Source organism: Manacus vitellinus, unplaced genomic scaffold (genome assembly GCF_001715985.3).
Source record: "Manacus vitellinus isolate BGI_N305 unplaced genomic scaffold, ASM171598v3 ctg7180002434413_pilon, whole genome shotgun sequence".
Taxonomy (NCBI): domain Eukaryota; kingdom Metazoa; phylum Chordata; class Aves; order Passeriformes; family Pipridae; genus Manacus; species Manacus vitellinus.
Window position 1 is genome coordinate 1 of NW_021938643.1, and position 58,359 is coordinate 58,359.

The following is a 58,359-nucleotide window of genomic DNA, read 5'->3' on the forward strand; positions in this document are numbered from 1 at the left end:
GGGCACTGGGAGGGACTGGGGGGGAACTGGGGCACACTGGGGGGCACTGGGGAGTTACTGGGGGATACCAGGACACATGGGGGGACACTGGGAGGTTACTGGGCCATACTGGGGGTTACTGGGTGCTCACTGCAGGATCACTGGGCCATACTGGGGGGCAGTGGAAGGTCACTGGGACACACTGGCTGGTCACTGAGGGGGTTACTGGGCCATACTGAGGGTAACTGGGAGGTCACTGGGATATACTGGGGGCACTGGAATCCCCTTACCCGGCTGTGGTACATCTCCCCCTCTGGATTTTGGGGGGCATCCCTAGGACCCCTCCCCTGGGGGCTGGGGGACCCCTTGAACCCCATTGCTGGGCTTTAGGGGACCCTGTAAAATCCTTTCAAAACCTCTGAAATCCCCCTTCGACCCATCAAAACCTTCTCCAGGTCCCTTCAAATCCCCTCAGAGATCTCATCCCTCCCCAGCACCCCCTAAACCCTCTCAGTGACCCACAAAACCCACCTGAGACTCCCCAAGCCCATTCAGGGACCCCCAATCCCCCCCACGGGCCCTCCAAACCGTCTGGGACACCTTAAACCCCCCAGAGATCCCAAAACTGCCTCAAGGTCCCTGCAAAGCCTCCCAGGAACCCCAAACCTCCCCAGAAAGCCCCAAAGCCCACCTGGGACACCCCAAATCTTCTCAGAAAATAAAACCCCCATCAGAGCCCCCCAGCACTCTTCAGAGACCTTCAACCTCCCCCCTGAGTCCCTTCAGGGACCCCTCAAAACGTCCCCGGGAACCCCCGAAGCCCCCCGCTAAACCCTCCCGAGCCCTCCAGCTTTTCCACCCACACCCGCGCTCCCCGCAGCCCCCGAGGGGATCCCCAGACCCCGCTCTCGCCGCCCCCCCGCCAACTCACCCAGCCAAGTGCAGCGGCCGCAGGCGAGTCCTCCTCACTCCCGACCACGAGGCCAAAATGGCGCTCGCTCCGCGCGCCCTCCGCCTTTACAGACCCGCCCCGCAGCCAATCAGCGCGCGGCCACGGCCCCTGCCCGCCCCCCGCCTGCGCGGGGCATTGTGGGAGTTGTAGTCCTTGCGGCGGGGGAGGATCGGATTTTTTTTGGTTTTTAGTTTTTCTGTCTTCTTTTATTTTCTCTTTTTTTCTTTCTCTCTTTTCTTTCTTTTTTCTTTCTTCTTTCTTTTCTTCCCTTTTTTCTCTCTCTTTTTTCTTTTTTCTCTTTTTTATTTGTTCTTTTTTTTCCTCATTTTTTCCTATTTTTCTTTTTTTTCTCTTTTTTCTCCTTTTTATCTCTTTTCTCCCTTTTTTAATTTTCGTTTTTCTTATTTTTCCCTTTTCCTTTTTTTTTTACATAGTTTTCTATTAGTTCTTTTATTCAAGGACGATTTAAACACAGATCAAAACAATCTCCATGTACATATCTTACAAAAACAGATAATCTGCCTTGTTCCAGGTTTGTGAGGGTTCCTAAGATCACAAACATTGAGACATCAAGGGTGGAAAGTGAAGCAACTGTATCCTGTCCCTTGCCACAGCCTTCAATCCACAGCCAGCCCTGGATTTCTGCAAAGCCGCTGGGCAGGAGCAGGAGATGGAGCTGGTGCTCGGCGGGAGGGGCAGGCAGGCCACGCACCTTCTATTAGAGGCACTTCAATCATCCAGGAGATCCAATGGTTCCAGGGCTGTGTGTTCATTCTTCAGGCATCCAGCCCCAGTACGGTCCCCGACCTTGAAGCGCCCCCCTGGATGCCTAAGTGTCCCCTAAATGTCCCCCTAAAACTGCCCCATAAGTGCCCCTCAGGATCCCCAAGTGTCCCCCCAGTACCAACTCTTTATTCGTGTTTATTATTTCACTTTCTGGGTGTCTAAAACGTTTCTGGCACGGTTTTGCCTTGGGGGAGCTGAACCTCATTGCTGGCAGCAGGGACTTGGCTCACAGCTGAGGAGTGTCTGTTACCAAAGGTGAACCTCATGAGCTTCAGATTGTGGCAAAAAAAGAAGAAAAAGCCCTCTTTGCTGTGTGCAGCCAGTTCTGTGAGCAAAGCAGGACCCAGGAGACTGAGCAGAGACAGGATGGAGTTGGGAAATGTGGAGCAAGGTTGTCCACACTGTGTCAGACCTCAAGGGAAAGCTCCAACCAGTCCAAACCTCCTTAGGAGAGACCCTGGATCAAAATCAATTAGAGAAAGCTGCAATCAACTCTTTTCAAAGGAGAAAAGTAAGAAACTACACCTTGAAAATAAGAATGCATGTTTATTAGAACCTCTTTGAAGTATTTCTGCGTATTAAGAAAACTTCCTGACTAACTGCACTAGACTAGAGGAAAATCAAGGCAGACCTGTGGTTTCTTAGCACTTGATGGATTTTAAGGAGCCCTGTGGTCCCCACGGTGCACTTGGCACTGAGTCCTTGAACCTCAGGTGAGGTTCTCCTCTGAGAGAGAGGAGACCTTTCCATGAGTCCAAGTCAGAAGAGAATCTCAACATATCTCAAAGCATTAATGGGTCTCACTGAGGGCCATTCCCAATCCAGGCTCCTCAAGGACTCCTTGAAGGAGATCACTGCAGGCCATGATTGCACAAATCTGTCACAGACTTTGTGTCAAAAGCAAAAGCCAAAGTGCCATTAAAAACTGAACTACTTCAAAGAATTGATGAGCCCCACAGAGTGTCACAACTGACAAAGCCTCTCAAGGGACTCATTAGAGCAGGTAATTGCAGAGGATTGCACAAACCTCTCAGACACTGAGTGTGGAAAGCAGAACACAAAGTCCTGTGAAAACCCTGCAGTCCCTGAAGCATTAACGAGCCCCACCGGGTGTCACAACCGACAGAGTCTCTCAGGGGACTAATTAGAGCAGGTCATTGGAGGCCACGACTGAACAAACCTCTCAGAGGCTCAGTGCCAAAAAAAGCACCTCAATAAACCCTGAGTGCCTTGAAGCATTAATGAGCCCCACTGAGGGTTGTCACTGTCTGAGGCTCTCAAGGGACTTGTTACAGCAGATAATTGGAGGACATGGCTGCACAAACCTCTCAAAAATGCAAAATCAAACCCCCAAATTGCTCTGAAAACCTTGCAGTCCCTTGAAACTTTAAGGAGCCCCCCAAGGGCCATTCCTGACAAAGCCTCCCCAGGGACTCTCCAGCAGATCCTTGGAGGCCGTGGGTGCAGGGAGGCAAAGGCTCTGGGCAGCAGCTCAGGTGCTGAGAAAAGCCTGGCTCGGTTTGGGGAAGTTTCCTTCCTTTTCAGGCTTCCTCCAGCTTTGGGAAACGCTGCCTGTGAGATTGGCACCACCTAAGAAGGGCTCTGGCAGGTTCCTGGGAGCAAAACTGGCCTGCTTTGGGCTCCACTCGAGATCTTTGGAGCATGGAGACACCTGAGAATTAGAAAGAGGAGGCTGCATCTTTGACAACATTTGGGAACAAGGAGGAATTGCTCATATGTGGATAATCTGCATGGGAATGGTTGCTTTGAGTTAAAGCATTAAATTAAAATATATGTGGGTATCTCAGTGATTACTTTTGGTTTTAAATAGGAATATTTAATTTTTCTGTATATTTATGTTATGAAGTTGGTAGATTAGAAAATCATGGTGACTTTTCTCTCATGCAAACTTTAATTTGATCTTGGGAATTTTGAATGACATCTCTATGAGACAGATAAAACTCACAGGAAAATGGCACAAATACCTTGGGAAAATAAGCGAAGTATTAGGATGACGTTTGTGTGAATTCAGATTTTTCTCTTGAAAAAATGCCCTGTGCTTGTCCCTTGGCTAATTGGATACTTGATTTTTTTCTGACCTGCTATTGTCATCAGTGACACCTCAGGGTTTAAGAAGACTTCTCAATGGGTGTTAGTGCTGGCTGAGACACAGCAGCATCCTCAGCCCTCGCCTGGGAGAGGACATTCCCTCCCCAGGCCAAAGTGAGTTCCTGAAACCCCTTTTCAGCTGAGTTGTGGCTTCATTAGAAGGCACCTGCGATGGAGGAGCTGCTGCCTTGTAGCTCCCCCCCTGCCAGTGAGCCCTGCAGGGAGTCCCTGTGCTCTGGGAGGGTGGGGAATGCACAGGGAGGGCTCAGCTCCCCGGGCAGCAGGAGCATTGCTGGGCCTCTGCCAGGGCTTGCAGGGCACTGGGGAGTGTTGCAGGGCTGGGATGGGAGCGAGCGGGCCCTGGGCTGGATTTGTGAGGGCTCAGGAATCCCAGGGACAGAGCAGCAAGGTCTGGAATGTTGGATTATCAGTGACTCTCTCAGGAGTTATAAAAACCTGATCTGTTCAGGCAAATCAGGTATGGTGGGGAGATCACCCTCTTTGAACCACTTTCTTCTCTGGATGACTGAAAACTGCAGGACACACTGGCACTGCTTGCATTAACCTGTCTCTTAGTACAGTTAGGAACTCTTGTTATTTCTGCATAAATCGTTGCTCCCTGTCCTGCTAAAATGCCCATGGATGCATCAGAGCCACTGGATTCCCTGGAAGAGAGAAGCCTGGTTTACTTCCAATGGGATTCACCCCTCACCATGTGAAGGTGAATGATTCAGATCTTGGACAGTCTCCCAGATCTTGGTGTGCTGACAGAGCGCCAGGGGATGAGCTCCCACATGTGAGGAGAGCTGGGATTAATCTCTCTCACCAAGGTCTAAGAACTGAGCCATGCCTTGCCTTGCTTTGTTTGGATTGCTTCTCCTTCCCTTGCCTTGCCTTACCTTGCTTTGCTTCCCCATTTTCATCACTTTTCTCCTTTTTCACCCTTTCTTCTCATTCTTACATTAAATGCATTAAACATCTGGACAAGGAATGTAAGCCAGACTGTTCTGCAAGGGGCTGGTATTTATGCATTTCCTTCCTTTTTTTCTCCTCTATCCCCAGGCATTCTATTTAATAAAATCCCCTCTGGCCAAACAAGTCAAGATTCCCTTATCTCTGTGGCAAATCCGGGTCATGCAGGCTCATGGATTCTGTTCTTCCCTCCCTTTGCAAACCTCCCTGCAGCAAACAGCCCCTGTTGGATTCCCAAACCTTCCTGCAGAGCTTGCTCCAGCTCCCCTCCTCCTGCAGTCCCGTGTGTGCTGGTGTGTGGAGCCTTTCTCTAGGCCTGAAGTGGGGGTGGTGGCGGACAGGCCACAGGATTGCTCTGCAGAGGGAAAATGTCCCAAAGAAAAGGCTTGGAGAACCACACTGTTGGATTTGGATTCGTTCTTCTGGCATTCTGTGACCACTCCAGCCTGCAGGGCCTGTGCTTCACGGTGTTCCTGCTCATCTACCTGGTGGTGCTGGCAGGGAACAGCCTGGTTGCCTCCTCACTGTGCTGGACTCCAGCCTGCACAGCCCCATGTACTTCTTCCTGAGGAACTTGTCCTTCCTGCAGGTCTACTACACCTCTGTCACTGCCAAAAATGCTGGTGTGTCTCCTGAGGGCAGATGGCCGGATCTCCTTCCTTGGCTGGGCTGCCCAGCTGTATTTCCTGGTTCTGCTGGGCAGCACCCAAAGCCTTCTCCTGGTTGCCATGGCCTACGAGCACTCCATGGCCATGTGCCACCCCCTGCTCTGTCCCCTGGCCATGAGCAGGGGCTCTGCACCAGGCTGCTGCTGGGCTCCTGGGGGGCTGTGGCACCAGTGCAGGCAGGACAGACCTACCAGCTGTTCCCTTTGCCCTTCTGTGCATCCCGTGACCTTCCTCACTTCTTCTGGGACATCCCCCACTACTGGACCTGGCCTGTGCAGACACGTTCTGGAACCAAGTGGGGCTGCACACCATCACCCTGGTTTTTTAATCCTTCCCTTCTGCTTAATAGTTCTGTCTTACATTAAAATTGTCAGGGCAATTCTGAAAATCCCCTCAGCTCTGGGCAGGCACAAAGTCTTCTCCACCTGCTCCTCACACCTCGGGATGCTGACACTCTTCTGTGGCTCAGCCACAGTCGTCTACTTAAAGTTGTCTACTCGAGGGATTCTGGAGATCCTGACAAATACTCTGCCCTGTTTGACACAGTTGTCACTCCCATGTTTAACCCTCTCATCTATAGCCTGAAGAGTGAGGAAGTGAGAATGGCCTTGAAGAGACTCCTATGGACAAAGTGATCCTACAGAGAGTGTAAAATGGTCCCAAATGCTACAAGTCCCACTGGGGTATGTGGTTGCCTGAACAAAGCACCCCATATTCACTCCAACAAAACCATGTGTTCCAGCCTGGCCTACCTCCTCCTCCAGGAGGGGAACGGTGTCCTGAGGCATTCCTGTTATGTCCTGCCCTGCCATGACATCTTTGTCCTTCAGAGCACCTTCAGTACCCCAAAAGAGTTCAATGACAAGAGCTCCTTCAAGCTGGGTCTGACCAATGTAATGTTAAGGGGAAACAGTGCAATCGTGGTCAGTCATCAATGAGCCCCAGAGGTGACACAACCCATGAGAGGTGACTCCCCTTGGGTTTGAGAAATCCCTTGCTAGGCCTCATGGCCTATGGGCAGTGTTTCTGTGTGGAATCAGCTTAAAAAGCTAAAGGATATGAAGGGCACCTTGCCCTGCTATGAAATCTTGCATTGAGTTCTGTAAGGCTTGAGTAACTTGGCATACAGAATAAATAATTAATAATTTTAAAAACCCACCAAGGGGATAGTTCAGCACTAGAACAGGGTCCCAGAGACCTGTGGAGTTTCCATCTGTCAAGGTTTAGCAATGTCAGCCAGACACTCAGCACTGCACAGTCGCTCACTCCCTCCCCACCAGAGGGGTGGGGGAGAGAATCAGAAGGGTAGAAGTGACAAAACTCCTGGGTTGAGTCAAAGACGTGCACACGTGCAAGGCCAAACCAGGAATTCATTCCCAGTTTCCCATGGACAGGCAGGTGTTCAGCACCTCCAGGAGAGCGGGGCCCCGTCCTGAGAAATGGTGACCTGGGCAGACAAACACCAGCACTCCAAAGTTCCCCCCTACACACCCTGAGTGTGATGTCCATGGTCTGGAGCAGCTCTTGGGTCAGGGGGGTCACCTGGCCCAGGTGTGTCTCCTCCCACCCTCCCATGCAACCCCAGCTCCCTCCCCAGCGTGGCCATACCAGGGGCAGGAAAGGCCTTGGAGCTGTGCAAGTGCTGCCCAGCAATAACAAAACTGTCGGTGTAGAGTCGTGGCGGTCGATAAAGACACAAAGAGTCTAGTTGTGTGCAGAAAAGATGTCTCTATTTTCTCATCTGCCTTTTTATACCCCTTGCTAGCAGCAAGCAATAACCTCATTTTAGCTAAGCAAGCAACAGCGTTTTCATTGGCTAGGATCAACTGGTGATACATTTAGCAAAGCTCAAGGCCTTATTGTAGTTCCCTCATCCTAGGCCTACCAACTTTACAGTCTGCTTTGTTTCTCCTTTAGGGCTGCGTACTGACTTCCTTATCATCAAGGATACACCCTAAAGCTTACCGAGTCAATATATTCATCCTGGGAGCCAATAGACCCACTGTTAACACCTTCGGAAGGGCCTGTGAGGTCCCTTCTCTCAGCAGGAGCTGATGGCTCAGCCCGTCACTCATGGCTGGGCCAGGGGCTCTCCAGCTGCCCCTGCCCTGGCCTGTGACAGCCCAGCACAAGCCCCTTTGGTTCAAAGAGGCCCTGCAGTGTCACAATGGCCCCTTGATTCCGTGAGGATCCGCAGTGTCCCAGGGCTCCCCTGATTCCATGAGGCCCCACGTGTCACAGTGGCCACTTGATTCCATGAGGTTCCACAGTGTCCCAGGGCTCCCCTGATTCCATGAGGCCCCACGTGTCACAGTGGCCACTTGATTCCATGAGGTTCCACAGTGTCCCAAGGGTCCCTTCAGCTCCGTGGGGCTCTTTGACATCCCGTGACCTCCCGGCTCTTTAGGAGCCCTGAGAACTTCAACAGGGGGAAGTGCCGGATTCTGCCCTGGGATGGGGAAACCCCGCATGGATGGACAGACTGGGAAGGAGAGGCTGGAAAGCAGTGCCGGGAAAGGGCCCTGGGGGTGCTGGTGGGTGGCCAGTTGGCCCTGAGTCAGCAGTGCCCTGGCAGCCAGGAGGGCCAAGCCTGTCCTGGGGGCATCAGGCCCAGCATGGCCGGCCGGGCCAGGGAGGGGATTGTCCCGCTCTACTCTGCCCTGGGGGGGCCTCACCTGCACCATTGGGGCAGTTTGGGGGGACACAATGGAAGGGAGAGATTGAGCCATTGGAGAGTGTCCAAAGGAGGGCAGGGAAGATGGGGAAGGGCTTTGGGGGGAAGGTGTGTGAGGACACTGAGGGCACTTGGTGTGTTCAGCTGGAGAAGAGGAGACTGAGGGGAGACCTCACTGCAGGTACAACTTCCTGGGGAGGGGCAGAGGAGGGGCAGGCCCTGAGCTCTGCTCTGGGGGGACCAGGGACAGGACTGAGGGAATGGCCTGGAGTTGTGTCAGGGGAGGTTTAGGTTGGATCTTAGAAAGAGGTTGTTCCTCCAGAGGGTGGTTGGGCACTGAACAGGCTCCCCAGGGCAGTGGGCACAGCACCAAGGCTGACAGAGCTCAAGAAGTGTTTGGATGATCCTCTCAGGCTCATGGTGTGACTCTTGGCGATAGGCCTGTGCAGGGCTAAGGGTTGGACTGGATGATCCTTGTGGGTCCCTTCCAACTCAGCCTATTCTGTGATTATCAACCCTGTGTTCAGCACAAAGCCAAAACACAGCCCTGCACCGGCCACGGGGAAGAAATTTAACTGTACTCCCCCTGAAACCAGCACAGCCTTTAGGAGCTCTCCCAGAAACATCCCACAGTCCATTTGCCACCTGGAAACAGTGACTCTGAGTTCCTGCTTCCCCAGCCCCAGGGATGGTCTCCTTGTCTGCTCATTCCTCCACACTCTCTTTTCAGTGATGGCCTCACTGGGGCTTGCTGACATCCTCAGCAACTTGGAGGTTTCCTGATAAATTTTACTTCTCTAGAGGTTTGTTCAGTCTTCAGATCCTCAGTTCAGGATTTCAGTGCCAAAGGGCTCATTGACACTCAAAACATCTTAAGGAGACAAACTCTGGGAATAATTTACTTTTAAGTCTTCCACTCTTTTGAGGTTTATTAGACAGATTTCACAGACACATTCCACAGTCCATTTTCCACCCATAACCAGTGACTCTGAGTTCCTGCATACCCAGCCCCCAGGGATGGTTTCCTTGTCTGCTCATTTCTGCACACTCTCTTTTTAGTGATGGTATCTTAACAAGACAAGCCCTTGGGAGTAATTTACTTGTAAGTCTTCAATTCTTTTGTGGTTAATCAGACAGATCTCAGAATTGTATTCCAAGTGAATATTTTGTATTAAAGAAGCAATGAGAAAATATTTCCTTTTTTGTCCCCTGTTTACTTTTTTCCTGTCCATATTTTCCCTTTGCACACAGTGAGTCACACAATGAAGTCAAAAGATCTCTCAATCCACAGAGGGACGAAAAGAGAGAAAATGAATGAAATGCTCTATTGTGCAAAGCTTAAGGCAGGACTAATCTGAACTGTCCTCCCTAACATATTCCTCATATGGACCACAGGGATTTTATCCCCTTTAATGGTACGCAGAGGTTCTTTTTGGGCAGACCCAGTTCAAGTGGTAGAGTTAACTAACTAGGTTTGTGTGATACCTTAAAGCTTTCCGGATATTTTTTTTTTTAGCTTTTTGTATATTTTAAAAGTAGTTGTGTAGTAACTGTAAATGTTAATGTAGCTGTATTATGAGCCACCATTTAGCAGAGTAGTTTACACAGACCCAACCCTATGACCCCATTTATATTAAATTTTCTAAATTCCTTTAGCATGTTTAGACTTCTTTTCCAGGTAGAATTGTAGAAAAACATCTCTATTGAACAACATCACACCCTAGGCCTGGACAACAAGACCCCACAAGAGACAAAGCCCAGAACTTTGGAGGCGCTCCAAGGACTGTACGTGCTGTGAAGAGAAAGATGAGGAAGAAGGGGTCCCAAAGCCCCCAAACCCAATTCCCCAAGGGGCGTGTCAGGGGCAGAACTGGGCAGAACCGGGGGGTGGAGAGTTCTGGCATTGGATGGACCATCTTCTAAAACTGTAGAACCATTGCCTGGGAGGGCGCGTCGTGTGTGTTCCCCTGGGCCTGTGGGCCTGATTAAAGGACCTGCTCTTTTGAGCTGATCTTACACACTGAATTGGCCTGGAGTTTTATCTCTTGAGCTTACAGGATTAACTAACTAGGTGGCTTTTGCTAAATGCAGATCCCAAGGTTTGAAGGTCCCACTGCCCATTGCTTTCAAGGTGGTTTTGAACAGTCCAATCTACCATTCAACTTTCCCAGAGGCTGGGGCCTGACAGGGAATATGATCCATCCACTCCATGCAGAGCTCTCTGGTCCAGGTGTGCACAAGGTTGTTTTGGAAAAGAGTCCTGCTGTCCAACTCCACTGTTTCTGGAGGGCTGTGTCTCCACAGGACTTGCTTTTCCAGGCCCAGGATGGTGTTCTGGGCAGTGATGGGAGGCACAGGGGGTGTCTCCTGCCATCCAGGGGTTGTGTCCACCATTGTCAGCACGTAGAGCTTGCCTTGGTGGGTTTGGGGAGTGTGCTGGGATCAATCTGCCAGGCCTGCCCACATCTCTAGTTCAGCCATCATCCCCCACCCCACAGGGGCTTTACCCTCTTGGCCTCTTTGATGGCAGCACATGTTTCCCAGTTCTGGAGAACCTGGCAGTTGGTGTCCATGGTTAAATGCAGCCCTCCATCACAAGCCCAGCTGGATGTGGCACCTCTTCCCTGAGGACCTGAGGTGTCCTGGGCCCAGTGAGCCAGGAATAATTCCCCCTTGTGTTGTCAGTCCAGCTCTACCTGAGACACTTTCATCTGGTCACTCCCATCCCCCTGTCCATTGTTGGATGTCACTCAGGAGCCCAACTCTTGGCTCCCTGTGCATCTCCAGGATGGACTTTCACAGCCAACCTCTCGGCCCGGGTGGCAGGAGGGCCTACCCTGATAACCCCTAAAATCCCACCAGACAATGCCAACAGTGCCAGCTCTCATGCAAGCTGTCTGTGAGATCTGAGAGTTACCACTGGCACCATGGGAATGGTTTTGGTGTTGAATGATGCTCAAACCAGCCTGGTTCACCCAACTCCAAACACACATCCTGTTTTTGGAAGTTGGATGGGACAGAGAAGCTGGTAACTGGCCTGTCCATTTGTGAGGAGCAGTCAATCCCTTCCTACTAGAGAAGTCCAGTCCCCATTCATACAGGCAGGTTCTTCTAACACAGCCCTTCTTGGGGTAGATGTGTGGAGATTCCTGCCTTGGGTGGGGACACCCTCCAAGGACACTCCTCAAGGCTGAGCAAAAGAAATCTCCCCATGAACATTGGTCTGGCTGAGTTACTTCAGATCTCTACTTAATAATTATTTCTTTTGGCTAGCTTTAATAGAATTGTTTCAATAATTGCTTCAATATAGTGCACTATCCTATCTGTACTACTAGTAGTTTCAGTCTTTATACCATCTAGTAAATAATTCTGATTAAGATCTTTTGTCTGATCATTTGTAAGAAAAACTGATTCATTTCATATAAATATTCTCATTTGGCCAATCATTAAAACGTGTGGGACAGAAGTGGCTCAGTCACAATTCTGTAATCCCTTAAATTGAGTTTGTTGACAAAATCTGAGGCAAAGATTGGATCCCTTATTCCATGAGGCTTCACAGTGTGACAATGGCTCCTTGATTCCATGAGGTTGCACTGTTTCCCAGCATTCTTTGGCTCCATAAGGCCCTGCAGTGTAGCAATGGCTTTGGTAAAAAGTATCACTGAGATTTCCTTAGACTATGAGCAGGACATTTTCATCTGCAAAAAAATTAGTGAGTGCCCAGAGATCTCCCAAGATGGGCTTTAAAGGTCTCAAGCACATGAGTACTAGAGAGGGGCTAAGGAGCTGTGACCTCAATGGTGTGGAGACTGAGGACAGCACAGGACAGCCCTGAGAGGGCTTGAAGGGAGGATTTAGAGATGGTGGATCCTTTTGTCAGAGCAGGAAAGAGCATGAGAAAGAAAAAATTAATGCCAAGTGCAGCTGGGGATGTCCCGAGTGGACATGAGGAAAGAGGAATTTCATTCCATGGGAAACACTGTGCTGCAACACATCACCCAGAAAGAGTCTGGATGAGCCCAAGGCTTTGTGTGTCCAGGAAGAGCCAGGGAGGACGCAGAGATGTCAGTGCAGGAAGGTGCCAGCCAGGTGGGGCAGCCGGGGGGATGACGACAGCCTGCAGGGAAAGGGGCAGGGCATGGACACCGTAGGACAGCCTGGGCTGGAGAGGAGACAGGCATGGGGAGAAGCTGAAAGGCCCTGACAGAGCCACCTTCTGCAGGCCTTTGGCCAGGGCTGCTGTCTGTGCCCCTGATACCAGGAGGAGGGGAGTGGCCCTTGCAGCCCTGGGGCCTCATGGCCTCCTTGTCCCTGCTCAGCAGCCTGGCAGGTGCCACCCCATGGTCCTGCCCTTGGCATTGCACATCCCACATCCCAGTGCCCCAGGAAGAGCCCTGAGGAATGAGGCAGGGACAGGATCTGCCTTCCCAGGGGCTGGGTGTCAGGCCTTGGCCTGTTGGATTAATGAAATACATCCAGGTTTCCTGAGCATCAGAGCCACCTTTCCCTTGCTTGTCCATCCTTGTCATCACTGCAATTTTCTGTTCCAACATGAATCTGGGGACACTTTCACAGTTGTGTCCCACATTGAGACCCAGTAACAGTACAAGAAACTTCAGTATTTCAAACTCATTTTGAGTTCTTGAAAAGTTGTTTGAACTTCCTCTCAGGGACTGAGTTTCACGTAAACAACACAAACCCCCTCTGGGGGTCATTAAAGACCTGGGGCTGTTACTGTGCTGCTGAGCTGGGCCAGGCTCCTGGCACACAGGGAGCTCCTGGCAACCCAGAAGAGCTTCAAAGAGACAGCTCTGCTGCTGAGCAGCTCCTCTGCACAACCCAGCAGGGCTGAGGGCACTGCCTGCAGCACCCAGGGCACAGGAGAGAAGGCAGAGACATAAGAGGCAGCCTGGGCTGGGAGGTGACTCAGCTCTCACTAGGCAAGAAACCTTCCCAGGATTTGAAGGAAGAATTCTCTGGCTGTAGGAAAGTTCAACTTGCCTTCCTGGAGGCATCTCCTAAAGCTGCCACATCCCACAGCTTCTAGGATATTTCAGCAGGACTCTCCCAGTTGCTGCAGTGCAGAGGAAGTGGCCATATGGCAGAGCAGGGCAGGAGCTGCAGGCAGCAAGGGCAGAGAGGAGAAGGGAGCAGGAGGTTCAAGGGATCCTGGGGTGGGAGGACAGGGCAGAGCTGCTCAGGGCAGGAACCTTGCCAGCCCTTTGCCACGCTCAGGCTGTGGCTGCAGAGCAGTGCAGGTGAGTTCCTGCAAGTGCCTCTCCCAGCTGCCAAATGGCAGCAGTGGCAGGAGCTGTCAGGATGGCTCTGCTGGATTTGCTGGGGTGCAGCAGGAGAAGCTGCTGCAGAGCAGGACTTGCTGCTGCCCCATCAGAGGCCCAGGGCCAGAAGGTTCCCTGTGCCAGGGCTGGCTGTGGGGTGGGAAGGTGGGGGTGCAGCCAGGGGTGCCCAGGGCTGTGGTGCAGAGCAGGGTCCTGCCCCCAGGGCTCTGTGTGCTGGGACAGGGACTCTGTTGCCTGCCAGGGTCAGCTCTCAGCCCGGCCAAGGAGCTGCCACGGGGCCGGGGGAGAAGGGCTGTGGGGAAGGAACAACTCCTGGGAGGGCAGAGCAGGGCAGAGTCCTTCTGATCTCCAAAGTGGGCTGCAGGGATGGGGGCTGGTCACAGCTCCAGATCAAAGCAGGACATTTCCCAGAAGGTATTTGCAAGAGGCACAGACAGACAGGTGGTATTAAAGAGAATGAACCAGTTCTTTCAGTGTTATACTCTGGGTTGTCTGGGTGCTGACTGTGACAGAGAAATTAATCTCTGAGCACAGGAGGAGACACTGAAACTTGAGCTCTGTTAGATTAGAGGGTGCTGAACCTGAGAGTATCAGACATCAAAACTGTCTTACAGACGCATCAGTGTCACTTTTCCAGCCTCCTCAGGGTTGCTCTGACATTGCCATCAGAGCCTGCCCAGCCAGAGATGCCCCTGGGCAGTGCCCTGTGCTGCTGGGAGGGCTCTGCAGGGCAGAGCTGAGCCCCCAGGGCTGGGATGGGCTCTGGCAGCACCGGCAGGGCCCAGCCCTGGGCCCAGGGAAGCAGCTGCTGGCAGGGACAGCTCCAGGCAGCAGAGCCCTGGGCAGGGAGTGGGGGGCAAGTGCCCCCAAGGCCTGGGTGAGGGGGTGTTCAGGCAACTCTGGGGGCCCTTCCCTGCAGCTCTGCTGGGCACTGTGTGCTGGGCCATAGAAATGAGGATTCCTGCAGTGGAAAAGAACCTTCCCCAGGTGTGATGGTAAAAATAGAAAACACAGGTACAATTATTCTAAGGACAGACTAAGCTTCTGCTCTGCAGCCCCAGCTCTTCTGAATCATGGGTGTAGAGAGGGAACTTTTGTATTCAAGATGTGTTACAACTGACATTCCTTGTGTGTCTGAGAGCTCTACCAAAAAACTTATATGTCACACCACAGCAGAGTAAAACAGACTCCTTGACAGTGAATTTGGTGACATTTGACACATTGATTTCTTTTAGAAATGGAGTGGCTTTTTCACAGAGGTCTGTCTCAACTGTTCCCTGTCCTTTCCTTTTCTCGATAGGACCTATGCTAAGAAATAACAAATGTCCAACAGCAGCTCCATGGCCCAGTTCCTCCTCCTGGCATTCGCAGACAGGCGGGAGCTGCAGCTCCTGCACTTCTGGCTCTTCCTGGCCATCTCCCTGGCTGCCCTCCTGGCCAACGGCCTCATCCTCAGCGCCGTAGCCTGTGACCACCACCTGCACACCCCCATGGGCTTCTTCCTGCTCAACCTCTCCCTCACAGACCTGGGCTGCATCTGCACCACTGTCCCCAAAGCCATGCACAATTCCCTCTGGGACACCACAACCATCTCCTACATGGGATGTGCTGTACAGGCCTTTTTCTTTTATTTCTTCATGTCAGCAGAATTTTCCCTCCTGACCATCATGTGCTACGACCGCTACGTTGCCATCTGCAAACCCCTGCACTACGGGACCCTCCTGGGTAGCAGAGTTTGTGCCCACATGGCAGCAGCTGCCTGGGCCACTGGGTTTCTCAATGCTCTGCTGCACACAGCCAGTACATTTTCCCTGCCTCAGTGCCAGGGCAATGCCCTGGGCCAGTTCTTCTGTGAAATCCCTGCCATCCTCAAGCTCTCCTGCTCACACTCAGGCTACCTCAGGGAAATTGGGCTCATTGTGGTTACTGTCTGTTTAGTGTTTGGTTGTTTCATTTTCATTGTGTTCTCCTATGTGCAGATCTTCAGGGCTGTGCTGAGGATCCCCTCTCAGCAGGGACGGCACAAAGCCTTTTCCACATGCCTCCCTCATGTGGCCGTGGTCTCAATCTTTGTCAGCACTGGCATATTTTCCGACCTGAAGCCCCCCTCCATCTCCTCCCCATCCCTGGACCTGGTGGTGGCAGTTCTGTACTCGGTGGTTCCTCCAGCACTGAACCCCCTCATCTACAGCCTGAGGAACCAGGAGCTCAAGGATGCCCTGAGGAAAATGATGACTGGATACTTTTCAAGAGCAACAACCTGCCTTTTTTTTCTGCACAACACTCATTGTGTAACCATTTACTGGCCCAGCCTGCTTTCTAAATCTTTTGAGAGTGGTGGTGGGGGCCGTTTCCTACATTTTTTCCTCTTTTAATGTTGTTAACACAGAAATTTATTGTCCATCTCATACCTAATTCACTCTCTAACTCTTTGTTTTGACTCACAATTGTTTAAATGAGGGATCATTCTCTGTGTGCATTTAAACAAAGTAAAAGTTCCTGCAGCAACTTCTTTGTCAAACATCCTGCCTTTGTTATTCTGTACATGAGGAACCACAATCTCTGAGTAGAATAAAGGACTTGAATTCTTTTTTCCAGATTCTCCCTCCAACAACTTCCCTGAAGCTGGAGGGCAGTGCCTGTGTGCAGAGGAGAAGGGGTAAAGAGTCCTGGTTCAGGAGCACTGCCAGGGAACAGCAGCTCTTGGCCTTTTCAGAGATGCTCTTTTTCCACTGCCTGCCTCTCCTTTCTGCTCCTTGCCCAAGGCCTGAGTGCTCTGGCAGCTCAGTCACTGCTGTGTGTCAGTCCTGTGACCATGGGCTGTGACTCCTCTCTGTGCCCCAGGAGCTGCTGTGCCCTTCAGGGGGGCTGGGGCTGTGGGGGGAGTGCCCAGAGCTCTGCAGCACCCAGGGCTGGGCACTGCTGTGGGGCCAGACCAGACTGGGCTGCTCCACCCGTTCACCTCTATAATGAAATCATATCTAATTTTCTCCTGCAGAACCATGAGAATATGTGTTGTGTCCTGAGCACTAGACTGGACCTGTGGGATAATAGAAAAGGTTTTGGAGTCAGGGATATTGAGAAGGCTGGGCAGTGTCACTGGGAGACCTCTCCCAAACCCTTGGAAAGGCCAGAGCCATCCCAGAGCTTCCTGGGGCCTTGGCAAAGGCAGACATGGAACCAGTCTGCAAACAGGGCAGCAAGGAGGGTTGGCAGAGTTCCACACTGCTCAGGCTCAGCAGGGAAGGGGATAGGGCAAGTCCTCCTGCAGCCATTGCCAGGCATGGGAAGGATAAGGCAGGGATTGCAGAACCCCTGTGGGAGGGAAAAGAAGGGGATGTTCTGTGCCCAGACTGTTTCAAGGCTCTTGACATTGTCTCCTGTGGTCTCCTTAGAGCCAGACTGGTGAGAGCTGGACTGGACAAGTGAAACATGTGGTGAGTGGGAAGCTGAATGACTGATGAGGGTCAAAAGTCATGGTACAAATTCCTCTTGGCAGCAATTCCCAGGTGACATCCATCAGGGACCAGCCCTTGACCATTCCTATGGAACATCTTTATTATGTCTCTGGGTGATGGGATGAAATGCACTTTCCACTCCTTTGTGGATGATGCCAAGTTGCAGCGAGTCTGTGAGAAACCTCGTCCAGTTAATGGTGATTTGTACAAAAAATGTGGTCAAGATGAGTGAGTTGGAAAAACTTGTCCTGCCATCAAGTGCCCAGCAAGGCCCAAGACAATGAAGAAAAAACTAATGGATCAGAGGAAAGGAAAATCAAAAGGAGGGAAAAAGACCAAACCCAACCAAACCAAACCCAAACAAACACAGAATGAGAGAATATGCTGAGGTGGAAGGGACCCACAAGGATCATCCAGTCCAACCCAACTCTTCCATTGCCATCTGCCCCCACCCCAGCAGGCTCTGGAGCAAAGCACGGCTGAGGTCCAGCCCAGCTCTGCTCTGACAGAAAGAACCTGCAGTCAGGGACAGGAAGAGGACAAAGTCTTGTTTAACCAGCCTGAGGAATAATGGGCTCAATGACCTCCTCTGTTCCTGGGCACTTGAGTGACCCTGTGGATCAGGTTTGGTAGCAGGGAGGGGGCTGCAGGTTTCCCTTAGGGAAGAGGAGATCAGGAGTCGACTCTGTGTCAGAGAGAGCCAGTTTCAGGTGGCTCCAAAATGGACCAGCCAGTGCCCAAAGCTAAACCAAAATGCAATTCTAGAGGCACCTGTGTGATCACCCTTTGGAGAAAGGATAAAATCCAGGGTGCTGCAACCCAGAGAGGAGTGAGAGAAATGGGGGAGAAACAACCCTGCAGGCACCAAGGGGAGGGCAGAAGGAGGAGGAGTGAGAGAGCCTTGGTGGGCACCTGGCAACCAAAAGCCAACCCCCAGCCCTGAGAGCCACAGCTCAGCCCAGCACAAAAGATCCTTTAGGTCTGGAGGTTCTTTGCAGCAGCTTCTTAGCAGAGCTGCCAGATGGGCCATCAAAGGGGATGCTCAGCTGGATCTGAAACCTGTGTGATCCTTGTCAGCCTTGGCTCTGTAGGATAAGAAAGAACTATAAAATCCTAAATAGTTCAAACAGGGACACCTTCAACTAGATCAGGTTGCTCAGAGCCCTTTCTAACCTTACCTTGAATGTTTCCAAGGGTGGGGCATCTATGACCTCCCTGGGCAACCTGTGCCAGTGTTTCACCATTCTCAGTGTAAAAAATTTCTTCCTTATATCTAGTTCAAATCTGCTCTTTTTTAGTTGAAAACCATTATCACTTGTCTTATTACAGCTAAGTCTGTCCCCATCCTTTTATAAGTATGATCTCAGGAGCTCCTGACAAGCCTTGACCAAACCAGCTGAGCAATGAGGAGCCCCTGGACTGTGCCAGGGTGTGGTGAAGTGTCCCTGGACTACCAGGGGTTGTGGGGAAGTGTCCCTGGACTGGACCAGCAGCACCTGGATGATAAAGGTGGGAACAATCCAGAGTGGAACAGCTGGGGAACGCAGGATAATCAGTCATCCCATGAAAACCTTGGAACATTCCCTGACTGAATCACAGTCCAAATGGAACAGTTTGGATACAATTCCCAAATAGTTTGGAAACTCTAGTCATTCCTGACACCAGGATGGAAATTCAGCAGATCACTAAAGCCAGTCAACTTGGGAGCCCACAACCAGCGGGGCTGAGGGAGGCCCTGGCAGCTCCCCAGCACCTCCCTCTCAGTGGGACACCTCTGGCAGCCTCTCCCAGCTCAGGAACCCTCCAGTTTGCAACACTCCAAAGACCCTCCCTGACGCCCAGGACAATTCTGATCCCCCTCCATAAACCCTCCTCCAGCTGTGACCCTTGTCTGGTGGGAAACACAAAGGGATTTGTGGTAGTGTTTCCCTGACAAGGAGAATTTGGGAGAGGGACCTTTCCACCCCCAGCTATTGATGTGTCCACACATCTCTGCCTGGGTGTGGGTGTGAATTGACTGTGGTGGGAATGTTGTAGTTTTGAATCCTTAATTCAGTCAATGTTAAAATTATAGCAACTGGTATTGAATCACCTGATAACTGTTAAACGGGTCACTAATTAAATGCTACTAATGTCTTTAACCCTCTTTTCTTTGGATCCAAATCCTTTGTGCCCTGACCCTCTTGCATCCCAAGGCTCTGTGTAAATCATTCCCTTTCATCAAAAAATATATATTTTTCATGACTTCCACTTTAAAATCTTCCTCCTTAGCTAAACTACAAAACAACTCCAATTAGCTGTAGAACTCTTGAAGACTTGAAGACAATTAAAGGAAGGAAACAATTTCTTTCTCAGTGTTTTATTGGGTCCCACAGTGTGTTTGGAGTTGCATCAGCTGTCAGTCCAAGATGGGCCATGTCAGAACTGGTGAGGCTGGGGGGTGAGGAGCAAGGCTGGTCATACAGGGTCGGTCTGGATCTCCTGAGGAGACACTCAGCATCAAGATCACTTGGAGAACACCTTTGTCATCTCTTGTCTGAACTAAAAAATAGCCATCATTGAATTAAAACAAAAAAAGGACAAACTTCGAAGAATTGTTTTGAAACTGCTTTGAAGACAATTAAAGGAAGACAAAGAGATCCTGAGGGATTTCTGCATTTTAATGAGCCCCACAGTGTGTTTGCAGCCCAGCCCATGATCCTGAGGGACTGAGAGAAGATTGAAGCAGCTGTTGAAGAAGTCAGAAGCCAAACTGCAAGTGCCTTGAAGCATTGCTGGGCCCCACTGAGGGCAGGCACTGCTCCCCAGGGACTCCTTGGAGCAGCTCCTTGGAGGCCAGGAGTGCAGGCAGACAAAGGCTCTGGGCAGGCCCCTGCAATGCTGAGCAAAGCCTGCCTTGGTTTTGTGGAGCACAAAGGCCAAGGCCTGAGCCCCAGGCCCTGGCCCAGCAGATCCTGTCCCTCCCGGCTGGCTCAGGGCTGTTTGGGGGCACTGGGATGGGAGGGGGAGGAACAACAAAGGCCCAAAACTGGGCAACCCCTGCCAGGCTCCTGAGGGAGGGGCAAGGCAGAAACCAAGTGCAGAACCTGCCAGGAAAGTGTCTTGTGGTGGCCTGAGTGGCAGAGGCAGCTGCCAGAGGCAAGGGGACAAAGGCCTGGGTGCCTTTGGGCCTTGCAGCCCTGCCAGAGCCCTTGGCCATCTCTCCTGCAGCCTGTCCTGCCCTGGCCCTGCTGCTGCTCTGGCCTTGCAGGCTGCACACACCCCTCCTGCTTTCCCACCTCCTCCCAGCAGCATTTCTAGACCCTCCCTGATGTCTCTGCACCAGCTCTGGCTGTTCCCTGGCACACAAAGCCATGGGCTGATCCTGACTTCCTTCTGGGGGTTGACCTCTTGCACCACAAGGGTCTCTGTTGAGGGACATTTCTTTTTCCTCACCTTCAGTCTGAACCTTAAATGCTACTCTTTGTGGAGATTTTATTCTATTTCCAATACAGAGAAAAGCTCCATCCTGTCAGATCTCCTCTAAACCCTCTCCAGTTCTTCCTCATTCCTCCAGAATGGGGAACCTCACAGACAGACAGACCAGTCCAGATGTGGTGACCCCAGGGCTGAGTCCAGGGGGGTGACAACTCCCTTGTCTGGGTGCCCACACTCCCCCTAAGGCAGCGCCATGTGCAGTTGGCCTTAAATCAAGGGGCCATTCTGATTCTTTGTAATGTCACAGAATCAAGTGGCACCGTGACACTGCAGGGCCTCATGGAACCAAAGGAATGCAGGGACACTGTGGAATCTCATGGAACCAAGGGACCATTGTGACATGCAGGGTCTCTTTGGAAGAAAAGGAACCCTGAAACATCTCAGAACCTCCTGGAACCGAGGGGCCACTGTGCCTCCCCAGAACTCCATGGAATCAAGCAGAGCCGCTGCCTCCCCCCCGCCGCCGCACGGACCGGAGTCGCCGGCTCTGCCCCGCTTGGACACCTCTGGAGTCAGCGTGTTCTTGGGCAGCACAACTGATCTCAGACCAGAGAGTTTCCCACATTTTGCTTTGCTCTCTCTTTCTCCTGGTTTAATTTTTGTTCTTTGTTCATTCAGAGGGAAAAGGGGGAAGGGAGGCACGTGTTGATCCCTGTTTTTTTCTGTTTACAAAAGGGAGTTGGGTCTGAGAGGAAAGAGGAGGCAATTTCTCTCTCTGCTGTTGCTTTGAATAGTTCTGTTGGTATTGCTGTTTTTGCTGCTATATTTCCTGTCAGTAAACTCTTATTTTTTTCACTTATACCTCCTTGTATTTTGTCTCCCTGTAGTGGTGGGGAATAAAAGAAGAGTGAATTCATTTTATTGGAGTTCCTGCCCCAAAATGTGTCTTTAAACCAGGACAGGTTGCACAAGGGCTCCCTGAAATTTGGCATCATTCACAAAGGGCTTGAAAACACATTTTGTCCCAATGTACAGAGAGATAATAAAGGTGTTCTACAGTGGTGTTCAAGGCCTGGTCACTGAGGGATTTCACCAGGAAGTTGCTGCCAAGAGGACTTTGTACCATGGATTTTATTTGACACTCTTCATTCAGCCAACTTCCCACCCACCACATATTCCACGTCTTCAGTCCAGCTCTCACCAGTCTGGCCATAAGGAGACCACAGGACACCATGTCAAGGGCCTTGATAAATTCTGGGCACACAACATCCTCTTCTATTCCTCCCACAGGGGTTCTGTAATCCCTGCCTTGTCCTTCCCATGCCTGGCAATGGCTGCAGGAGGACTTGCCATATCCCCTTCCCTGCTGAGCCTGAGCAGTCTGGAACTCTCCCAACCCTCCTTGCTGCCCTGTTTGCAGACTGGTACCATGTCTGCCTTTGCCAAGGCCCCAGGAAGCTCTGGGATGGCTCTGACCTTTCCAAGGGTTTGGGAGAGGTCTCCCAGTGACACTGCCCAGCCTTCTCAATATCCCTGACACCAAAACCTTTTTAATATCCCACACTTGCAGAGGAGTGCCCAGGACACAACACAGGTTGTCCTGCTGGTTCTGGAGAATAAGAAGTGATTTCTTCCTCGAAGCCAACCCCTCCAATTGGATTTGAGTGCAGCTGAAAGGTTTCCTCAGCATTTTCCCCGGTGCCTCCCTGCCCTGAAGGTTTCTGGCCCTCAGGCTGGAGCTGAGGGGGTTGGGCAGGTGCCTGAGGAGGGGGTAGAACAAGGGCTGTGTCCAACTGTGCCAGGAGGGCTGTGCTGGGCAAGGAGGAGGAGGCTGCAGAAAACAGTGGCACTGGGGAGGGGAGAGGAGCAGCTGGAGAGACCTTGTGCCTGCCCACGCTGGGCAGGAGCTGCCCCAGGATGGCAGCTCTGAAGCACTCCCAGGATGTCCCTGGGAACAGGAGGGAAAGACTGGATCTGAAAATGGAACCTGGAAAGCAGAGAGTCATGCTGACACTGCAGGAGAGTTCCAGCCCTGGAGCAAGGTCACAGAAGAAGTGACCCAGTCCATGCAGTGGCCTCAGAAGATCCCACAGCATCCTGGAGATGCTGGAAGGGAGCCCAGCTCTGCTTCACAAGTTCCCAGGGCCTGTCCCTGCCTGTGCTCCAAGGGCTTCCACACCCCAGGACTGTGCTCAGAGAGCACTCAGGCCTTACAGTGAGAAAGGGGCTCAGGAAGACAGTGTGGAAGTGGCAAGAGAGCAGCTCTGCAAAGACCAAGCACTGCTGCTCCCTGGCAGTGCTGCTGGGCTGGGATTATTGTCCCCTTCCCGTTTGCAAATACAGCCTGTCCTGCAGTGTGCTGTCCTTTAGGAACAGCTAAGAAGAAGGGTCTTGGACAAAGATGGCACTGCAGGGTCCTTTATTTTGTTTAAATACTCAGCAAACACAATTCATCATTTTTACATCTCTGGGTCAAATTCAATGGTTAGACACTAAGTTAGAAGGCAGATACATAATAATATATCATTGCACAGAAAATTATTGCAAGAAGAACCTGATGACCTCCACGAAAAACCTGAGCAGGAAGGCTGGGCCATTAAGGAGTCCCATTCTGAATACTATGCACCAGAAAACAGGCACTTTATTGCTCCTGAAAAGCATCCAGTCATCATTTTCCTCAGGGCATCCTTGAGTTCCTGATTCCTCAGGCTGTAAATGAGGGGGTTCAGTGCTGGAGGCACCACCGAGTACAGAACTGACAGGGCCAGATCCAGGGATGGGGAGGAGATGGAGGGGGGCTTGATGTTTGAAAACACGCCAGTGCTGATAAACAGGGAGAGCACGACCAGGTGAGGGAGGCACGTGGAAAAGACTTTGTGCCGTCCCTGCTGAGAGGGGATCCTCAGCACAGCCCTGAAGATCTGAACATAGGACAAAACAATGAAAATGAAACAACCAAATATTAAACAGGTACAAACCCCAATGAGCCCAATTTCCCTGCGGTAGCCTGAGTGTGAGCAGGAGAGCTTGAGGATGGCAGGGATTTCACAGAAGAACTGTCCCAGGGCATTGCCCTGGCACAGGGGCAGGGAAAATGTATTGGCTGTGTGCAGCAGAGAATAGAGAAAGCCAGTGGCCCAGGCAGCTGCTGCCATGTGGGCACAAGCTCTGCTGCCCAGGAGGGTCCCGTAGTGCAGGGGTTTGCAGATGGCAACGTAGCGGTCGTAGCACATGATGGTGAGGAGGGAAAACTCCACTCCAAGGAAGAATACAAAGAAAAAGAGCTGTGCAGCACATCCCATGTAGGAGATGGTTGTGGTGTCCCAGAGGGAATTGTGCATGGCTTTGGGGACAGTGGTGCAGATGCAGCCCAGGTCTGTGAGGGAGAGGTTGAGCAGGAAGAAGCCCATGGGGGTGTGCAGGTGGGGGTCACAGGCTACGGCGCTGAGGATGAGGCCGTTGGCCAGGAGGGCAGCCAGGGAGATGGCCAGGAAGAGCCAGAAGTGCAGGAGCTGCAGCTCCCGCCTGTCTGAGAATGCCAGGAGGAGGAACTGGGGCATGGAGCTGTTGTTGGACATTTGCTGCCTCTGGGTTTTTGTTTCCCACACGGGAGAAGAAGACAGTAAGAGGCCAGTTAGCGTGGACTTATCTAAACAAAGTCAAAGCTGTATTCTACAGACACTCCCCATGTCACACACAGACAGCCTTTTGATTTCCTAGGAGATCTTCCTTCAGCTCCAGTGCTGGGTCCCTACTCAACAGCATTTTCACTGGTTTAGCATCACTGTGCTTCTGTACAGGCGTTTCACATAACAAGGAGATGTTTAGGGACAGGTTTCCAACCTGGAGGGGAATTCAGAGCTTGGAAGGAAACCTCAGGGAGACAGCCAAGTGTCCTTATGATGGCATTTGATTTAAGCAGACTCAGCTCCTTCCCCAGCACCACAGGCTGCACTGGTAGGGGTCATATTCCGTTTGCAGGTGCAAAAAGGACATCTCAGACTAGTCCTGATGGGTCTAGTAGAGGTGATGCTGGTGCTGCCCACAAGCAGAGCAGTGGCTGAAAGCACATTAGGAAGCTCAGACAGACCTACTGAGCACTCACAGTTCAGATGTCTCAGGGACCTGTCAAAATTAATACTTTCTTAATGATTTATTCCTCCCATTCCTCAAGAGCAGGAAACTGGAAACACAATCTCAGGAAATTTCTTTAACCTTATAAAAATCTTTGTCTTGGAAATATTCTGAGAGGGAGTTGAAGCTCTGAGCATGCCCTCCTCCTCTGCACTCCAGATGCTCTCAGAGTTGCACTTACAGAATCTGTAGTTGGTGGGCAGTGCCAGCTTTCCCAGATGCCTCCAAAAGCTGCAGTCCCATTGCCCTGCATGACCAGACTTCCTGTGCCAAGGTCTGTTAAAAATTCTCCCCCAGTGAGGTCTCAGCATCATTCTATGTCTGACAGCCTTTAACTTCTCTCTGCCTTCTCTCCTGTGCCCTGGGTGCTGCAGGCAGTGCCCTCAACCCTGCTGGGCTGTGCAGAGGAGCTGCTCACCAGCAGAGCTGTCTCTTTCAAGCTCTTCTTGCTTGCCAGGAGCTCCCTGTGTGCCAGGAGCCCAACCCAGCTCAGTAGCACAGCAACAGCCCCAGGCATTTCATGACCCTCAGGGGACATTTGAGGTTGTTTACAAGAGACTCAGTCCCTGAGAGGAAGTTCAAACAACTTCTCAAGAAGTCAAAATGAGATTGAAACACTGAAATTTCTTGTAGTGCTAATGAGTCTCACTGAGGGACACAACTGAGAACATGTCCCCAGGTTCCAGTTAGAGCAGAAAACTGCAGACAGTGATGACAAGGATGGACAAGCAAGGGAAAGGTGGCTCTGATGCTGAACAAACCTTGACTTGTTTCCTTAATCCAAAGGGCCAAGCCCTGACCCCCAGCCCCTGGGAAGGCAGATGCTGTCCCTGCCTCATTCCTCAGGGCTCTTCCTGGGGCACTGGGATGTGGGATGTGCAGTGCCAAGGGCAGGACCATGGGGTGGCACCTGCCAGGCTGCTGAGCAGGGACAAGGAGGCCATGAGGCCCCAGGGCTGCAAGGGCCACTCCCCTCCTCCTGGCATCAGGGGCACAGACAGCAGCCCTGGCCAAAGGCCTGCAGAAGGTGACTCTGGCAGGGCCTTTCAGCTTCTCCCCATCCCTGTCTCCTCTCCAGCCCAGGCTGTCCTACGGTGTCCATGCCCTGCCCCTTTCCCTGCAGGCTGTCGTCATCCCCCCGGCTGCCCCACCTGGCTGGCACCTTCCTGCACTGACATCTCTGCGTCCTCCCTGGCTCTTCCTGCACACACAAAGCCTTGGGCTCATCCAGACTCCTTCTTTGTGGCATATTGCACCACAACACTGACCTCAGAGGGAAAATTCTTGCTTCTTGTCACCAGTCTAGGCCACCCCAGCTGCCCTTGGTGGCACTAGTTCTTTCTTAGGCTGTTTTCTGACAGGAAGAAAAGCTCCACCAGCTCTGACATCCCCCTTCCACACCTCGCAGGCTACTCCTCTACTGTCCTCAATCTTCACACCCCTGACCCCTGAGTCCTCAGCCTCTATATACGGGTCATGTGCTTGAGGCCCCAAATTCCTTCCTGGGACATCTCTGGGATCTCTCCAAGGTTTTGGAAGATGACAGTAGGGTGCTCTTATCCCAGGAAACACAGAGGGACACTTTTTTCCAAGGGTTGTCTTGGCAGAATGAGGCACAATATCTTTAAACTTTCTGGCACAAGGGAGCTCTGAGCTCTGGGTATGGAGGGAGCTCCAAGTGCCAACCACTGGAGTGGGAGCTACAAATCATCAGGTCTTGTGTTCTTTGCAGGGCCAGACACTGGTGAGAGTGGTGTGTGTGTGTGTGCACATGGAAAGACTTGAAGGGCACAATGAACTGTCTCAAAACTCTGTCAAAGCAGGAAAATCCCATAAGGCGTCACAACACATAAGCACTGGTGGCAAACAGGAAGGCCTTTAATTCCAAGGCCTAAAGGGAGGTGAAGCTTTGGAAGTAGCCCCCAGGACAGAATTGCACTGTGCAGACTGTGGGAAAGAGCAGACAGACCCAACAGGAAGCCAGGGCTGGTAAGGCAGGTCTGGGGAACCCATCCAGGCAAAGATTCCCACCTGCAGACTGGAAGCACAGTGGGCAAAACTCCCACCATGGCAAGCTGTGGGAAAGGAAGCAAGTCCTTGTAGATGTGCCAGCCCAAGCTGTGGGAACAGCATCTACCCCCCTGAATACCCGGGGCTTGGGCTGTATAAAAGTGATAGCCCAGAAGCACAACTTAGGGACCCTCCACCGAGCAGAGCAGGGTGAAGAAGGACCGGCGGGAGCCTCAGGGATCTCCATGGTGTGATACATTTACTTCATCTCTGTCTCTCTCTCACTGGCTTCTCGCCACCTCCTTCTTCTCTCTCTCACTTTCTATTTCTTTCTTTCTCTCTCCCTCCCATTTACTGTTAAATCAAAGTTGGACTGCTGACTTTGGCCCATGGTCTCCTTTGCAGCTGAATTTGGGCAGAGGTGTCTTTTAATAATGGGAACGTGACAGTATCCATGAGGTTTTACAGTGTGGGAATGGCCACTGGATTCCATGAGGTTCCACAGAGTCGCAGGGTCCATTTGGCTTTGTAAGGCTCTGCAGTGTGATAATGGACCCTTGATTCCATGGGTTTGCAAAATGTCTCAGGACTCCTTTGGTTCTAGGAGGCCCCACATGTCACAGTGGCCCCTTGGTTCCATGAGATTCCACAGTGTCCCAGGAATCCTTTGGTTCCATGAGGCCCTGCAGTGTCACAGTAGCTTTTGAGTGCACGAGGTTCCTCAGTGTCACAATGGTCTCTTGATTCTGTGAGGTCCCGAAATGTCTCAGGGCTCCCTTGGTTCCATGAGGTCCTTCATGGCACAATGAACCCTTAATTCCATGAGGTTCCACAGTGTCCAAGAACTCCTTTGATTTCATGAGGTCCTGGAGCACCACAATGGCCCCTTGATTCCATGAGATTCCACAGTGTCTCAGAGTGCCTTTGGCTCCAGAAGGCCCTACAGTGTCACAGTGGCCCCTTTACTCCTGGAGGTTCCACAGTGTCCTTGCTGGAACACACAGGGTTGTAATGTTGTCACCCCTGCAGAGCTGCCTCCAGCTCTGGGCTCCAGCACAGGAAGGACATGGACCTGTTGGAGTGAGTCCAGAGGGGACAATCAAAGGGATCAGAGGGATGGAGCAGCTCTGCTGTGAGGAAAGGCTGAGAGAATTGGGATTGTTGAGGCTGGAGAAAAGAAGGCTTTGGGGTGACCTAATTGTGGCCTTGCAGTGCCTGAAGGGAGCCAACAGGAAAGATGGAGAGAGACTTTGGACAAGGGCCTGGAGTGACAGGACAAGGGGAATGGCTTCACACTGAGAGAGGGAAGGGTTAGATGGGATATTAGGAAGAATTTCTGGACTGTGATGGTAGTGAGATCCTGGCACAGGTGCTCAGAGAAGTTCTGGCTGCCCCATCCCTGGAAGTGTTCACAGCCAGGTTGGATGGGGCTCTGAGCTCTGAGTCTAGTGGAAGGTGTCCCTGCCCATGGCAGGGGGTTGGACTGAGATGCTCTTTAAGGTCCCTTCCAACCCAAACCATTCCATGATTCTGTGACTGGTGGGGGATGTGGTGGTCGGAGCCGACGGGCACAGAGACCCCAAAATGATGGAGTTTTCCATTCTGGGTGGAGGAAGAAGGGGGCAGCAGAACTGACACCTTGGACTGCTGGTGGTCAGACTTTGTCCTGTTTGGGAGACTGACTGATCTGGGTGTGAGTGTGGATGTGCTGGAGGGCAGGAAGGCTCTGCAGAGGGATCTGGACAGGCTGGATCAATAAGGCCAAGTGTCAGGGCCTGCCCTTGGGTCCCAACAACCCCCTGGAATGCTCCAGGCTGGGGGCAGAGGGGCTGGAGAGCTGCTCAGCAGGAAGGGACTTGGGGGTGCTGCTTGACAGAGGCTGGATATGAGGCAGAGTGTGCCCAGGGGGGCAAGAAGGCCAAGGGCATCGTGGCCTTTGTGGAGAAGAGTGTGGCCAGCAGGAGCAGAGAACTGATTGCCCCTCTGTGCTGGGCACTGGGGAGGCCCCACCTGGAGTGCTGTGTCCAGTTCTGGCCCCTCAGTGCCAAAAGGCCCTTGAGGGGCTGGAGCGTGTCCAGAGAAGGGAACGGAGCTGGGGAAGGCTCTGGAAAACATGTCTGCTGAGGGACGGCTGAGGGAACTGGGCTGGTTGAGTCTGGAGAAGGGGAGGCTCAGGGGGGACCTCATTGCTCTCTGCAATGACCTGAAAGGAGGTTTTAGTGGGGTGGGGGTTGGTCTCTTCTGCAAAGCCTTTAGTGACAGGAAGAGAGGAAACGGCCTTAAATTGCATCAGGCAAGGTTCATATTAGATATTCAAAACCCCTTTTTCCACTGAGAGAGTGCTCAGGCATTGGAACAAGTAGCCCAGGGAGGTGGTGGAGTCTCTGGAAGCATTCAGGTGGCATCTGGATGTAGCGCTTTGGGATGGGGTTTAGGGGTGATTCTGGTGGTGCTGGGTTGACAGTTGGACTAGAAGATCTGGAAGGTCTCTTCCAACCTTGATGATTCTGTGATTCTCTGACCTGTCATCCCTGTTTGCAGGTTTGTGCTCTAACAGGACCCTGGGGATGTTTTCTCTGTTGGGTCCACAGAGATTGTGTTGTGTGAGCTTTTTTCCTCTACGCTTAAAACAAGGAGTAATTAATGCTAAATCCAGCAGGTGGCTTTCAAGTCATAACTTGGTCCAGTTTGTCCAACTGTGTACAAACAGGTGAGGAAAATCTGGAACTTTAGAAGGGTTAGTTTTTTACCTCATTAGCAGGATATCCAGGGGTGCACCAAGTGCCTTCCAGTGAGGAGCACAAGAGACCAGTAGACAGTGACAATATTGTTCTAATGTTAATGTCACTGGAGCACAGAGTGAGGTCACATCTGAGTTATGTTTCTTTAATTAGTGATTGGGAATAAAGAGAAATCACATAGTTGATGACACTTTAGGATTTATTTCACACTCTTAACAAGAAGGTATTTTGCAGCTGGACTTTGAATAAGGTTCCATGGTATATTGCAAATTTCTATCTCAAGTTAACAGTCTACTTCTTCCCAAAGAAATTCTCAGCAGCTAACACCCTTTCATCATCTGGCTCTTTCCCTGATGGCTTGAGCTTGTTGCTCCTTTGGGTAAATACCCATTTGACACAATGCACTGGGCAGCTTCTGCCAAGTGCCACTGAATCTCACTTCTTCCCTTGCCTTGAGGTAGTTGTGCTTTAAGAATCTGGCTGTTCAGATGCCCTGAAATGTCTCTAGTATTTCAGTGGGAAGAAGCTTCAAGATGTGCTGTTTGGCACACAGGAAAAATTCCCTGCCCAGAGAGCCATGGAAATGTAGGTGCTGCTCAGTAATGCCCCTTGACTGGGACAGGCACTGCTGAGGATGTTTTCCTTCCCCTCTCTGATTCCATTCCCACTGTTTTGTACAGACTCCTTGGGGTCAGATTTTGCACTGTGCAGTTTGAGAAGTTAGTGCAGATGTGTGTTTGCAGGCATGTTCTTCTTCTGCATTCCCTGATCAAATTCAGGAAACTGATACCTGGCTTGAGCTTTTTTCCCCCCCCATAGTACTGTTTTTATTTATTTCTACAGAACAGCTTGAGAAAATGAAGGTACACTTAGCCCCAGGTTACTTGCTGCTGTAATCTCTTGACCTTTTTTCTTTTCCCTTCCCCCAAACTGATGGGTAACTGTGAAACCCAAGGTCAGGAATGTGGTTGGAATTCCAGGCCCCAGTCTGGGGGAGGTGACACTTTCAGTCCCCAGGGGAAGAAGCCACTGCTTTGTTTATCAACAGGCAAAGGACAGCCCAGGATTTCTGGTTCTCCAAGCAGCAGCACTGGCAGGGAAGAGAGCTGCTGGCTTGGATGGAAGAGGGTTGATAGAAAAGTAGTGATGGCTCACAGGGGGAGAGGAAAAACGTGTTATTTAGGGCTGTAAAGCGGGGGGGATGACAAGCTAACAAGGTAGTGGAAGCCACATGAACAGGAAAAGGAGGGCTTAGAGGAGACAGATCAGGACAGAAGGAGAGACCATCATGTTTCAGCCCCTGAATATCAAATCTTAGGAGATCATGAAGGAAAGTAGAAACGAAGCTCACCTGTCCTTTGGTGAGTTTCCAAATGGATCAGCTGTCATATTTTAAGGAGGGTGTATTCCAGGGAACTTAACACAGAAAAGTGACCCCATCAAATGACACATGTATAGGGATTCCTTATGGGTGATTTTTATATGAGAGAACACATACACATGCAAAGATTTGAAAGCATTTTGGAATAAAAAATATTGAAAAAGAGCCAAATCTATAAATAGACACTTGGAGAGATACTCAGCACAAACAATATATTTGCATTTTCATGTTTTGCTCATGTGCACATGTAAATCAGTTTGTAGGACCTGTATTTTGAGTTCATATAGTCATACAGAGAACTATACATAAAGACATCATATTGAAGTTCTGATTTATCCCAAAATCTATGTTTATCAAATTGTTACTTAAAGATGTTCTAATACAGTACCGTGCATTAGTACCTCTCATTTTAAAATGTGTTAAAAACAGATTTTTTTTTGTCCCTGATGTTTCTACAGAGTACTTGTATTTTACTCTTCATTTCAGAGCTCTTTAATCCAGTGTTCACAAGCCAATCTACATCTTGATGACAGAGTTCCCATTGAACAATATAGGCAGCATAATGCTACTGGTAATTAAGTTTTTACTGCCTGCTTTTATACAGTGGTCTGAGCTGTAGTTTTGCTGTGGTGGTTCCGATTCCTAAACTTAACTGTATTTATACCATGTTTGTAGGAAGCAGGCCCAGTCTTCACATAAGGTTAAATACATAACACTGGAATCTCTCTGCTGTTAACAGACACAAACATGTCTATTGAACCTGTATACTTTGGAATTTGCTTCTGTTGCTCTATTTACTTGCTAAAATGCTGTGAAACAGATCTGGAGAGAGCATTTGTGTTTCCATTTGTGAGTGCTATTACTGCATTTTGAGGGTGTGCACTGATTTGTTTTGATCTAAAAGACTGCCATGTGCATCATGTTAGGGTTTCAGTCACCAAAGATTTTGTATCAGAGCAAAAGTTGAAGGTGAAAATCTATGCCCTTGTGGTTGAGGATGAAAAAAGGATCAGTCCAGAAGTGTGGTATACCCCTGAGACCGTAGGAAAATTGAATATTGAGCCCTTTGAAATATCTGTGAAGGATCCAGACAAACCTATTAGAGTAAAACAATACCCAAGCCCTCATGAAGGAAGAATCGGCCTTAAGCCTACTGTAGAGAGGCTGTTGGCACAGGGATTGCTAGAACCTTGCATGTCTCCCCATAACACGCCCATCCTACCTGTGAAAAAGCCTGATGGGACCTACTGACTGGTACAAGATCTGAGGGAGGTAAATAAACAAACAGTGACAAGGTTCCCAGTAGTTGCTAACCCTTACACCTTACTAAGCCAAATTTCCCCAGAACATCAATGGTACAGTGTGATAGACTTGAAAGACGCTTTTTGGACCTGTCCCCTTAAGATGGAGAGTAGAAATTACTTCGCCTTCGAGTGGGAAGACCCAGACACTCATAGAAAACAACAACTGAGGTGGACAGTCTTGCCCCAGGGGTTTACAGAGTCTCCAAACTTGTTTGGGCAAGCCCTGGAACAGCTATTAGAGTCCTTCAAACCTTGTGAAGGAACAGTTTTAGTACAGTATGTAGATGATCTGCTAATAGCTGGAAAAGATGCTGAAACTGTGAGAGATGAGAGTATCAGACTCCTGAATTTCCTGGGTGAAAAGGGCCTGAAAGTGTCCAAGTCCAAACTACAATTTACAGAAGAGAAAGTAAAATATCTAGGGCATTGGTTAAGTAAGGGATGTAAAAGACTGGATCCTGATAAAGTGAAAGGAATACTGCCCTTGTCTATACCCAAGAATAAAAGACAAATTAGGCAAATTCTAGGTCTCTTAGGACACTGCAGACAGTGGATAGAGAACTACAGTAACAAAGTAAAATTCTTGTATGAGAAGCTAGTTAAAGAAGGACTGGTGAAGTGGAGCGACGAGGACGAGAGCAGGCTAGAAAGATTAAAAGAAGATCTGATAAATGCCCCTGTCCTTAGTCTTCCAGACATTAGAAAACCTTTCTATTTGTTTATAAATGTTGAAAATGGAACAGCTTACAGGGTCTTAACACAGAAATGGGCTGAGCATAAAAAACCTGTGGGGTACTATTCTAAAATTCTAGATCCAGTTAGTAGAGGTTGGCCCACCTGTTTACAAGCGATAGTAGCTACTGCACTATTAGTGGAAGAGGCAATTAAAGTAACCTTTGGAGGAGAACTGAAGGTGTATACTCCACACGATATCCGAGGAGTATTGAAACAGAGGGCAGAAAAATGGTTAACTGATAGCTGGTTATTAAAGTATGAAAGTATTCTGCTTAATACTTCCAAATTAGAACTGGAAGTAACACACTTGCAAAACCCAGCTCAGTTTCTGCATGGTGAACCCCAAGGGAGTGTAGTACATGACTGCACACAGGTCATAAGCCTCCAAATGAAAATTAGAGAATATCTTGAAGAAGAAGAGTTAGATACAGGTGAAAACCTTTATATCAATGGTTCATCTAGAGCTGGAGATGGGAAGAGAAGATCTGGTTATGCCACAGTGGATGAAATTACCTTTCAAGTTAGGGAATCTGGATCCTTGAGTAATACATGGTCAGCCCAAGTGTGTGAGTTATATGCTCTATTAAGATCTCTGCAGTTGTTGAATGGAAAAACAGGGACCATATTTACAGATTAAGGAAAAAGGGACTTGTAACTCAAAGACCACCTCTAGATATATCCATTCACAAATTCCGGCCAGGTGACAAGGTGTTAATTAAAACATGGAAAGAGACCTCTTTAACTCCACGATGGGAGGGGCCTTTTGTTGTTCTTCTCACCACAGATACTGCCGTGCCAACAGCTGAGCGAGGGTGGACCCAGGCGTCAAGGGGGAAAGGACCAGTAAAGGACTCTGAGTGGAAAGTAACATCAAGCCCCGGAGATTTGCAGATGAGGATTAAAAGAGTACAGCCAACAGATGAACCCTGATGGAGATGTTGTAAGATCTAGCTTGTATACTTTCTTTCAGATACCCCAAGGACAAACTTTAAAGAAAGTAAACTTTGTTTCCTGGAGCCTGGAGAGACTACCTGAACAGACCGGAGGCTCAGGACTGTGTAAGATAGTTGGAACTCAAACTGTTTTACCTTTCTGTTGTGAGGTAGAAATGGACATACCAGAGGGACATAACCCACAGGGAATCCCCTGTATAAAGCACCCAGAGTCCACTCATTATAGCTGGGTGGTGTGTAAATGCAAGAAGTGTGGTAAAAAGTGGCGCTGTGTATCAATAAGGGGACAATCCTATTGTATTAAGTGTAGGACGGGCTCTACAGAATCTATAAGAGAACAATTGGCAAACGCTGAAATAATAAAAGCATTCTGTGGTTGGGAGTGGTTAGTCCCAGAGACTTGGGAAATCTATGAAACCAATTGGAACAGGGCACTAATAGAATTGTGCTGAACCAGATTTTCCTGGAAATTGGCAAGACCAAATCGAAGGAGATATATTGAACTGTTAGGAGTAATTGACAGAATCCAAAATCTCAAAGTAGATGAGTCTCATCCTGAATCAGTGGAAGAAAATTAAGTAAACTGAGTCTATCCCCTGAAGATTATCACTGCTGCCGAGAAGAACCTGAGACCTCGTTGTTCCCTGCACAGGAACAGACGAAGGGAGGCAGAGAGATAGAACCTGTGGGGAAGGTTGACTCAAAGTAGTAACCACTGAAAGTGAAGGGGAGAGACTAAAACAAAAATGGAACAGAATCTAGTGTTAATCATTATTGTAACAATATCAGCGAGTTCTCTGGGAAATGCCCACCAGCCCTTTGAATGGACCTTAACTGGGTCAAGAGATTCAGAGATTGTCCGGAAAGTAACAACAGCCATTGGTCCTAAGTTTAATGTGACGGTTTGTGATCTGTTAATGGCGAGTATACCTCAGCAATGTGGCAAGGGAGGTAGAAAACCCTCTATCACAGTAAATAAGGGAACCACATACTGGTGTCCAACTTCTAATCCAGGGAAGTCATATTGCAATTATCCTGGGCATTACCACTGCGGATATTGGGGTTGTGAGACCATAGCCTCTGCCTGGAGACCCGAGAGACCAGACAGATACTTAAGAGTGCAATGGGGACCCCCACATTGTGAACCTCTTGCATTGGGAGGATTAGTAACCCCCTATGAGACATCAAATTGTGAATACTTGCAAGTGCAAGTCCTGAATCATGAAGACCGAGGGTGGTTGACTGGAAGGACGTGGGGAGTGAGACTGGACAGGCTTTCCGCAGACCCAGGTGCATATGTAACTATAAGGAAACAGCCATTAACTGTTTATTCTCAACTACTAGGACCTAATTTAGAGATAAAGAAATCTAGAGACAACAGTCGAGAGAAAGAGAGAGAAAAGGTAAATGGAGTCCCCGCTAATCCAGTGTCACAAGAATTTAAGGTTGCTCAAATTCCTCCCAAGGGGAGGAAAGGGTTTAAAAAGGAAAGGGTATCACAAGGAGGAGCTGAATCGTTGTTAAACATGGTGGAAGTATCTTATAAGGCCATAAATTACACTGACCCTGACATGACTGAGTCTTGTTGGCTATGCTATGATGTGAGACCTCCCTTCTGTGAGGGGGTAGGATTAAACCTTACTTTTAACTTAAGCACAGAGGATAACCCAAGCCAATGTAGGTGGGGAGAGAGGGAAATAGGTCTCACAGTGTCGCAAGTCAGTGGGCAGGGGACGTGTATTGGAAACGTTCCCCCAGGTAGCAATGAATTATGTGGTACCAAAATAAATAAACTGAAAGGAGAAAGGAATAAATGGGCTATACCTCATCAGGGTGGGTGGTGGATATGTTCAAAAACTGGTTTAGTCCCGTGTGTGTCTTCATCTGCATTTGAAAAGAGTAATGAGTTCTGTATTCAGATAACTGTGCTGCCTCATATGTTACATCATTCTGAGGAATCTCTTTTAGAGTTTTGGGAAGTGAATAAGCATAGAATCCAAAAACGAGAACCAATAAGTGTAACGACTGCTATGATTTTGGGGTTGGGAGCCACAGGTGCTGGAGTTGCAACCCTAGTACAACATGGTCATGGATTGACTACCCTGAGGGCAGCAGTAGATGAGGATTTGGACAGAATCGAAAAATCGATTTCGTATTTAGAAACTTCTCTTAATTCTCTTTCAGAAGTAGTCTTGCAAAATAGACGAGGGTTGGACTTGCTGTTTCTGCAGCAAGGAGGTTTATGTGTGGCCCTAGGAGAAGAGTGTTGCTTCTATGCAAACCACTCAGGAATCATTAAGGAATCTATGACCAAACTGCGCGAAGGGATATTACAAAGAAAGAGAGAAAAGGAAACTCCACCAAGCTGGCTGGATAACTGGCATAGTCAGTTCCCTTGGTTAACAACTTTGGTCTCAACCCTAGCAGGTCCTCTGATAATGTTATTCGCTTCACTAATTTTTGGACCATACATTCTTAATAAAGTTATGAAATTTGTTAAGGGTAGAATTGAAACGGTGCAGTTAATGACAGTAAAACAACAATATGAAGACATGAGTGGGAAGTCTTCCAGTGAAGATCAAGCCTCTCTTTTAGAAGTAGCCAGAGAGGAAGTAATTGAATTTGACCAGCAAATTTACGAGGAAATTAGGAGGGGGGATTGTTATAAGTGACCTAAAGAAATTTGCTGTTCAAATGAGAGAAAGAGTTAATAAAGCTATTATATTGTGTTAACTGCTTTGTTGGAATCACAAGTTAGAGTGTTATGCAATGCCTAACCACAAGTTCTGTAAGCTGCAAACTGATTAACCACAACGCAATGATGATTTAGCATATTGTACTTTGAAGCTGTTTGTTCTAAGCATATTAATGGGGAGCAATACGGAGGGGTCGGCCACGAGGAGTCCGGGTGATCAACCATCATCCTGATGGAAGTTTCCAGAACCAAGGCCTAATAGAGACTAATGACTTTAAAATTATTGGTGGACACCCCTCAACAACGGAGATGGCCCGCGAAAGGAGGAACCAACCCAGAGCTGGCCCGCGAAGAGGGAACCAAGCAGGATGCAGCCCATGAAATCTCCACCAATGGACTGATGACATGACTTTGGGGGGGAGGTGGAAAAGAAGGGTAAAATAAGTGCTGTTTCTGTTCCCCTTTGCGGACTGCGGCAGGAACAGGGGTTTCCTCTGGTCGCCCGGCCAGCTGTTTTTGCTTCTTTGTGGCATTAAAAAATCTTTTATACCTTGCAACCTAAATTTATAGCCTTGTTACCTGTCACAAGGAACAGTTGTTGGGGCAGCCTGGGCACTTCTTCGGCAGCAAGACCTTTCTGTGGTGGTACCTTTTGTCTGGCAGGAATCTTCATTTGGATTCAATTTTCCAGGAGGTGGGACCGGCCATTGCAGAGCAGGGCAGAAAAAAGGGAACAGCAGCTCTTTCCACCAAGAAAAAAAAGGCTGGAAGCTTTGGCTTCAGTTTAAATTGGTAGGGCAGCCTGGGCACTTCTTGGGCAGCAAGAGTTTTCTGTGGTGGCACCTTTTGTCTGGCAGGAATCTTCAGTTGGAGTAAATTTTTCAGGAGGTGGGACCGGCCATTGCAGCGCAGGGCTGAAAAAAGGGAACAGCAGCTCTTTCCCTAACGAAATAAAGTGTGGAAGCATTGGTTTGCAGGAGCAGTTCTTGGTGTAGCCTGGGCACTTCTTGGGCAGCAAGACCTTTCTGTGGTGGCACATTTTGTCTGGCAGGAAACTTCATTTACATTCAATTTTCCAAGAGGAGGGACGGGCCATTGCAGAGCAGGGCTGAAAAACGGGAACAGCAGCTCTTTCCCTAAGGAAAAAAGTTTGGAAGCTTTGGCTTCAGGTGTAGTTGGTAAGGCAGCCTGGGCACTTCATGGGCAGCAAGAGTTTTCTGTGGTAGCACCTTTTGTCTGGCAGGAATCTTGATTTGGAATAAAGTTTTCGGGAGGTGGGACCGGTCATTGCAGCACAGGCCTGAAAATAGGGAACAGCAGTTCTTTCTACAAGGAAAAAATGCCTGGAACCTTTGGCTTTGAACTGTAGTTGGGGGGGGAAGTCTGGGCACTTCTTTAGCAACAAAGAACTTACTGTGATGGCACTTTTGTCTGGCAGAAATCTTCATTTGGAGTAAATTTTTCAGGAGGTGGGACAAGCCATTGAAGAGCAGGGTTTTAAAAAAACGGAACAGGAGCACTTTCCACCAGGAAAAAAAGTCTGGAACCTTAGGGTATGAGGTGCAGTTCTTGGGGCAGCCTGGGCACTTCTTGTGCTGCAAAGAGCTTTCTGTGGTGGCACCTTTTGTCTGGCAGGAATGTTCATTTACAATAAATTTCCCAGGAGGAGGGACCGGCCATTGCAGAGAAGGGCTGAAAAAAGGGAACAGCAGCTCTTTCTACCAGGAAAAAATGTCTTGAACCTTTGCCTTTATGGTGCAGTTGTTTAGGAAGCCCGGGCACTTCTTGGGCAGCAAAGAGCTTTCTGTGGTGGCACCTTTTATCTGTCAGGAAAATTCATTTACATTCAATATTCCAAGATGAGGGACCGGCCATTGCAGCACAGGGCAGAAAAAAGGGAACAGCAGCTCTTTTCACCAGGAAAAGAAGTCTGGAAACTTTGGCTTCAGATGTAGTTAAGGCAGCCAGGGACCTTCTTTGCCAACAAGAGCTTTCTGTGGTGGCACCTTTTGTCTGGCAGGAATCTTCGTTTGAAGTAAATTTTTCAGGAGGTGGGACCAGCCATTGCAGAGCAGGGCTGAAAAAAGGGAACAGCAGGTCTTTCAACCTGGAAAAAAAGTCTGGATCCTTTGGCTTTGAGGTGCAGTTGTTGGGGCAGCCTGGGCACTTCTTGGGAAGGAAGACCTTTCTGTGGTGGCACCTTTTGTCTGGCAGGAATCTTCATTTGGACTAAATTTTTCAGGAGGTGGAACAACCCATTGCAGCGCAGGGCTGAAAAAAGGGAACAGTAGCTCTTTTCACCAGGAAAAAAAGTCTGGAAGCTTTGGCTTCAGGTGTAGTTTTTTGGGCAGTCTGGGCACTTTTTGGGCAGGAAAAGTTTTCTGTGGTGGCACCTTTTGTCTGGCAGGAATCTTCATTTATATTGAATTCTCCAGGAGGTCGGACGGGCCATTGCAGCGCAGGGCTGAAAAAAGGGAACAGCAGCTCTTTCCCTAAGGAAAAAAAGTCTGGATCCTTTGGCTTCAGATGTAGTTGGTGGGCAGCCTGGGCACATCTTGGGGAGCAACACCTCTCTCTGGTGGCACCTTTTGTCTGGCAGGAATCTTCATTTATATTCAATTTTCCAGGAGGTGGGACCGGCCATTGCAGCGCAGGGCTGAAAAAAAGGGAACAGCAGCTCTTTCCCTAAGGAAAAAAAGTCTGGAAGATTTGGCTTCAGGTGTAGTTGGTGGGGCAGCCTGGGCACTTCTTGAGCACCAAGACCTTTCTGTGGTGGCACCTTTTGTCTGGCAGGAATCTTCATTGGATTCAATTTTCCAGGAGGTGGGACCGGTCATTGCAGAGCAGGGCTGAAAAAAGGGAACAGCAGCTCTTTCCACCAGGAAAAAAAGTCTGGATCCTTTGGCTTCAGATGTAGTTGGTGGGCAGCCTGGGCACATCTTGGGGAGCAACACCTCTCTCTGGTGGCACCTTTTGTCTGGCAGGAATCTTCATTTAGAGTAAATTTTTCAGGAGGTGGGACTGGTCATTGCAGCGCAGAGCTGAAAAAAGGGAACAGCAGCTCTTTCCATCAGGAAAAAAGTCTGGATCCTTTGGATTTGAAGTGCAATTTGGGGGGGCATCCTGGGCACTTCTTTGGCAGGATGATCTTTCTGTGGTGGCACCTTTTGTCTCGCAGGAATCTTCGTTTGAAGTAAATTTTTCAGGAGGTGGGACCGGCCATTGCAGAGTAGGGCTGAAAAAAAGGAACAGCAGCTCTTTTCACCAGGAAAAAAAGTCTGGAAGATTTGGCTTCAGGTGCAGTTGTTGCGGCAGCCTGGGCACTTCTTGGGCAGCAAGAGTTTTCTATGGTGGCACCTTTTGTCTGGCAGGAATCTTCGTTTGAAGTAAATTTTCCAGGAGGTGGGACCGGCCATTGCAGCGCAGGGCTGAAAAAAGGCAACAGCAGCTCTTTCCATCAGGAAAAAAGTCTGGATCCTTTGGATTTGGTGTGCAGTTGTTGGGGCAGCCTGGACACTTCTTTGGTAGGATGACCTTTCTGTGCTGGCACCTTTTGTCTGGCAGGAATCTTCGTTTGAAGTAAATTTTTCAGGAGGTGGGACCGGCCATTGCAGAGCTGGGCTGAAAAAAGGGAACAGCAGCTCTTTCCACCAGGAAAAAAAGGCTGGATCCTTTGGCTTTGAGGTGCAGTTCTTGGTGCAGCCTGGGCACTTCTTGGGCAGCAGGAGTTTTCTGTGGTGGCACCTTTTGTCTGGCAGGAATCTTCAGTTGGATTCAGTTTTCCAGGAGGTGGGACCGGCCATTGCAGAGAAGGGCTGAAAAAAGGGAACAGCAGCTCTTTCCACCAGGAAAAAAAGTCTGGATCCTTTGGCTTCAGGAGTAGCTGTTGGGGCAGCCTGGGCACTTCTTGGGCAGGAAGAGTTTTCTGTGGTGGCACCTTTTGTCTGGCAGGAATCTTCATTTGGAGTAAATTTTTCAGGAGGTGGGACCGGCCATTGCAGAGCAGGCCTGAAAAAAGGGAACAGCAGCTCTTTCCATCAGGAAAAACAGTCTGGAACCTTTGGCTTGAGCTGGAGTTGGTGTGGCAGTCTGGGCACTTCTTGAGCACCAAGACCTTTCTGTTGTGGTACATTGTTTCTGGCAGGAATCTTCATTTGGATTCAAATTTTTAAAAGGTGGGACAGGCCATCGCAGCACAGGGATGAAAAAAGGGAACAGCAGCTCTTTCTCTAAGGAAAAAAAGGTTTGGCTTCATCTGCAGTTTCTGAGGCAGCCTGGGCACTTCTTTGGCCGGAAGAGTTTTCTGTGGTGGCACATTTTGTTTGGCAGGAATCTTCATTTGGAGTAAATTTTTCAGGAGGTGGGACCGGCCATTGCAGTGCAGGGCTGAAGAAAGGGAACAACAGGTGGGACCGGCCATTGCAGAGAAGGGTTGAAAAAAGGGAACAGCAGCTCTTTCCCTAAGGAAAAAAAGGTCTGAAATCTTTGGCTTCAGATGCAGTTCTTGGGGCAGCCTGGGCACTTCTTGGGTAGGAATAGTTTTCTGTGGTGACGCCTTTTGTCTGGCAGGAATCTTCATTTGGAGTAGTTTTCCAGGAGGTGCAACAGGCCATTGCAGCACAGGCCTTTAAAAAGGGAACAGCAGCTCTTTCCCCCCTGGAAAAAAGTCTGGATCCTTTGGCTTTGAGGTGCACTGCGTTGGAAAGACTGTCCACCTCTTGGGCAGCAAAGAGCTTTCTGTGGTTGCACATTTTGTCTGGCAGGAATCTTCATTTGGATTCAATTTTGAGAGTCAATTTGGCCATTGCAGCATAGGGCTGAAAAAAAAGGGAAATAGCAGCCCTTTCCCCCAGGAAAGAAAGTCTGGATTCTTTGGCTTTAGGTGCAGTTGTTGGGGCAGCCTGGGCACTTCTTGGGCAGCAAGAGATTCCTGTGGTGGCACTTTTTGTCTCTGAGGTGTTTGTTCCCTGTTTTCAAGTCCCTTATCGCATTAATCACATACCAATGGGATTGCTCACAGGGCATGATGAAGGAACACAGCAGCAATGTGGAAAGAGGAGGTAGAAAAATACATTCCTGTATCTAATTGCCTTCTTCAGTTAGAGAAATTGCTAATATTGTGTCATTATTTGTACTGGACCCTTCTAAGGATGTACTTTTGCCCACACCCTTTGCTCCAGATGTGCCAGCTACACCCAATGAAACCAGAGAGAATCTCAGCAAAGCCACAAATCAGCTCTTATGGCACTTGGCACTCTATGGGGTTTGGCACTGGAGCTCAATCTCTCTGGGATGGCTGGTCCAGAACAGTTCATTTAATGAATGGTGCTGTTGCTGAACTTCCCTGGGCACATTGCAATTGGCTACTGAGGCTGAAAGGTTCCTCGAAGGATTTTTATCTTTTGAAACTACAGGCTGAATTTTAGGGATAAACTCCAGTATTCTGAAAGTGGAAAGTTGATCAAACAGAAAAGACTGTTTCTTCTACAACAGATTTGAAATAGTCCACTTGTAAAAATCACAAAGCTTGAAGCCTACTCAGCAGAGCTGATTCCTCATCTGCACTGATCATCAGCAACTGGCCTCTCTCCTATTTCAGGGTCTCATCTGTGTACACTGGATTAAGGCCTCCTAACTTCTTAAGAAAAGTAGTGTTCTAAGCTCACAGTTCTGGCAAGGTTTCCTTAGTAGATGGGTTGAAAAGCAAAACTTTGTTGCCATGACTAACGAATGCAGAGCCCAAGGTTGTTTGTGGTGCTAGCTTTGCTCCACTCTCTAATAACTTCTGTCCAGATCAGTGCTGGCAACAAGAATTCCAGGTTAACGCTTGTTTCATTTTTCAGGCTTTGCATTTCAAGAATGGGGAGTTGTTATTGGAAACTCTGCCATGGCTGTCAGTAACAGCCTTGGAAAACAGTTTTTCTTATTTCTGAGGGAGAAGTTTCCAACCCAGCTTTGGAGTATGCAAATAGTTGAATGACTTGTTGTACAATTGGAAATAAAAATCAATACATTTGCTCTGATTAATGTCTTAAGTTATATTTGGCTAAAGAGTTCTTTTCTTGTTACCTTCTTTAAAAAATAGAACCCACAAGCAGAAAGGTGATCTCCTGAAGTGTTGTAACCTTTTAAGTCCACTTGTTGCCACACAACAATAGCATGCCAATATCACATCCAAAGATACAGAATCCAAAGATACACACAAATATAGACCTATACATACCTATGTATGCATATCTATCTACCCATACATATCTATACATATCTATACAAATACACACAAGAAAGTCTGGGGTTCCTGATGAGAGTTCTACACAGGTAATGAACAGAGGACTGGTTTGATGTGTCATACAACTGTGGGGACCATGAATGTAAGCTCTGAGCTTTGATTTACTGTCCTGGTTTGTAACTGCCTGCCTTCCCTCTGGGGGGAACACAGGCCTCTATTTTGCACGCTCTGTTTTGTTTCACTTGGCAGTGTAGACTAGGGGCAGAAGAGTTTTTGGAGCCAAACAGCTCGATCCAGATTCAGTTCCTTTAGTGGTGCCTAAAACTCAGGAGCTGGACTCCACGGTGCCGGTGGGACCCTGCCAAGTCAGCACGTTCCATGATTCCATCAAGTCCAACTGTCAGCCCAGCACTGCCCCAGCAACCCCCAAACCACTAAAGCGTGTCAGCCATGGCCAGATGCAGGCGCCTCTGAAACACCTGCCGGGGTGCTGGCTCCGCCTGGGCAACCCATTGCAGTGCCCGAGCCCCCCCGAAAAACACAGCGAGAAACCTTTGTCCAGGAGCTGACCTGAAGCTCCCCTGCCTCAGCCTCGGGCCACGTCCCCCGCTCCTCCCAGCGCAGGCTCCTTTCCAGCAGCCCCCTCGGCAGAAGGCGGCTCAGGGCTCCCCTCTGCCCCCCCGGCCGGCTCCGCTCCGGCCCCGCTCCCGCCACGGCCCCGCTCGGCTCTGCACGGGGAAGGAACGCGCCCAGCCCCGGCCCGACACCCCCGGGGGCCGCGCACCGGGGGTCCCTGCCCGGGGGTCACTTGCCAGGGGTTGTTCACCGCGGGTCATTCACCGGGGGTCCCTCCGCAGGGGTCACTTACCGGGGCTTCTCCCCCGCGGGTCGCTCACCGGGTGTCACTTACTGGGCGTCGCTCCCCGGGGGTCGCTCACCAGCGGCCACTCGCCGGGGGCCTCGCACCGGGGGTCCCCTCCTCCCGGGGCCGGCGCACCGGGGACCACTCGCCGGGGGTCCTTGGGGCCGCTGCCCGGGGTCTCTGCCCGGGGCCCGCTCAAGCGGCATGTGTCTCCCGCTCCCGGCCCCCGCCACCCGCCCCGCTCCCACCCAAACCCCACCAACCGCCCTCTCACGGCCCCGCCCCCGCCCCGCCCAATCCCCGCCTCGCCCCGCCCACTCCGCCGCCTCCCATTGGCTGCGCACGTTCGGCCCTGGAGCGAGGAGCGCGCGGGGAGCGTTGCCTGGAAACCGGCCAGGGAATCCCGGGAATCCTCGAGGCGCCGGCGCTGCCCCCCCACTCCTGGAGCAGCGGCCGGGCCCGCCCGGGGAGCGGGCACTCAGCGCCCGGCTGCGGCCGCCAAAACGGGCAGGGAAGCAGGCGCGCGGGAGGCGGGCTCCGGGCCCCGGGCAGCGAGGAGCCCTTAACTGATATTTGGCTAAAGAGTTCTTTTCTTGTTACCTTCTTTAAAAAATAGAACCCACAAGCAGAAAGGTGATCTCCTAAAGTCTTGTAACCTTTTAAGTCCACTTATTGCCACACAACAATAGCATGCCAACATCACATCCAAAGATACAGAAACTTATAGGGATACACACAAATAGATATCTATACATAGGTATGTGTATATATACATATCTATACAAATACACACAAGAAAGTTTGGGGTTCCTGATGACAGTTCTACATGGGTAACAGTGGACTGCTTTGATGTGTCATACAACTGTGGGGACCATGAATGTAAGCTCTGAGCTTTGATTTACTGTCCCGGTTTGTAACTGCCTACCTTCCCTTTGGGGGGAACACAGGCCTCTATTTTGCACGCTCTGTTTTGTTTCACTTGGCAGTGTAGACTAGGGGCAGAAGAGTTTTTGGAGCCAAACAGCTCGATCCAGATTCAGTTCCTTTAGTGGTGCCTAAAACTCAGGAGCTGGACTCCACGGTGCCGGTGGGACCCTCCCAACTCAGCACGGTCCATGATTCCATCAAGTCCAACTGTCAGCCCAGCACTGCCCCAGCAACCCCCAAACCACTAAAGCGTGTCAGCCATGGCCAGATGCAGGCGCCTCTGAAACACCTGCCGGGGTGCTGGCTCCGCCTGGGCAACCCATTGCAGTGCCCGAGCCCCCCCGAAAAACACAGCGAGAAACCTTTGTCCAGGAGCTGACCTGAAGCTCCCCTGCCTCAGCCTCGGGCCACGTCCCCCGCTCCTCCCAGCGCAGGCTCCTTTCCAGCAGCCCCCTCGGCAGAAGGCGGCTCAGGGCTCCCCTCTGCCCCCCCGGCCGGCTCCGCTCCGGCCCCGCTCCCGCCACGGCCCCGCTCGGCTCTGCACGGGGAAGGAACGCGCCCAGCCCCGGCCCGACACCCCCGGGGGCTGCGCACCGGGGGTCCCTGCCCGGGGGTCACTTGCCAGGGGTTGTTCACCGCGGGTCATTCACCGGGGGTCCCTCCGCAGGGGTCACTTACCGGGGCTTCTCCCCCGCGGGTCGCTCACCGGGTGTCACTTACTGGGCGTCGCTCACCGGGGGTCGCTCACCAGCGGCCACTCGCCGGGGGCCGCGCACGGGGGGTCCCTCCCCCGGGGCCGCGCACCGGGGACCACTCGCCGGGGGTCTTGGGCCGCTGCCCGGGGTCACTCCTGCCCGGGGCCCGCTCCAGACGGCTAGCGCTCCTACGCTCCCGGCCCCGCCGCCCCGCCCAGTCCACCAACACCCACCAACACCGTCTCGGCCGCCCGCCCCGCCCAAGCCCCGCCTCGCCCCGCCCACTCCGCCGCCTCCCATTGGCTGCGCACGTTCGGCCCTGGAGCGAGGAGCGCGCGGGGAGCGTTGCCTGGAAACCGGCCAGGGAATCCCGGGAATCCTCGAGGCGCCGGCGCTGCCCCCCCACTCCTGGAGCAGCGGCCGGGCCCGCCCGGGGAGCGGGCACTCAGCGCCCGGCTGCGGCCGCCAAAACGGGCAGGGAAGCAGGCGCGCGGGAGGCGGGCTCCGGGCCCCGGGCAGCGAGGAGCCCTTAACTGATATTTGGCTAAAGAGTTCTTTTCTTGTTACCTTCTTTAAAAAACAGAACCCACAAGCAGAAAGGCGATCTCCTAAAGTCTTGTAACCTTTTAAGTCCACTTGTTGCCACACAACAACAGCATGCCAATATCACATCCAAAGACACAGAATCTTACAGAGATACACACAAATACGTATCTATACATAGGTATGTGTATATATACATATCTATACAAATACACACAAGAAAGTTTGGGGGTCCTGATGACAGTTCTACATGGGTAACAGCGGACTGGTTTGATGTGTCATACAACTGTGGGGACCATGAATGTAAGCTCTGAGCTTTGCTTTATTCTCCCGGTTTGTAACTGCCTGCCTTCCCTTTGGGGGGAACACAGGCCTCTATTTTGCACGGTCTGTTTTGTTTCACTTGGCAGTGTAGACTAGGGGCAGAAGAGTTTTTGGAGCCAAACAGCTCGATCCAGATTCAGTTCCTTTAGTGGTGCCTAAAACTCAGGAGCTGGACTCCACGGTGCCAGTGGGACCCTCCCAACTCAGCACGTTGTTCCATGATTCCATCAAGTCCAACTGTCAGCCCAGCACTGCCCCAGCTACCCCCAAACCACTAAAGCGTGTCAGCCATGGCCAGATGCTGGTGCCTCTGCAACACCTGCCGGGGTGCTGGCTCCGCCTGGGCAACCCATTGCAGTGCCCGAGCCCCCCCGAAAAACACAGCGAGAAACCTTTGTCCAGGAGCTGACCTGAAGCTCCCCTGCCTCAGCCTCGGGCCACGTCCCCCGCTCCTCCCAGCGCAGGCTCCTTTCCAGCAGCCCCCTCGGCAGAAGGCGGCTCAGGGCTCCCCTCTGCCCCCCCGGCCGGCTCCGCTCCGGCCCCGCTCCCGCCACGGCCCCGCTCGGCTCTGCACGGGGAAGGAACGCGCCCAGCCCCGGCCCGACACCCCCGGGGCCGCGCACCGGGGGTCCCTGTCCGGGGGTCACTTGCCAGGGGTTGTTCACCGCGGGTCATTCACCGGGGGTCCCTCCGCAGGGGTCACTTACCTGGGCTTCTCCCCCGCGGGTCGCTCACCGGGTGTCACTTACTGGGGGTCGCTCACCGGGGGTCGCTCACCAGCGGCCACTCGCCGGGGGCCGCACACGGGGGGTCCCTCCCCCGGGGCCGCGCACCGGGGGCCACTCGCCGGGGGTCTCGGGGCCGCTGCCCGGGGTCCTCTGCCCGGGGGCCGCTCGCCAGGCGGCAGCGCTCCCGCTCACCGGCCCGCCCCGCCCGCTCCCACCCAAAACCCACCAACCGCCCTCTCGGCGCCGCCCCCGCCAAGCCCCAAGCCCCGCCTCGCCGCGCGCCCACTCCGCCCGCCTCCCATTGTTGCTGCGCACGTTCGGCCTGGAGCGAGGAGCGCGCGGGAGCGTTGCCTTGGAAACCGGTCCAGGGAATCCCGGGAATCCCTCGAGGCGCCGGCCGCTGCCCCCCACTCCTGGAGGCACAGCGCGGCGAGCGGGGAGCGGGCACTCAGCGCGGTTCGGCCGCCAAAACGGGCAGGGAAGCAGGCGCGCGGGAGGCGGGCTCCGGGCCCCGGGCAGCGAGGAGCCCTAAAAAGTACAAAAGTGTTGGAAGAGAGGGAACTCATCGCACCGTCACAGAACAGGCTGAGGTGGAAGGGACCCACGAGGAGCGTCGAGTCCAAGCCTTTGCCCGGCACAGCCCCGATCCCAAGAGTCACACCGTGTGCCTGAGCTCTGCCAGATCACAGCCCAGCATCAGCTTCATGTGCCGTGAGGCCCCACGTGTGTGTTTGCTCCCCGTGTCTAGTGGGAGAGATGACACTCCCTTAGAGTGGAATAAAGATTATCCTAGACTGGAACTGGCAGCTGTGATAAACTGTATCCCGAGAGCATTTAACTGGTAGCAGTTTTCCCTGGGCTCTAGCTTGCTATTTATTATAGTTATTTGCAGACAGGAAAGGGGAGAGAATTAAAAAATCTCTTTCTCCTTGCCCCCTCCACAACAAGTTTGAGGACATGTGGGTGTTGAAACAGAGCTTAACAAACAGTCCAGCCTTGAGAGAGTGGGGAGAGCACAGGGGGACTCAGTTTAACCGTTTGTCTGGTTTTCTTCCTTTCTGAGGAGGATTTATTTTTCTTAGGTGGGAAATTGCCAGAAATAGACAGCAAAATCAGACTGCAGTTCAGAGATCACACTCTCATCTCCGTGGAACCAGATCAAGAGAATGCTGTGGGTACAGTGAAACCACCCCTGTACATTTGGGGTGGGCTGGGGAGTGCATGTGAGGCATGTGAGTTGTTGCTCTCCTGTGCAAAAGGTCTATAAGGGTCATGCAGTTACACTGAGCTGGATCCTGCATCCCATTAGGGTTTGTTAGGATACTGTGGGGTTGTTTGTTGAGTGATCTGGCACATTCCAACCTTCTGGAGGGGGGGCTTCAAAACTAAATTCAGCCTATGATTCTGTATGGGAGGTACATGGCTTTTGTCTCAGGTTTGATGGGGTAGATCATTACAGCAGCTAAATGGCCTCTACAGGTCTTGATAATAGGGTTTTTTTCTATTCTTTGTATTTAAGAACAGGAATAATTTATAAAAATAGGTTTTCTCAAGAGGGGGAATTCTGCTGGTTGCAGCTGCTGCTGTGGCTGCATTTAGTCTTCACTCCTGGGTTATCTCTGTATCCAAGCAGGTGCCAGGGGCACTACTAAGTTGTTCCACAACATTGATCCATGCATCTTGCATTATGCTGTGTTTATACTGCTTCTTATCCATGAAGGTTTTTTAGTATGAAATTGTAGAAGTGCTTTTTATCTCACTTTAAAAAAAAAAAAAAGAAGGGGGTGGGACACACAGCAAAGATTATCTTGTACAGTTTGGGGTTTGTTTGGAGGAATTGAATGTTTCCCAAGAAAAACACACCATAACTTTCTGATTTTTTCCTCCATCTTGCTTGTGTCCATATTGAGACTGTGTAGGTTTTGGAGACTTTTTCCCCCCAATTTTTGGGCCACCTTGCCTTCTGATGTCACACAGATCAACCCAGGATGACAGGACACATGGAAGACCTGTGTCCACAAATTCCATGTGCAACCTGCCCAGAGAGTTCTGAATTGCTTTGCACAGCTCTGACCAAGGACTGATGATGGGCATGTGATTTTTAAGAAACAGATCAGTATCAGACTGGAAATGTGTTGATGCACACCTGTTCATTAATACTTTCCCTTAAATGGCCTGTTTTCTGTACAGCATCACTCCTGGGACTCTAGCAGGGGCAGTTTTAAGGCAGCAGATGATTGTAAATAAATTTTCAGAGGTGTTTTGGAGAGTCCCTTATTGCTGTCGGAGGTGGCCTTTGGACAATTCATTTGGGAGGGTGACTTGCAGGCTTTCTTGTAAGAGTGACTCCAGAATTCAGGAGCATTGGCAAGTGCAGTGAGATGAGTCTGAGGCTGTGGATCACATGTAACTGTTTCCTCCCTGCTGTCTTTTAGGATGAAATTCTCAGGGAGATGGTTTATGTGTATCATTCCTTAAGGAACAGGAGAGACACTCCCATGATGGGGACAGATGACACTGGCAGTGAGGATGGCACGGCCCAGGTTTGTTCCTGCAGACACCCCAAAACTTATCTTTCCATGGGGGGTTTTGCTGCATGAGATGAGCTTGCCCAGAATGGCAGCAGGGCCTGGGTTCTGCCGTGATCCTCAGCACCCAGAGCCTTTCTGCCCAGCCCTGCAGTGCCCAGAGGAGCTGAGGCTGCACCACAGAGGCAGTTTAACAGTGGAACTGAGCAATGTGATCTCATGCTTAATTAAACACTCGAGATGTTAACAGGATTTCTGGTGCATGCCTTATGGCCCAGTGAGCAAAGCTACTGGAGCAACTAAAACCAGCTCTTACTGGTGTGTCCTTAGCACATCCTCTACTGAGGCTACTGGATAGGCCAGCAGATATTCCCTAGGGATCACTGCCATGCTAAACCCGTGTTGGATTCTGTATCCAATGGAACACACTGCAGGGGTGTTCATTTTAGGGTAGAGTGGGTCAGCACTGTGAGTAAAGACCTACCTTGTTCTGAAATGTACTTTTCAGGTCGTCTCTGTTCCTGCTCGCAGGTACAGTGTGCTTCTGCTGGGTCATAAATCCTTCCTAAGCATGGCTTTGAGCTTTGGAACCTTTATTTCTGCTTTTTTGGCAGTGAGATGCTGTGTCTTAGCTCTGTGATCCGAAACACTGGAATGGCAAAACAGGGCACAGTCTGTTCTTGTCTCGGTAATTACAGCAAGGCTTTTTGCCTGGCACTTATTTTTCTTTGGAAGTAAATCTCACTGGTCCTCCAGAGCTGAGGTTGTACACTGGCACCTGAACAACATGTGCAGATCCCAGAAAATTCCTTCTTGCCCTTGAAGACTCCAGGCCTGGGAATGGAGCTCCTCTGTGCTTGTGTCAAACTATATCCAAAGACTGCGTGTGGCAGCTAGAAATAAACTTCTGTGAGCTTCCAGAAATAATGGGTAGGGCTAGGCAAGAGTGTAAGTTTAAGGCTATTTAATTCTTCCATGTGTAAATCACAGGAGAAAGCCACATGCTGTAAACATCCCCACCTCAAAAAGCGTGCTGGAACACGGAATAGAGTTCAGCATTTTCCCTACGAAGATAAAACAGGCCTGGATAAAACCGAGTCTTCTGGAGAATGCTCTCAGTGACACCAGTGCCATGTGGGAAGGGAACACATTCCTGCTGCTCCCTCCCCACAGCCTCACACACTGCTGTGCAATAAGGACACTGCTCTCAGCTGAAGGATTTTTTTTCTGCTTCTTCTTCCCCAGCAGACTCACGGGCTGCGCTTTCCTTTGTCATACTTGGAAGCACTGAAGCAGGTTTGGAGGAGCAGCACTGTTCATGTTAAAGAGCTTAACCTCACCTCAGATGAAGAGAAGGAAAACCTTGCCTTGTCCCTGTGGAGTGAATGTCTGATTGAAGTTCTTTGATGCTTCTGTGAATTAGCTGCTCCTCTAAAGGAGTGTTTCTGTCTATTAAGTATCTCCTGAGAGCGAGGCTTATTAAATTACTTTTTTATCCATCCAGCCTCTGGTTTGTGGTGCTGTCTAAACAAATACTTGCTTTTCTTTCCTCAGTTTTAGGAAACTGGGCATGGGGAAAAACAGGTAAGCTGCTCACTGTCTAGTGAGCTACAGCTCCATGTCTGGGGATGCACAAAGTCACTCCTAGTAACACCAATGCTGTGGTATCCCCTTCCATCTGGAGAGCTGCTAAAGTTATACATGGGGCAGGATCCAGAACCTTGGGCATAGAACAGTAACTTGTTTTTTTCATTTGTAAAGTTCAGCAGCAAGAAAACACGTTTGTTCAGTTTGACTGCCCTGACAGGACAGAAGCTTCTCAGTAGAAGCTGTGTGTGTGTAACAGTTTGTTTGGATACATGTCCGGAATAAAGACAAGTGCCAGAAATATTCAAATGCACAAAATATCTTTTATTACAGTGAGAATAATAATAATAGTAATAAACTTAGCAAGAGGAATTAAAAACTAAAAAGGATACAAAATAACTACCTTATCGGGTGGCATTAAAACAAATACTACGAACAGCCTTTAATACAGAATTAACTAGTGAAAAGGGATACCAAAAAAGGATCTTAACACAATATTATGGATAACACGATATTGGTTAGTAAAAAGGGAAACTAAAGGAAAAATACCATAAACATAAAAGGGGAGTTAAAGGAACACTAAAAGGATATTAAAAAGTTTGTTCTCTCAGTTACTTCCTGTCAATAAACTGTGCTTACCCACACAGACAGGCCAGGGCTGCCAGGATCTGCAGCAGCTGGTCGGTGCCCGTGCTTAGCGGGCGTCCCCATGGAACAACACAGTCTCCATGGCAGGATGAGGATTGCTCACCCCAGCAGTCCTGACACCCCATTTTATCAGCTCTACATTACACCACGTAGGGCCAGTACCCAGTATAAGGTGATGCCTGAGTGGCAGCCAAACACCACCTAAATCATTACCTAATGGCAACAGTCTGTGCATGCCCTGCTGTAGGGCAAGGGGCCAGCGACCCCTGCCCACATCATCTTCCTCCCATCATCATCTTTCTCACCCCTATGTATGACCTCTATCACTGTGTTTCAAGGGTAGATGTATCTATCTTGCAATAGGTAGCAAAACCAAGGAAGAACTCAGCTCTGATAATAGGGGATATCAGGCTGACTTGCTAAAAAGCGCAATGGACCTTACAATTAGCTTGTGCTATGAAGTTACATTGTACCATACTCTGGCTGGTTTCACATCCTAATATGATTGCGTTCTCACGCATCTATGCTCCATTGATCATCTAATTCAAAAGTACCCCTCTTACAGACATGAAACAGTTTAAAGTCCTGGAGATGTAGAGATTTTTTTCTGCCATCAAATTGGCTACAGGATTTGGTCCTGTCTTTGTGGAGGATGAATGCCACTGTCCTTTTATGTTTGAGTTAATATTTTATTGCTCAGGGGGACTGTCAGTGGGAGAAGTGGTGGGAAGGATCCTCCACTCAGGGGCTGGAGCTTCAGCTTCTAAAGAAGGCTGTACTTAATCAAAGAGCTGCAACTCAGGATTTCTCCCTGCATTCCAGAACTTTTCATTTAGCCAGCTGAGAGTGCCCAGGGCACAGCCAGGTTAATGTTTAACTCTTCCAACACTGTCCTCCTCCCAGGATATCCTGTCATCCTGAGAAGAAGGAAGGGAGATGCTGTGCCTATTCCCTAGGGCTGGGCAGGAAGCAAAATCTTCAAAGCCCTGGCCCTTCTGAAGGAGTTGATCTTGTGTTATTCCTCAGTAGTCAGCACTGAAAATTCTGTATCTGAGATACAATGAAAAGGAGAGTTGCTGAGAGGCTTGTCTGGGGGAGAGTGTTTTTTTGGTTTGTTTTTGTGAGGGTCTTTTAGTGCCAAATGAAGGTTGGATCATGAAAATCAGTCTCGTCACAGACAAAAACTGTAAAGGCATTTTCCTTTCTTTCACTTTCTTACCCCTTGCAAATCAGAGACAGTTCCTAGAGGACAGGAGAATAAAATAAACAAAAAAAGAAGTTATTTTTCTACTCTTGAGGCCTGTGTCAGGTCTGTTTTGAATGCATTTGAATCCTGCTGCTTCCAGGCTCTTTTTCAAGTAGCACCAGACAAATACCTGTGAACTGCTGAGATGAGAGTGATCATTCTTACTTCACAAAAGGTTTCTCTTTTTTTTCCTATCCTGTGTCCCTTTTGTGTTCTGTGCTATGGAGTGACTATATTTTTGTTCTAAGCTAATTCACTGCTGCTGTTTTGGGTACAACTAATGTCAAGCAGCAAACCTGTAACATGCCAGAAACAGGCTACAGTGTGTTGAAGACACAGATTATGTTTGATTGTGTGTAAATACAGAGTTAGTTGGGTTTATCTGATAGCCTGGCAGAAGGAGAGAGGACCAGGACAAACTGTTTTCAGTAACTGTGCTGTTCAGACACCTGATAAGATGGAGAGTGCTTTGGAACTACTGATATGCTTTGAATAAGAAAAGAACAATCAGGTCCATTGGCACTGGCTTATCAGGAAGGAAGTAAAATGCCAGCACTTTTACAGGAGCAAAAGGAAATGTTTTAGACACTTTGGGCCATTTTTCCATTGACATTAAATAGCAGGGTGCTTTTGAGTGTGCTGTGATGAGTGGAAGGATTTATTACCTTGACAGAATTACAGGTGAAGGTGTTCAGAGAGGAGTCCTCAGCAACAAGAACAGCTCTTTGGGTAAGTGGCCACATGTATTCATGCTTTTGGTAGAGATTCAGGAATTCTCTCCTTTCTTTCTCCCTGAAGTGCAGTGGCTCACTTACAATGTGCAGTTTTTCAGAGTGTCACATCCTTGTGCATTTTGTAATATCCTGGCAGCATGTTTGATATTGGGTGTGTAACAGGCTGTTCATAAAATAATGCTGGATCATTGACTGGTGTGTCCTCTGCCTTCAGTCACTGGGTATTTTCATGTTCCAAAAAGAATATATCTCAGCCTGTGCTGGGAAGGGAAGGTGGGATTCACCATTAACTTACCCCAGCAGGCATGAAACATGCTCAGATGCACTATTATCTTCTCAAAGTTTACAGATTTTTATTTTTGTACCTTTTCAAAATTTATTTCTAGGTTCTTTCACATGCTTACAATTTATTTTGTGATATTCAAATTCGATGAGTGATAGTGCACATCATATTTGATTGATTTTGGATTCTAATTGATCCCTGTCAATGAGATCCCTGGGACACTCTGAAATCAATGATATGTGATTCAACCAAGGCACCACTGTTCTCTACATTAGGTAGCAGTCGGGAATTTAGGAACTAAATGGTCACAAGCTATAAATGGAGAAAATGTTTAGATTTCAATAGCCCTTTCTTTGGCATTTATTCACCCAAATATGTTTCTTGGGAAAGTTAGTTTTCCAAAGGGAAGGCTTTCAGTAAAAGAAAGGTCATTGATTTAAGGTTTAATAAATTTTAGCTAAAAACAACAGGCTCCATTTGGGTGTAAAATAATTTAAGTATTTCCTGCAGGCAACCTTCATGTTTTAGAGCTGTTGCTCAGAAGTTTCATTCTTCTCTGAAGATGTCAACTGTAAATATAAAAATGCCTCACTGAAAATGTAATGGTTCAAAGATTCTACCTGAAATAAAAATTCCTGCCTGGGGAAAGCACTATAATCAAAAGAAAGTGGTCTTAACTGTTTTTTTCCTGTGGAGGCCACACTTGAAAAGAGTGCTTCAAGGCAGCAGGGTTGGTAGGGAATGCCAATTTTTATTTATTTATTTATCTACTCTCCCCCACAGATGATGATAGTCCAGCTTTGAATCAGCAATACACATCAGCCACTAATACAAGGCAATATGTGAGCTGCTGCTGCTTCCAAAATGCAGTATCCTGGCATTTCAGTCAACTTTATAATCTGGCAAAAACCCACTGTCTACATCTTGAATTTGACCCAGAGTCTTTGTAAATGAGGAATGCATTGAAACAAAGTCAAGGATCCTTCTGTGACATGTTTCTGTGAGTTCAATCTTCTGAGACCTCTGATGAGTCTGGCAGGGCAGTGCTTGTGTGCAGAGGGGCAGGGAAAGAGAGTCCCAGCCCAGCAGCAGTGCCAGGGAGCAGCAGCATTTGGTCTGTTGAGAGTTGCTCTTTTTCTCCTGCCACCCTCCCCTTCTGGGCCTCGGTGAGGCCTCAGTGCTCTGGGCCTTGGTCCCTGGGCTGGGCTGGGTCAGTCCTGTGGCCATGGCACTGCTGGCATGAGCTGGGCTCCACTGCCCTCTTTCCACCACACAAGGGGCTCCATTTGCTCCGGGCACAGCCTGAAGCCTCAGCTCTTCTTCTCAAGGGTTCTCAAGAACAAGGCCAAGGAGCAGACTCCCCAGAGGGTCCTTGCCTTGCTGGTTTCTCCCTGGAGTCCGTGTGCTGCCCTCAGGGTCCCACTGTGGGGGCTGAGGGGCTGAGGCTGCTCCAGCTGGTGCTGGTGGTGGCCAGTGCCCCTGGAGATGGCAAATGGGGCCTGAGGAGCCCGGGGCCGATTCTCTGCTGCTGTGCTGGGGAGCGGGGCTGGCCCTGGGGCTGCAGGAGCTGCCTGAGCTGATGATGTGCTGAGCATTGCAGCCCCAGAGGGCCTGTCCCTGAGCTCCATGGCCTCCATGTCCTGCTGCAGGGCCAGACCTGAGTGTGCTGCTCTGCTGGGCTGGGGCAGGGGCAGGGAGATGGGGGGACCAGGGAGGGGCTGGACTGGGCAGTGCCAGGGAGGGGAAAACCCCAGTGTTGAGCTGAAGGGTGTGAGTGTGCAGGGTGGGGGCTCTGCCGCTGCTTGGGCACCCCTGGAGTCAGAGTTTCCTTTGGCAGCACAACTTATCTCAGAGGAGATAGCTTTGCAGAGTTGGCTTTTCCCCCTCTTTCCCAAGGTTTTCTCTTTTGTTTTCTCATCCCCCAAGGGGAAAATGGGGACGGGAAGCACATGTCGATCCCTGCTTTTATCTGTATACAAAAGGGAGCTGGGGTGGGGAGGGAGGGGGGAAACAAAGCGATTTCTCCCTCTATTCTCTCTCTTTTATCCCATTCCCATCTCCCTCGCCACACCCCGGGCGACTGTTTCCCCGCCGCCCCTCCTCCCTCGTCCCGCGGGGCAGCTCTTTCAGCTCCGGGGCGGCGGAGACTCCCCCGGCGCGGCCCTTTGGTTTCCCTCGGTTTATTCTCCGGAGCTGATTCTGTTCCGAGCTCGCCCCCCTCTCTGGCGACCCCCGCCAGGGCCCGTCCCGGGGCGGCTCCTTCAGTGCCCCGGGCGGCGGGGACCCCTCGGGGCGGCTCCCCCAGGGCCCCGCCCGCCGCCGCCGCTCCCCGGGGCCCTCCCCGCTTCCTGCCGGGATCGGACACCGCCGGCGGCCCCGGCCCTGCGGGCTGCCATCAGCCTGAGGCAATTGCTGCGCAAGAGGGCCGGGGCTTGCCTCTTGGCCTTCGTCTCCCTGGCGGCTGGGGCTCGCTTCTTACTGCGGCCAGAAGGTGAAGGGGGGTCCCAAGGGGGTCGTGTGTCCCCCAGACGTTCTGTGCCCCCGGGGACCCCACCCGCTGTCAACCCCCTTTTTCTCTCGCCCACAGAGCTTCCTGAGCCGGCGGCGGCCGGCAGCCCCTGCCCCGGGGCCTCGGGCCCAGCCTGGACCCCTCCTGTCGCGCTGTGAGGATTTTGGGGGTGTCGTTGTGTCCCCCCCCTCCTGCTGCCACTCCTGATCCCAGGAAAGCTTCCCAGTTCTCCCCAGTCCCGGTTACTGCGGGGCAGTGGGGAAGGGGCTTGGGGGAATCCCAAGGGGTGGAGCCGAGTTTGGGGGGGCAGAACAGGCCCCGGGATGGATCGGGAATGGGGACCCCCCTGTGTTCCCCCCGTCAGCCCGCTCTGGGGGGCTCTGGGAGGGAACTAACCCCTCAATAAGGCACCCAGGAAACTTTGAAAGGTGCTGGGAACCCCCTAAACCTCCACACAGGCTCTGCAGGACTGCCTAAACATACTCAGAGCCCACCCAGGATCCCACCCAACCCCTTCTCTGGGGGGACTTCTCTGGGCACTGGTGGTGCTGGGAGCCCCCCCGGCTGCGGGCGAGGAGCTCTTGGGTGAGTGGGGGGTGGGAAGGGGGCGGTCGGTGGGAAAAGGGGGGTCAGAGGGGACAGAAGGGGTGGTGGGACCCCAAACTGAGTGGGAGGGGATTCAGACCCCCCAAAAGTGGAGGGAGGAGGGGCAGTGAGGATGCCCTCTGGAGCCCTGTCAGAGCCCTGACACTTCTGGGGTGACTCCAGGAACAGCCTTCACTGGCCCAGGGACATTCATCTCCCCAGCCTCGCACACATCCCCTGCAAAGGGCCCTGTCTCCTCCATCACCCTCCTCTGCCTTTCTGGCCTGGCCCTTTCATTCCACACCAGCAAAGCAGCCTGGGCACCATCTCACCTGGGCACTCAGAGGGCTTCTGTGAGCAGGAGGGGCAGATTTCTCTGGAAGGTGCATTTGTCCCCTGTCCCATGGCACAGGGCACAGCTCAGAGTGTGAAAACACTCCCAGGCACACACATCCTGGAGAGCTTTTTCAAGACAAGAATAGGGAGAGGAAGAAGAAAAGAGGCAAAATTAGAGAGATGAAAGGTGCCCCAAAAATCAGGAGCTTCCTCTGAGCCAGGTTTCCATAACTGGTGGGATATTTACTGTGATAAGTAGCTGCACAAAACTATTGATGTAGACAATGAAAGAATCAGCTTAATATAATATATAGAAGGTGTTGTCAATGGAAACAAATGGAGAAAAATTGTTGGGATTAAAAAAAAAATTAAAAAATCAAAGGTCTGGCAATGCTGGCCAGGAAGCCTTCAGCAATTATCAAGAGTTCTGTTCTGCAGAGGTTTCAAGTGTCTCCTAAATTCCACACTCGTGGCTTCAGGCCATGACTTGCCAGAGCAGTCCCAGAGCTGGCCACTGCCCAGAGATGCCCTGGGGCAGCTCCAGTGCCCAAGTGGGACAAGTGGCCCGGGGTGTGTGGGAGCCGTTTGGAGCAGGAGCTGGTGGGCAGGAAGGGCCCATCTGGGGAGGGTCAGGGAATCCCCCCCGCAGCCCTGCTGCCCAGGCTGAGGAGGGTCCTCTCCAGCCCCAGCACACCGGGTGCCCTCGGGGGCTGCGCTGCCGGGGCTGTTCCCGGCACTGACTGGGGAATCTCCCGGGGTGCCCCGCGCGAGGCGGGGGCGGGGCGGAGGGCGGGCAGGGGGCGTGGCCGCGCGCTGATTGGCTGCGGCGGGGGTGTCTCCGCCCGAAGCGCGCGAAGGGCGCCATCTTTGGCGCGTGGAGGATTCGGGGGCGGCGGCCCCGGGAAAAGCTGCGCTGGGGTGTGTGAGCTGGGGGGGTCTGCGGGGGGAGCGGGGTCTGGGGATCCCCTCGGGGGCTGCGGGGGGAAAGGCTGGAGGGCTCGGGAGGGCTTAGCAGAGGAGTTCGGGGGTTCCCGAGGAGATTTTGAGGGGTCCCTGAGGGGGTTCGGTGTCCTGAGGGGACTCAAGGGGGGGGAGGTTGAAGGTCCCTGAAGGGGTTTGGGAGGCCCTGAGGGTTTTTTGGTTTCTGAGGAGATTGGGGGGTCCCAAGTGGGCTTGGGGGATGTCTGAGGGGGTTCGGGGGTCCTGGGTGGGTTTTGCGGGGACGTTTGCAGCAGTTTTTGTGGTCTCTAGGGGGTTTATCGGGTTCCAGGCGGCTTTGAGTCTCCCTTAGAGGGACTGGGGGGATCCCTGAATGGGCTTGAGGGGT

At 50.8% G+C, this 58,359-nt stretch overlaps 2 protein-coding genes across 2 annotated transcripts; one reads left to right on the forward strand and one right to left on the reverse strand.

Moving 5' to 3' along the window:
• Positions 1–14,753: 14,753 nt before the first annotated feature.
• LOC108643980 (olfactory receptor 14J1-like) lies at positions 14,754–16,901 on the forward strand. Its single transcript, XM_029958941.1, has 2 exons — positions 14,754–15,692; positions 16,836–16,901. Exons 1-2 carry the CDS (start codon positions 14,763–14,765, stop codon positions 16,899–16,901), a joined length of 996 nt encoding a protein of 331 aa, XP_029814801.1. The 5' UTR covers positions 14,754–14,762.
• A 6,032-nt stretch (positions 16,902–22,933) lies between these two features.
• LOC108639552 (olfactory receptor 14J1-like) lies at positions 22,934–23,893 on the reverse strand. The gene has a single exon (XM_029958942.1). It carries the CDS (start codon positions 23,891–23,893, stop codon positions 22,934–22,936), a length of 960 nt encoding a protein of 319 aa, XP_029814802.1.
• Positions 23,894–58,359: the final 34,466 nt, after the last annotated feature.

Coding starts and splice junctions, on each gene's coding strand:
- LOC108643980 (XM_029958941.1), top strand. CDS start 14,763: ATGTCCAACAGCAGCTCCATGGCCCAGTTCCTCCTCCTGGCATTCGCA. Junction 15,693..16,835: donor TGACTGGATACTTTTCAAGA/GCAACAACCTGC, acceptor TGGTCTCCTTAG/AGCCAGACTGGTGAGAGCTG.
- LOC108639552 (XM_029958942.1), bottom strand. CDS start 23,893: ATGTCCAACAACAGCTCCATGCCCCAGTTCCTCCTCCTGGCATTCTCA.